The sequence below is a fragment of the Lissotriton vulgaris genome, chromosome 6 (assembly GCF_964263255.1).
Source record: "Lissotriton vulgaris chromosome 6, aLisVul1.2, whole genome shotgun sequence".
In the NCBI taxonomy this organism is placed as follows: domain Eukaryota; kingdom Metazoa; phylum Chordata; class Amphibia; order Caudata; family Salamandridae; genus Lissotriton; species Lissotriton vulgaris.
The window spans coordinates 1048658341-1048730429 of NC_141694.1; the positions used below are offsets into that span (position 1 = coordinate 1048658341).

At 46.3% G+C, this 72089-nt stretch overlaps 1 protein-coding gene across 1 annotated transcript; it reads left to right on the forward strand.

Annotated features, from left to right (window-relative positions):
• The first annotated feature begins 27031 nt into the window (after positions 1–27031).
• On the forward strand, positions 27032–40532 carry ACTA1 (actin alpha 1, skeletal muscle). The gene is made up of 7 exons (XM_086927108.1): positions 27032–27095; positions 31150–31300; positions 33139–33463; positions 37422–37583; positions 38071–38262; positions 38376–38557; positions 40229–40532. Exons 2-7 carry the CDS (start codon positions 31172–31174, stop codon positions 40370–40372), a joined length of 1134 nt encoding a protein of 377 aa, XP_086783234.1. The 5' UTR covers positions 27032–27095; positions 31150–31171; the 3' UTR covers positions 40373–40532.
• The last annotated feature ends 31557 nt before the right edge of the window (positions 40533–72089 follow it).

The window sequence follows — 72089 nt, forward strand, 5'->3', positions numbered from 1 at the left end:
CACTTAACCACATCACCAAGAAGAGTTTCAACAGACATTGGAAACTCTTAACAGACGATCCTATCCTCAAGGAATTTCTTCCAGACAGACCCTCTATCACATATAGGAAGGGTTTCACGTTGAGAAATAAATTGAGCCCTACAGTTCCCACCAACACTACAGCACGTGACTGGCTATCTACACGAGGCCTTGGATTCCACAAATGTGGTTTCTGTTCCATGTGCATCTGGGGGAAACATGGTACGACATCTTTCAAAGGTCCTGAAGGGACTGTCTACAAAATCAAACACAATATCACCTGCCTGAGTAAATTTGTAGAATATAATTGAATGTCAATGCGGCAAGATATATGTAGGCAGCACTATCAGGGCTCTTAAAGAGAGGATCTCAGAACATATGAGAGCCATACAGAAAAGAGACCCCAGATACCCGGTAGCGCTACACATAGCAGAATGCCAACCTCAGGAGGATGACATCAAAGTACGTGTCTTTGGAATTGACATGATTCCCCTCGACATCAGAGGGGGGAACCGAGAATTGACACTCAGACGCAGAGAGGCTACATGGATCATGCGCCTAGGGAGCGTGGAACATGGGCTGAACTACGATCCTGAGCTTCAATACTTTCTGGGTGACTAAGCAGTCACCGCGGGGACCCGTCATATGTACATACTATACTGAATTTCCCTTACGTCAACATCTAGAAACCCATAACGAGAAACTGAGATACCACCAGAGAGTTTCACCACCTTTTGGAGTTGAATGATGCTACCGATTGTATGTACTGTATAATATAGAACTCTAGATGCACTGTATAGTATAACGCTGGAACCACATCTGTATTCTTGTACATGCAATATTGCATGATATGTGCTAAGCTGTATTACAAATGTTCTCATGTCGATGAACTCACATACATGTGGTGGTAATGGTGCACTCACACCCTTGTAATAACCACGTTATATGGAACACTATCTTCACACCAGACTATGTCAATGGAGTCTGGCTCACAATCAGCTCTTGGCATGTGCACCCTTCGTCACCACCTCAGCTACCTGAATTTGCAGCTCATCAGCTGTCAATGGCCAATAAACAAATAGGAAGATTCCAGCCTGGTAGCCGCGCGTTTTCTACACAATAACAATAGTAAAGAGTACGATCTTTTAACTTTGTATTTTTTACTGACCAATTAGCCACAAAAATACGAGAGTTTTATTATTAACTACGCTACAACAGTGGCAATTATTTTATTTACACACATCATATCGAGACGCATCACCTCCGTTATTAAATACTTGTAACTTATTGCACAAAAGGATTCTTTATTTTCTGTTAATAGACGATTAATATCGCGTTACAGAACCTTTTTCATTGATTTCTCTCCTCTTAACAATGGCGCCCACGCTAGCACCATAGATAATAGGACATCCTCGATGTTTACCACTTGTATTTAACTAATCCTTCCCCCGGGTCACGTGTTCGTACACGAGAGACAAACCGCCGGGAACCACCAGAGGAGGGATACCTGATTACGGGTAAGTTATTATGCCCTCATTCCCCTTTTTTTCTCGCATAATCATCTTCCCGTTGTTTAAAATTCTTTTCCAAGCCCTTAGAACTGGGCTTTCACGCAGCCATAACACGCGCCTAAAGCTATTATTTTGCCATCCACAGCATACCGCCTAAGAAGAGACGCACCCGTTCCCTTCTAGCAGTACTATTGATGGATCCCCTCCCGGCTTTCACCTGAAACGCAACCGTATTCAGGTACTTTCGTTTCTTAATTTTTTAGCTGGAAACCTGTAAAACAATTGATTTAACATTGCAGAATGCCTTTCAAACAATTTTAAACATAGCAATTTTTACTCATTTGAATTTGCCTTTTTTAACAGAGTGCTAACACTCGGTGCCAAATACCGACCTATAAGGCGATAATTACCGAATCTGAGCGTCTACAATACGTATTTACAGGACTGACCTTTGCATACCAGTGATCAATTGGATTCGGTGTATACTAGACATAGTGGTAAGGATATTTTCCACGATGCTCTGAGCAATTTGGACCACCTTAAACAGGTGTCCATTCACATTCTCTTCTTCAATGCCTCCTTATTGAATCTTCTTCCTAATTTTCTCCCCCATCTGTACTTACTTAGAATCTAACCACGAGGTCCAGACTATCTTCAACCCTCACTCTTGGAGTTGAAACTAAAGGTAATAGAATTATCACACAGAGATTCTGTGTCTATATGGAGTGAGTCTGTTGACCTTAACGCAGAAGCGACTTCGCCGGTTCTTCACGCTAAACGTCACGTAGACACTTTAGCTAGATGCCATCACCTACCGATCAAATATCACCGCACCAGAATGCCCAACCACCTCACTAACCCTCGGAATGTAGGATCACTGTGTGTGCGAGCTAAAAAGTACTATACACGCAACAGCATATCACCATAGTTCACCATCTTTGCACCACCACACCGAACCCAATTAGTCACGCTCTTACAGTATTATTATTCACATGTCTCAACGACATTACAAATCACACTCGTCCTGTGCAAATCAACACGCACGTCACTACTGCATGTTGGATGCACTTCTGTCACCATGTGCAGTATGTCACAATGATATAACGTAAAATGAACATGCATACGTTATTATTTTTGTACCATCAGCCCTGAAGAGTCGTGTTGACTCAACCGCACACGACGAAACACGTGTCGGCGATTGTGACATTCCTCAAGTCTGGAGAGAATAAACCAACATCTTGCTGTTACAAGAAACACACAAAAGAATCTGCTTCTGTCTATTAATTCTCATCAGTCATTGTACTTTATCTATGCCATCTTATTGTAGTTGCGAGAGCTTTGCTTTGTACAATTGTTACAATCCGTTGATTTGGTGTACAGTGTGCTCTCCAGTCTCCTAGCAATGATGTTGATATCCAGAAATGACACCCTCATATTGTTATTAGTCTTTGTGAATTTCAGTAAGGGATTAAGGTTATTAACCCATGCTCCAAATGCCATAGTGCTGTCTTCGTCTCCGTGCCATAAGATGAAAATGTCATCTATATATCTGAGCCAGTAACTGGCATTTCCGCGAACAGGTTGTTCGCCCAAATGTGTTCATCTTCCAGCTGGCTCATATATAGGCAGGCAATACTCAGGGGGAAAAGTACTGCCCATGGATGTCCCATGTACGTATAGGTAAAGTTGATCTTCACCTAAGTAGTTTTCAGTGAGGGTGATGCACATGAGTTCCTTGATCCACTTGACAGTGGCCTCCCACAGCCACTCTTGGGTGTGGAGTATCTTTTCGATCACACATAGGCTCTCTTCCTGCGGAATGGTAGTATAAAGGGCCTTCACGTCTTGACACAAATTGGTGTCCCTAAGTGGGGCATAATAGAACTCTACCTTTCTGTATTTTTGGGAGGGTGTAGAAGTCAGCGTCCTGGGTTCTTCTGTATTCAAGAAGTCCCTCTAATTTTGTGTTATCCAATTCCTCTCCAGTGCTTCCGTTGTAATCGTTGATATCGTTTTTTGTAACTGGTTTGCTGGGTCCCTCTGTAGTTTATTGTAATGTCTCTCTTCCGAGAGTAGAGATAGACATGCAGTTATATATGCAGTGATAACCTCTATCATCTTTAGACCCCTGGCCTATCTCTCCTAAGCGCTGTCTGGAATATGGTTGTGCGCACCCTGACCTTTAGGATTCAGGGTGAACCCGATGATGAAGCATGACACCACTAGGGTGTGTGAGGGTAACTAAACATAAAGGAAGTGCTTCCTTTCCAGCATTGAGCGGGTAACGCCATGAGAGTTCAGTGCTGAGCCCCAATACACTGGGCGGGATACCTTTAGTAGTTTATATTTTATGACTTATAATCATTGCCTGTGTTTTTGAAATATTAATTTCCATCAGGTTTTCTCTGGCAAATTGCGCCAGTACATTAATTGCCCTTTGTAGCCTTATTTGTGTCTGGCTTAGTAGCACTATGTCGTCTGCATAAGATAGATAGGTGATGGGCAATATGTTAAGGCATGGTGGATGTGAATTCACCTCATCTAGCTTTGGAGAGAGATCGGCCATGAAAAAATTGAACAGGTGTGAGATCAACACACACTCTTGTTTCAAACCGATATTTGTATAGATCTTCTTAGTGAGCTTGTTGCCATTGGCAAATTTGACTTGGAGCCAGGTATTTTTATATAGTAGCTGTATGGCTTTTAATATTGTTTCCAGGAGTCGCCATTGCTCTAGTTTATGCCACAGTAAATCTCTGTTTACTCTGTCAAATGCTGCTTTAAAGTCTATGAAACATAGATAAAGGCTTTTTTGTTATAGTAAACTCTTATCTAGGGCAAGAAGTTTTGCATTAGTGCCCACGCCTGTGCGAAATCCTAACTGGTAAGAGGAATTTTATTGTTAGTCTCTGTTTTATCAATGAGAACTAGTCTGTGAAGACTTAGTGGTAATTGTGTGATGTTGCCAGAAGGAAGAAAATGTCTTTCTTAATGAAGCCCTCCCCCACCAACCTAGTTGGTGGCATGCCTCATCATCGGGCCCACCTGGTGACACCGAGTGTGTCCCTGGTGTGGTATAACTCCTGTGTTACAGTGGAGCAGGTATATTTGCTGAGTGTGCGGTGTGGGTGACGTGAAAGGTGAAGTTAAAAATTGTCCAGTGGTCCCAAAAGGTTAATTTTAATGATTGGGCCTCTGGCAGTTTTAAAATGTAAGGCAGTGGATGTAGGTGGAGTTGTGTTTAAGGAACTCCTACATCCTGTGAACGGTCAACATGTTTCAGCCAGGCCTCTTCTATAAACTGGCTTTCCTCAGGACCTAAAAATGTGAAGTGCTTGATCTATACTTGTTCTAGTGTATAGGTCTACTTGTAACAACAAGCGAGGAAGGGAACGAGGCACTCCTATTCCCCTCGGGCAAAATAAAAAAGAACAACAGAGGAGCGTAACACCAATAATGACTACAATAAGAGCGAGCAAGAAGCATAGCTCACAGTCTAGGTTGACTGTTAAGGAAACCTCATTAGGTTGTTTTGAAGGCCCTGACTCACCAACCTGGTTGGTGACATGCTTCATCATCGGGCCCCACCAGGAGTGGCCAAAAGCCACCCTAGTGTGCTGCAACACCAGGTTACTGCGGAGCTGGGTTTTTTTGTGCGTCAAGTGAGAATTAAGTGAGTTAAAAATGTCACTATTGTGTCAAAAAAGGATTTTTTTTGTTTTGCCAATTGGACATAGATTAAAAATAAAAGTGTAGGATAATGGACCAAAATTACAAGTCCAGTTTTATCCTAGTGCGTGGTCAACATGTTTCTGCCTATGTGATAGTGGTATATCAGGCGTTTGTCAGGACCAGTGAATTAAGGTGTACTAAAATGTTTGTGATGAACCCCTGTATCAAGATTCCATTGTGTTAGAGTGAAACCGAGTTTATTAGTGGGTGCATAAAGTTAAAGCGCCATGGGTCTCGGGGGGGTCGGGGTTAGCGAAGCACCTTCTAATAAACTCGGTTCCACTCCAACATGATGGAATATTGATACACGGTTTTTCTTTTAACACTAGTAACCCCAGACTAGGGTGGGCCTTAGTGCACCCATACCACCGGGGTTCATCACAAACATTTTAGTACACCTTAATTCACTGTTCCTGACGAACGCCTGGGGTTTAGTACTGATGAGAGATGGTTAACTGGCCTCGACTGCTCCACTGTTATAGGTAATGGGAACCCCTCTATTACGGCATTATCACAATCTCCCATGCAGTGCGCAATATTCGATGGGGAAGCCTCTTAGATCAACAGCGAATATTTAGATTTAATAGAAGGGGTACTACTAAATAATTTTATTCCTATAGGAACTGCTATTGCTGTAGTATTTGCTAGTTCCAATATCTTGCTAGTATCATTAGAAATATACCTCCTGCAAAGCTCTAAATCCAAATTGTGGAGAGTAAAATCTTTATTTCGGACATCCTCTGGAAAAATTGGACCAAGGGACTCTTCTATGTTTACGTGTGGCGTGTGTGGTGTTCTGTGTGCTGTATTAAGAGATGGTAAAGTAGATCCTAAGGGTACCAGAAGGACTGGAGAGAGGGTCAGGTCCCCAGGGCACCGTACTGGATGCCTCTGGGGTTCCAGGGGCTCTCCTCCTCCATGCTTACCATCGCTAGTATGAGATTCTATGACCTCAACAATGTCAGTGGCAATGACAGTAGTAACAATATTAATCATAACTCTATCCATCACTCCATCCTTCCCAGTCACATAATCTCCACCATTTGACTCAATTTGAAGATTTTTTTTCTTTCCCCTTTCCCATAGACTAAATAGCTGACTTTTTCCTTTCGACTTCATGCCTGAGATATCCTTGTTATGTAAGGGGTTGGATTTCGTTTTTACACAGGTCCTACCCACAAGTAATCGCCCTGACCTAAGTTTTCTTGCCGTCATTTTATTTGAGACCAGTGCAAAAATGCACTGAGTAGGGAACAGGTTTTCAAGTATATTATCAGTTGTATTAGTTAAACAAGCATTGGAAATGCAATAGGTCTCGCATTAGGAAAGTTTGAGCTATTGGTCTTATAAATGAATTTTTTTTATTTATGTTTTTTTTTTAAATAGCTAAATTAATAGCTTTGTCATTTACAATGCCAATAGTTATAACTTTCGCAAATGTGACACCTATAGCATTTGTAATGCAACATGTTTTGAATTTACGTGACTTAGATGTATTGATATTACAAATAACAATGGCTTTTAATTTTTTTAAATAATTAATATTTAAATAATTTATTTAATTTGTAATGGCACTCGCTTAAACTTTTGAAAATAACTTTTGTGAAGATTATGTTCAGTGTTTTTTATTGTGACGAAAATCGTGATACCTATAGCATTTGTAATGCAGCATGTTTTGTATTTACGTGACTTAGATGTATTGATATTGCAAATAACAATGGCTTTTAATTTTTTTAAATAAATAATACTTAAATAATTTATTTACTTTGTAATGGCAATAGCTTAAACTTTTGTAAATAACTTTTGTGAAGATTATGTTCAGTGTTTTTTATTGTGACGAAAATCCAACAACAGAAGTGAAATATTAACATCTTTTTGTGATTTGTAATAAAGCGTGAAAGCTTGAAAACAGCTTGAAACATTGAAAGAACATATTTGAACCAGTGATGCTGTGGTTGCGCTGAGTGATGCTGTGGTTGCGCTGAGTGATGCTGTGGTTGCGCTGAGTGATGCTGTGGTTGCGCTGAGTGATGCTGTGGTTGCGCTGAGTGGTGTGTGCATCGGTGGAGCTTAGTGGGTGCATTGGTGGAGCTTAGTTGGAGCATCGATGGAGCTGTGTGGTGGGTGCATCGGTGGAGCTGTGTGGTGGGCGCCTCAGCGGAGCTGTGTGGTGGGTGCATCGGCGGAGCTGTGTGGTGGGTGCATCGGCGGAGCTGTGTGGTGGGTGCATCTGCGGAGCTGTGTGGTGGGTGCATCGGTGAAGCTGTGTGGTGGGTGCTTCGGTGGAGCTGTGTGGTGGGTGCATCTGTGGAGCTGTGTGGTGGGTGCATCTGTGGAGCTGTGTGGTGGGTGCATCTGTGGAGCTGTGTGGTGGGTGCTCATGACTTACAGTCTGCATGCAGTTTCTTAATGCTGATACATAGGTCACTGTCACTGTGCTATAATAGAAGACTTGCCACTTACGAGCAGTAAATTACAAAATTATTTCAGCTTCAAAAGCAAGGGTCTGCTTACTTCTCTAAACAAAATAATTATCTGTGACGTCACCTGCATGGTACACTAGGTGCAGGAACATTAACCCTATATGCTACTGTATGAGTCAAAATTGTGACGGAGTCGAACAGACCTCTCTAACCATTAGAGTTATATTTTAATTTTAAAACTGCGCTCGTCCAGCAAAGTTCTCTAGAATTAATGTCAGTAATGGAAATCAACTAGCTGAAGTTTTATGGCTAAGCCCCTCGCGAGGCGGCGAGGGCCATGGAATGTTCCAGAGCCTGGTTGCACGTTCTGTGGCCGGTCTCGCGCTCCACTTCCGCCGGTGGCGCTTGTCCAGCAGACGCGTGGTGCGCAGCCTTGGGCCTGGGATGGACAAACACGTCTTTTGTTTCAAGAACAGCGCTGTCACCGCGCTCCCAGGAAGCAGTTGAAACATTGTGATGATGGGAAGCTGGAAGAGAGGAGACCCGGGGCAGTGATGTAGGGAAGTCACGTGCTAGACAATACGACCCTGCCCTCGACAAGGCCTCACACCAATGGCTGCAATAGTGACTGCCAGGTAAATATCACATTTGCAAGCAAGCACAAAGAAAGCCACTCCGACAGTGCTGGCTTTTATAGAGCTGCATCCCTGGCGGATATTCCGAAAATAAGCGAACCAAGATCGAATGTTGTACGTGGAAGGAGCCATTTGGTTTCTCGCACTAACTTCTTGCACTGCTGTGCTGAAAGTATGTGTTATGTAATCACCTTTAAGATATATGAATTGTGCTTTATTGGAGTAGGTCCTATTGACACCTGTAAGTAAAATGTAGTATACTCAATTACAGGAACTGGGTAATTAGTATCAATGAAATCAGGCGGGCAACTAGAACCAAATTTCGGAGGGAGGGCGGGGGGTGGGGGACAGAAACCAACGAACAGCCATAGAAAGATCACAACAGCAACAGACTGAGGCAAAGACAGAGACAGGTAGTAACAGAGAGTTGGCAGAGACGTACAGAGTCAGAGAAAGAAAGAGACTGGCAGGGGCATGGAGGCAGAGTTTAGAAGGAGGTAGACAACAAGACGGAGGGCATTGCTGTGGGGAGGGGAGAGGAGAAATGCGACACGGCCGCAGCAGGGGGCGGAGCGGGGAGAGCGGCGATGAGGGTGTGAAGCAGCAGGGGCCTTTGAAGTGAAGCTAAGCTTCACTTCAAAGGCGAGGCAAGCAGGCAGGCGGCTGGTGGAATGTGCACGCGCTTTTTAGGGCTTGCGCTTGCCCAATGACCTAAAAAGCACATGCACTGCGAGGAATCGCCAGTGGAATTGTGTGCTTAGTTAAACGCTGTTTAAGCCCCTATAGTCTAGCTCCGCTCAATGCGCATGCGCATTGAGAGGCGAGACCTAAAAAGGTTCAAGGTCACAGGGCAAAAGAACAAAAGGATAGAGCATTACACCATAGATAACTATGAATATAAACAACAGGTAAAACAGCTCATAGAGAGAGGCCAGAGTCCAGAATCACCAGAGTCACCAAATCACAGGAAGGGGGACCAAGGGACCAAAGTCAGAGTGCACCGCGATAACCCGCATGCAAGCAAATTTTTCTTTTCAGTGGTTGCTCCCTTGACCCCACAAACACCCAAAAAGACTACACAGTGCTAGCTGCTAGCTACTAACTAACTACTAACTGATACTGATACTGGCCACTACTGCTACTAACTAACTTTATCTTTTTAATCACAATTATTGCAGTGTCACATTTATTGCGGGGTGAGCATAAGGTGCATAAGGTTGGAAAAAGTCCAGCGTCCAGCCGCTTTCCAGCAGCTTTGGCCTCAGGCCTCAGGTCTCGGGTCAGCATCCACTTTAGCAAATTTCACCGGTGACACATGTACAGCCCAGGCCCATTCCTCCTTAAAACTTCCAATATTCCAATAGTATGCCATTCGCAGTCTCTGTCTCCGTCTTTTTCTCTGCGGGTATAATGTTAAAAGCCCACTAGGCACTCAGGCGGTCTCCGGGTGTCCCAGTACATAAGAGATGAAGGTAAGGGTGAAGGATGAAGGGTGAAGGAAAAGAAAACAGTGAACCGCACTTTGAGCTCTAAGCTCTGCGCTCTCTCTGTGCTCTTCAGAGCAGACCTTCCTCTAGGTTCCTAGGTGTACTTGCACTTGAACTTAAAAGACCTCAGCACATTCCTTTTATCTATATAAAAAAACTCATAGGACTCTGTGTTTTCTGTACTCTTCAGCTGACCTTCCTTCCTCTAGGCGCACCTGCACTTGAAAAGCCTCAGCACAGCCTCAGCACAGTCCTTATGTTGTACTCATTTGTCCCTAATTAAAACAATGTTATAGGGGCTAGAAGGGTAAGGGAGAAGGGAGTACTGCTATATCTGAAATACTCTGCTCCTCTATATGCACCACTTGCTTTGCTTAACTCACTTCCCTATCACCTTGCTCATTCAGCTCCAGCAGGCTGCCCGCCGAACGACGGCCTCTCGCCTCGCGCCTCTGGCAACTAAATAAACCAGGCACCAAGGCTCCGTCCCAGTGGATCCAGCCACTGTCTGCAATCTCGGCAGACCAGCCAACCGCGGCTCACGATCCCTACCGCGGCCTTTCTTGCGGCGGTTCCTCGTGGCTCTTGTGGCACAGCTTTTGCGTCTCCCTGCAACTTTCAGCTACGCCCGCTCACTTGCAGCTTGAGCAGGCGTCTCCTCCACAGGTGCGCTACATGCATGGTATGTACATGGTGTGTATGTGGTGTGTCTCCAAAAAGTGATATTGTGCTGATATGGCTCCCAATAGATTTATAATATTTCCCCTGTTCAGGTAGTCTTGTGATCCCCGTGACATGTATTGGTGTATTAGGAGGATCTGATTGGACGGTATCCTTTGGGACCTATTATCTCTAATGCAAGATGAATGAGGGGAGCAGATGTGGGAACTTCATGTTGGCATTTCTGATCATTGCCCTTTGCACTGGAGTTGGGTAGATTGACCTTTATCAATCAATCAATGATAACTTTATTTCGGTAAGAGACCATAAAAGTGCAGATAATATACATACAAGTGGCACAGTAAGATAAAACAGTAAATAACAGTGCAATCCTACAAGTTTAAAAAAGAATTAAACTGAGTAGTTATCAAAGTTGGAATATAAAATACATGATCATGCAATCGTTTATACAAAACTTTGCCGCCTACGCCACATTCCAATTAAAAACTGTGATACTGCAAAGACAAGAGGGGCATGGGTATCATACCTTAAAACCCTACACGCCTGAGGACAATGCCTAAATCCTAGGTTCCTACATAGTGGAATCAACCAGCATTTCCTTATTTCTAGGTAAGCGGGGCATTAAAACAAAACGTGGCGTGCATCTTCAGGCTTGTAGTTGCATGCGGGGCATGTAATGTGTTCTGTGTTCGCCCATTTAGAGGTAAATACCCTCAATGGTAGGGAACCATGCCTGAACTGGATGTAAAGTTTCCTTGCAAGTGGAGGAGAGATTACATCCAGGAATTCCTCCGTTCTTGGTTCAGACTTTATTTGGAGGAACTCTACCGTCAGTCTTCCCACAGCAGTCGATCTTTGCAGAGCAGCCAAATTTTGATGCCTCAGAAGTTGCACAAGCTGATTTTTACTTAACCCCAGACAACTTGCTTCAGGATTCTCCCACAACACTGGTAGGCCGATCCTTTTACAGAGTGCCCTAATATGTAAAAGCCACGGGATGTTCTTGTTTTTTAAAAGGGACCAAACCTCTGCAAATTCCTCTCTGTAGGAAGCCAATTCAGGCACTGACCAGAGCCTCTTCCAGTAAAGGATAGGCCTTGCTGCTAGTAGATCTTTATCGGTTCCAGCCCCAGATCTAAACGTAGGGGGATAAGCGGTGTGCTTACTGGTCGGCCCAGAGAGTTTCGCATGAAACCGTTTTCTACCCTCGTAAGGTTAGATATACTTTGGTGGCCCCATAATTCGGCTCCCTATGTTGCGGCCGTTCTAGCTTGGAGTCTGTAGATTTCTACGACAGGGGGTGTGGGTTTAAAAAACGAAGATCTCTGTACTTTACCGATACCCCTCATTACTTGAGTTAGTCTGAGTGCAGCCTTCGCTATCTGAGTGCCCCAGTCAAAGTTTTCCATCAGAGTAATACCGAGGTAGACAAAGGTCCTTACTCTTTCTGTTAGACCTGACATCATTGGCTTGAGTCTCTCCTCCATTTTTCTGTTTGCCTCTACTGTTTTACGATGTTTTGCTGGTATATGCTTTGGGCGCCGTGTCACTGCTGATCAGTGCCATAGCGCAAGTGCTCCCTATGTTAAAATGATGTATCTATTGTATCCATGTTTGGCTTATTTGGTTTACTGTCAGTCCCTAGTCTAGTGCACCAGGAGTGCCGGGGCTTGTAAATACAAATGCCGCTCGTGGGCTTGCAGCACGTGTTGTGCCACCCACAGGAGCGGCCTTGTAAAAGAACGTCTACGGGTCGGTCATTGCGAGACCCACGTGCAGTCTTGCACTGTCACGTCGGCTGCGCAGGTATACCTACCTGCCAGCCCTCCAACCTTCCCTTAACTTCATGTTAGTCACCCCTATGGTAGGCCCATGGGCAGGGTGCATTGTAAGTGTAAGGTAGGACAAGCCTGACCAAGTTGGCATGTCCTGATAGTGAAGTGCCGCCATCTTAGTGCTTCACTATTGCGAGGTAGCCTGCTCTCCGTTGGATAGAATGGGCCGCCGGGATTATTAATGCTATGATCCTAGCTGGCTCGGAGAGCACGGTGCAATGTCGAGTTTGGTATCCCTGAACTCGGGGTTTAATTACGCATCCATTGGTGTGGATGGTTTTTGGACTCTGGGTTCGAAAGTAGTACTTTTAGAAAGTATCTATTTTCTTGTCTAACCATATCTGGTCTCTGCTGGTCTTACGTGTGTGTGACAGGAGCTGGGTGGCTCCAAGAGGTCTGGATGAGTCAGTGTGGGATGAGTGGGACATTTACGTTGAGAGTAGGGGGAGAGTAGTTGTTGATAGCCTGCCTTGCCTGATACAATGCTGGCTCCACCTCCTGCCAAGCGGCTGATGGCTCTGTGCCTGCCATGGACGATCCTAGCCCCACCTCCTGCCAGGAGGGCGATAGCTCTGCTCCTGCCAGTATCAATGCTGGCTCCACCTCCTGCGGGGCGTCTGAGGACCCGGCCTGGCTCAATGAATAGACCAGGTGCGACTACCTAGCTCCACCCACCACAGACCCAGGATGTTGGGAAACCCCCGGCATAGACAAAGGGATCAAAGACGCAAAGGGGTATAAGAGAAGGACCCCTGAACTAGGAAATCAGATCACTTCTGACAAGGAACCCTGTAACCAAGGACAAGAAGCCTGCTGATCTAAAAGGACTGCCTACCCCTTCTGCCAGTGTGCTGTTGTTGGGGGAATCCTGCAGTGCTTCTTTATTTTTGCCAAGGAACCAGGAGAGAGGAAGTTGGTGTGTACTCTCACGCTTGCTAAGAAAATCTCCAAGGACTGGAAGAGTGCCAGTCTCCTGCTGAAGTCACAGGGCTAAAGGACTTCATCTGCTAAAAGTGCTATTTGCTGGAAGTATGAATCCAGCACCTCCGAAAGAACCAGCAATCACGACGATCGGACGCTGGGCCCGACCGACACCAGCAGCAACGCCAGTGAGTAGGAGTACGGCTCTAACTCCCGAGGACCTCGTGTCTGCCCCGCTGCTGATCGCATCAACCGTGTGCCCTTCGACGCCGTGAGCGCTGCTGACTCTGTGCAACTGCATCATCGACAACGCCTGCTGAGGCCTGATCGACACCGAAGACGCGACGCCGGATTGCTCGACGCCGCTGATCATCGTGTGCTCCATTCTCCTAAGGTACTGTGTTATTGGGGGTCCGTGTGACTCCAGGCCCGGCGCAGCGCTCCTCGCGGTCGACGCCGAACCTGTGGATTATCTTTGCCCCGGCGTGGTGTAGCTCCCGTGTGAGTTACCCTGTTGCTAAGAACTGTGTTTCCAAGAAGAAGAATCGCTTGATACTAAAGACTTTTTGTGCTAAAGAAGAAACTACCTTTGAACTATCCTTTTTCCTTCCTGAACGTATTTATTCCGATTGTGTACAGTTTTGCCGTTATTTGGTCTTGTGCTAAGTCTTATATAAAAATACTTATTTTTATAATACTACTGTGTCGTGTCCATTTGTAGCGTATTCACGTTATTACTGTATGTGGTCATAATTGCTTAACACACAGCCTCTGAGATAAGCCTGTTCTGCTCTGCCAAGCTACCAAGGGGGTGAGCAGGGGTTATCGAAGGGTGTGATCCCCTTGCCCTGACTAGAAAAGGAGTGTCCCTATTTGTCAGAAGTGCATACCTCTGCCAACTAGAGACAGCCGGTTCTAACACTTTCCAATAGGGTGCCATTCAGGAGAGGGTTAGGGTGAGTCTGCTTCAGAGGGTTAAAAATCATAAACTTGTTCTTGTCCAAGTTAATCTCCAATCCTCGCAAAGCAAAAAAGGCTGCAAAACCGTCAAGGGTACGCTGGATGCCTGTAGACGTTTTAGACAGCAGCAGAGTGTTGTCTGCTAACATCAGGGCAGGTACCCGCCAAGTGGCCAACCTTGGAGCGTCATATTCTTTTACACCTAGTAAATGTCCTACCAAACCATTGATGTAAAGATAAGATAACGTTGGGGCCAAAACTCACCCCTGACGTGCACCCTTTGAGACAGGAAAGTGAGCCGATAAATCCCCGTGTATCCCGCACCTAACTTGGGCATAATTTTTCATGTGGAGCCTAATCAAAATATTCAGTAGATAGGTCGGCAGACCCAACTCACTTGACTTTCCACAACTTGTCTCTCAGCACTAAGTCGAAGGCTGCACGCAGGTCCACGAAGATGAGATAGAGGCTGCCACCCTCCAATCTCACCATCTTCCTGAATAGGACCAGGAGCCTGAATATTTGGTCAATGGTCGAGATACCTGTCCTAAACCCAGCTTGAAATATACCCAGGATCTCATGGTCATCTATCCACCCCTGAATTCTATCTAGTATTATCCTGCCCATCAGTTTTTGTGTGATATCTATCAAACTGATGGGCCTATAATTAGATGGAGTTAGCGGACAACCTGTCTTATAGATGGGGACAATCTCCGCTCCTAGCCAGGTATCTGGTGGGAAATTCCCCTTCAGGATTGCATTGAATAGTACAGCCAAGTACGGTGTCCAAATTTTAGGTTGGGACCGATATAAGTCCCCTGGCATCTTGTCAAGTCATGGGGCCTTGTTAGGAAGTAATTTAAGTATTGCGGCCTCCACCTCCTTAAGGGAAATGTACTCAGACACAACCAGTTGCTATTCAGTGCCCGGAACCGAGGAGCCCCGGCCCAGCTCCACATCCGGGGGCCCTGTTAGTTGATACTCAATTTGGGATCCTGTGATGGCCTGGAGGGAGGTCCCTACTGGTTCACCTGATTCTGAGTCCATTAGTCCCAGCAAACTATGCTCGTTCGGTGGATCAAGAGTCGGGAGCAAGGTTGTCTCTTCGATGGGGTTAGCATAGAGTGCTTCGTAGTGAGCTTCCCACACTGCAGGAGCTATATTTGTTATGAGTGCGGATGTGCCCCCACTCGCCCCACTACTAACAATGATCCAAAATGCTTTGGAGTCCCTACGAGAAAGTGCTAGCCTGAGTTCCTCCCATTTATTCTCCTCCCAGTCTTTTTTCCAAATGGTAATAGCCTGTTTGTACCCAAGTCGACACTGCTTTATAGTTGCTCTGTCCTTTGCTTTTATTGCTGTTAGCAAATCAGTTTTTGCTTTCCGACAAGCTGCATCATACCAGGGATGCGCTCTAGCTAGGGCAGCATTATTACTAACCAAAGGGTAAAACACACCAAGGAGATTAGCGACCAACTGTTTGTGAGTTCCCGTGACCCTAGTCTGGGCTGCTTTGTCTAAGTTCTTTACATCAATTTCCCCCATTTCAATTAGCTGCGGGAGTGCCAGGTGATATATTTCAGCTAGTTTCGTTGGCGAACCCTGAAAAAGACACAATTTAATTCTCCGCCTAATATTTGATATTAAGAGGGGCTGTGATAAAGCAGTAAGTTCGGGGGCGGGTTGGGCAACCCAAAACTCCCTGGTTTCCGTGTCAGCACCAGGGCATTGTGATCACTATCAGTCCTAGGAAGCACCCTAAAAATCAGCACCTTGTCCCAGTGTCTTGTTTCAATCATTATATAATCAATGATCGAAGTGTGACCTAATCTATTAAAGGTAAAAGACCCCGGTATATCTGGCTCTAACCTCCCATTACACGCCCGCAGAGACGTTGTAAGGGCAAGTGCTTTAATTTGGAGAGCCAGTGGGGTCCATGCTCGGACAGGGGAGACTGGAGGTTGGGGACATGCCAAAATTGATCCTCGTCATCTGAGTCCCCCTCGCCCAGGCTCTCCAGGGGCTCAAACTGACAATTAAAATCACCTCCCACTAGCAGAGCCACTGAGGGATCTAAGGAAAGAATAAACTGCCTCAGCACAGTAATATGCCTGATTCCTGACCACGCTGCTGTCGCCTTGAATAAATATTAAGTAACCTTGGTCAAGTCAGGGAGCGTCAGGAGTACCCATTGGACGTCTGGAGAATTAGTTGGAATATCAGCAGCCTGAACACCCAAGTGCATGCACACCCAAATTGACAAACCGGTACAAAAGGGGTTGGTGATGGACGGAGCATCTGAACCAATCAAACACTCACACCCAGACGTGAGTCCCTTGCTCACTTTGCCACTGGATTCAAGCAAGCCGGGCTGAAGACGGCTGAAATGCCAGAAACCGGTCCTCGGAAGCTTGTTTCCGGTCCAGGGAAGGCATGGCTTGGCAGTTCGGGCTGGACTGTTCCCATGAGACACAGGGTCAGACTGATTTGCATATGGCCATGTCTGAACTGGGGTGGCAGAGTGGGCTAAAGAACGGTGATGGATTAAACCCAGCTCTTTTGATTAGGTGTGAGTGTTTGATTGGTTCAGATGCTCCGTCCATCACCACCCCCTTTTGTACCGCTTTGTTCGCCATTAGTTGGCAGGGTATGCTCAGACGTGAGTCCCTTGCTCACTTTGCCACTGGATTAAAGCAAGCCGGGCTGAAGACGGCTGAAATGCCAGAAACCGGTCCTCGGAAGCTTGTTTCCGGTCCGGGGAAGGCATGGCTTGGCAGTTCGGGCTGGACTGTTCCCATGAGACACAGGGTCAGACTGATTTGCATATGGCCATGGCTGAACTGGGGTGGCAGAGTGGGCTAAAGAACAGTGATGGATTCAACCCAGATCTGTTGACTGGGTGTGAGTGTTTGATTGGTTCAGATGCTCCGTCCATCACCACCCCCTTTTGTACCGCTTTGTTCGCCATTAGTTGGCAGGGTATGCTCAGACGTGAGTCCCTTGCTCACTTTGCCACTGGATTCAAGCAAGCCGAGCTGAAGACGGCTGAAATGCCCGAAACAGGTCCTCAGAAGCTTGTTTCCGGTCCAGGGAAGGCATGGCTTGGCAGTTCGGGCTGGACTAATCCCATGAGACACAGGGTCAGACCTATTTGCATATGGCCATGTCTGAACTGGGGTGGCAGAGTGGGCTAAAGAACGGTGATGGATTAAACCCAGATCTGTTGACTGGGTGTGAGTGTTTGATTGGTTCAGATGCTCCGTCCATCACCACCCCCTTTTGTACCACCCAAATTGACAGGCCACCCGACGGTCTCCCCCTTCCCCCTGATCTTGCCAATATGTTGAAGGTGGCGAAACCATCCTTCGTACTCTCGTCCAGGGCCCAAGTTTCCTGCATCATACAGATATCATGTTTATCCATGAAAAGACCCCACTCTGGGAGGGAAAGTTTATTATGCATCCCTGCCAGGTTCCAGGACAGGACTTTAATGCTGGCACTGGGTTCCTCTATACTCGGTGGGGATAAATCATTTGCGTGTCTATGTTCACAGGTTTCGTTCCCTCCAGAACATGTGGGACTCTCGGGCACTTGTGTGTTCCCCTTTAATTCGCCTCGTATCAGTTCATCAAGAGGGCCACATGGTTCCCCCGGTCCATGGATGGTCCGAGTTTCCAGCCTACTCCCTACGCTAGTACATTTATGAGGGATTAGGGTTCCTGAGATATTAATGTTACCTTTTGCTTTCACAATCTCTATTTGGGGGCCTGCTTTGCTAGCAACTAGAGTTAGAGGACTAAGCCTCACAGGGCTTCAATCCACTAGATCTAGGGTGCTGAACCTATTGCTAAGCGGGAATAATGAGAGTAGGGGGTAAGTGGTGGTGGGCCCTCCCAATTTATGGTCCCCTGCTGAATTCTGTTTCTGTTGCAGATTCCAACTCCCTCCAGACTGATCACCTCTATTGTGCCTGGGCCCAAACTGAGGTGCACAATAAAAGTAGGACAGGTGTAAGGGTAACATTTTTGATTTGGGCCAAGCAATAGTCTTGTTGCAAATATATTCAACAGCACAAGTATTCCTGAAGTTCATGACCACACAGTTACCTGGAATAGTTTGTATTCTGGGCCCCACCCAATCAACCCGTCTGACAAACAGTATTTCACCAGAGACATTAGGAGGGAGGGCCTGTTAAGACTAAGCCAGTGAATACGTTTGTTTTTTAATACAGTATGATCCTCACTTTTCCCTTGACTTAAGACTGGGACCCCTGTCAGCACCACCACATACGGGAGAGACTCTGGGGAAGGTCAATACGGGGTAAACTTTTGACATTTTCTTCAAGTACATTTTTCCTACAAACCGAAGGTTGTTGTACCACCTGCACTGGTACCCCTTCAGACCCCCCTCCTGGGTAGAGTGTTCAAATTAACTACGTTACTATCCGATGTTGCTGGGAGATCTTTATCTGGAGCAGCATTTTGGTTTTTCTGTGTTGGTTCAACAGGTGGTAAAGTAGAAATATTATTATTGCCCTCTCCGTTTCCATGTGGCTCGCCAGTACCGGTACTCCTGTTGTCCTGGGCACCTACCCACACCGTGGCAGGGACAGGTCTCGCCTCTAAACATAAGAGTCTATTTTCAATTAGAGCAAGTCTGTCATATATATATATATATATGCCCAAAATACAGTTCCCAGGTCGGCTGGGTCCACATCACTAAAGTTCGTTGGGGTATTGACCAGTTGGGGAACCTGTGAGTTAGAAGTGAGGAATGGGGCGGCGGTTTGTCCCTCACTCTTATTATTCCTTTTATGGATTTTCACTTTTTGTTAGTAAGAGGAGCGCCACCCCGTTTCCTTTTCACCACTGGGTCTTTTATTGCTGCTAAAATTTGATTCTGTGTAGATCTTGTTTTTGGCCTCAAATTGGGTGGGTCCATTCCTTCCTCGTTAAGGTAAAGGTCATGGGTCGTTGAGCTAGCTGATGCAGTGGCTATACTCTCTATGGTGGAATCCAGCGCTTCTCTACCCGATTGGGGATCGCCCATCTGGGTACTTGCACCCAATACACCAGAAACAGGCCCGAGCTGATTAATAGGAGAAATGGCATGCAATAGTGGCCCTAAAGAAGAACGTTTGTCAAAGTCCGTTACCATTGACAGCCTTTTCTCTGTGTGCTCAATTTCACGTGACAGCACATTGGATGCCCTAGTAATGAAGCGATCCAGTGTACCTACTAAAGAACCACCAGTGTTAGACAGTCTACCCTTTGGTTCCCTAGTGGACGCCATAATAACAAAGTCTTGCGGGTAAAAGGTGGGAGATAATCAAAAGTGGCCAGTAGGGTTGCTGGCAGTGCAACAGGCTCAACAATATAATCCAGCACTCATCTTTTTGTGCAGATGAACCGCGGTGGCCCCGTCCCGACCTATTCCGTCCTCTAACGGCCTCAAATGGTCCCGCCCTTGGACCGGGCTTCGACCGGTGCGCGTCCGCGCGCGTTCGCTCAGCGAAAACGGATGTCTTCCTAAATACTTACGGTCCAATGTAGAGAGGAGGGGCGGGACGGTCTCTAGGCAGCCCCCGCGGCTCTCTGAAAAATGAAGTCCTGTTAGTGTGTCAGCAAGGAATACATGTGGCAGTGAAGCGTATCCCGCAGAGCGGGAGACGCGAGAGGCTTTTAAACGCGGCCCGGTGCAGAGAGGAGGGCGGGCGGTCTCCAGGCGGCCCCAGCGGCTCTCTGGAAGATGAAGTCCTGTAGTGTGTCAGCAAGTAATAAATGAAGCAGCGAAGCGTCTCCCTTTATCAATATTGTCTCAAGATGTTCCTTATTGCGCTGTTTACCCTTCTGTAGCACAACCTCCTGTTCTCCTTTGTAAATGTAAATTGATACTTGTATAGCGCACTACTCATCCACAAGGGTCTCAAGGCGCTTGTACGAAAACCGCTGTGGAACCCATCCTGGCTTTCCCTGTGAGGCGTCCACTCCTGGGCACCCCCAAGGTGGAAGCCAGGCATCCTTAGCGTTGTGGGGGCCATTGTGGAGATTAAGCAAGCTATTGCCCAGAGTTGCAGAGTGGGACTCCATTATTGGAATAGGCTCCGAGGCGAGAATTATCAGGTCTGTGGAATTTTGAGCCCAAGACCCGCCGAGGCGGGGAATTGAACCCTGGTCCTGGGCTAGACCTCTGCATCAGGGTCTGCCGCTCTAATCATTGAGCCACACTTCTCCACTCCTTTGGATGAGCTAATGCTTTTGCCTAATAATGCAGAAGCCATGGTCATTGTTTTTTTTTTTTTACTTGGTCTTCCTTTCTTTGCTCACTTGTTTGACGAGTCAGTTTTTCTGTGCGAGTTGTGGAATATTTGAGTTTTCTTTATTTGGATTGACCAAACTCGCAATAGACCGTTCTGTGTCTTATGTGAGGTTTATTTGTTCTTTTTGCATTATCTCCATCCGTAGTCCTCCGGTAAGACATTTCTCTTTGGGTTTGATTAGGTCTTGCGCTCCCTTTGGTACCCCTGCCAGCGTTTTTGATAGGGCCGAAGTCCTAAGAAGCTCATTAGAGATTATAGACTCTTCCTTTATTTCTTGGTCTATTACTGATATAAATGAATTGTGTTTTTTGTACTTGAAATCAAAGATAGGGAAAAGTTTAGTCACATGTTGCTTTGCCCTATTCTTGAACTGTTGGCTCTTTCTTGCCTTCCTTTCTCGCTTTGTCTGCTTTTTGGTTTGAGGAAGGAGAGGTATGTTTGGTTGATCATTTTGGGCATTTACTTGATGCTGGGTAGGAGGTTGACTAGTGGCCACTACAGAGTTGGCTAACGGGTCTGGTAGTTGTCTAATAGCAGCTGTAATCATCTGATCTATTTCCCCATTTGTTACATATACGTGGGATGGTCTTGGTTAATATTGACTGAGGGAGTAGATGGTAGAGCTGGAAATTCTTCAGTGCCTTTCTTTGCTGACACTTGCAATGGTTGCACTGTCCGGAGGTCATTTGGGGAGATTGTGGGAGTTATATTTTTTGCCCCTAGATGATGTGACACTCACCACCATATTAGGTTGTGCTGGAATTTTATTGAAACACTTGCCCTCTTGCAATATGGACTTTAGAATTATTGGAACTTCACTGAGTTAATCACTTATTGGTCTACACATGCAGTTGGTTACTCACTGCGGAGTTGATATACTATTGTTCTTTCTTATTAATTCCGTTAGTATATCAAGTTTAGAATTTATGGCTGAGATATAAGCAGCTATGATATTCATCAGATCAATCTGGATATCAAGTTTATCTGACTGCATGTTTAAAATGCTATTTGAAGTTTGCAAGGTATTTGTTAGGGTGAGATGTAGGTTTGCCTGCTCATTTGTTCTTATGTTGGATTAATTCGCATGGCTCTTTGGCCAGAAAATATTACTTGGTACCCCAGTGTTGCTACTGTTTGTTAGACTATCACTGCTATGCGCTACAATAAATTTGCTTTGATGTTTAGCACGTACTTGAATTTTATTAACTGACTTATTGTCATAGGCGTTTGAGTACTCTGAGGTGCTAGATATTTTGATTATTGTTTGCTGTTGTGGTTTTGGTTTCAGTTAACTTGCCAGCTTTGCTGATCTTAATTTAGGGTCATCCTCCTGGCCCTTCAGCTGGAATATTAGGGCTGGTTCCTGGGAAGTACTATCATTTGTTACATTTTCACTACTTTTTGCTGAATTTAATTTACTTGGAGGTTGGTCTTGAATCTGAGATTTGTTTACTAGCTTGATGTATTTGCTGTTTAGGCATTCTGAAGAGCTTGATATTTCAATTGCTGTTTGCTGCCGAGTGTCCGGTAGGCATGTTCGCTGAGTAATAGGTTGAGTACAGTCAGGGAGCTTTGTGATGGTTTCCATTGCCTGGACTAGATCAGTTTTGTTTGTAATTGAAAGTGACTCCAGCCAAGAGTTCTGTAGGTTTTTTGTGTTGTTAGTTATCTTCTGGGTACCGTTGTTCTCTTTTTTTGTCTTGGGGTGGAGTTGGCTACATTGCTGATGTGCACTTGGGCGTAAGCTGTTATCTTGTTCTTTTCTGTGCAATGTGTTTTTACATCTACCTCTTCTATATATCCATTACCGTTAACTTTGAATTTTTAGTGTACTTTGGATCCTTTACTGGCGCTATTGGGCGCTGATCTAGACTGTGAGTTACAATTTCTTCCATGGGGGTGATACATTTTTCCGGTGTTAAGGGTTTAGGGAGACCTACTATTGTGTCTGCTGTTGCATAGATGGCCTCCATTGGATCTTTTAAAAAAGTAAACTTTTTGCTGGGGTTATTCGATTTAAAAACTGAAGTTATGAGTGATATCAATATATCGCCGGAAGTTAGCGGCGAGCTTGATAGATTCGCATTATGGTTTGCTTCGCCTTTTGAGATTTACTGAGACCTTGAATTTTTTTATGCCAATTGTTTCTTAATCCTTCCTGATCTCATGCTGTTGTGCTATGGGCTCAGAGTGTCTTGTTGGGCTGGTCAGCTCAGGGAAAAGACGGTATCAGCAGGGTGAATGTCAGAGTCAGATTCAAAGTAATGCTTGTTTAGCCTCCGGGGTGATAGCAAAAAGGTGATGGAAAGCGGACCGGCTTTAGGTGATGCAAATGTCAGAGATTATTTTAAACAAGACTGGACTCACCTTTATTGTCAGGCCACTACCCACTCACTCACTCCAGACACTCCGGTTGCTCCAGTGACCGGTCGCTGTGAGGCAATCTTGCTTCTTATGCCCTCTGTACCTGAAGGCTTTTGCTTGTAGTTATTTTAGGAGAAACTTCCTTTCCAGGAGAGAGCAAGAGAAGAAGAAGAAGAAAAACAAGCAGAGGAACATACAGCACTACTGCAGGCCTCAACCGAACCTAGTCGTGCCGCCTCCACAGAGTGTTGCGCCACACACTCGACAGCCACTCTCTAATGGCAGCTGTGGTTGTTTTTTCTTTTGTGTTGTGTCAAGGAGATGGGTGCAGGGAAAAAGGAGGGTAGTAGTCTCCCCCCCCCCCCCCCCCATCCCCCCATTGGATCTCAACTAAACTCAACCAGGCTCGAATGACTGCTCTCCTGGGTGACAGCAAGTTACGGCGGTCGCGGAGCCGATAAAAGATCAAAGAAATCCACCTCCGCTGGACGCCACTAGCTCCCTTGCTCACTCGATGAGTTGAAAATGTCCAAAATGTTGGTGTGGAAAGCAGAGAGCGGCTGGCTCCTTCGCAGCAGCTTCAACAACAGTGGCTGCGGGCTCTCTGCATGCTCTCTGGAAGATCTGGCATTCACCACAACAAGCAGCAACAATTCTAGAAATCATCGACATTAACGACCATTGGAAAACAGACACCGTTAAAGCTCTCAGTATTTAAAATGTAAAACATTTTAGTTAGCGTTATAACAGGCATCTAAGGGGGAGGTTAAAACGTATTAGTCCTAACTTATGGAGCAAGCATTGCGGGGTCAATACATTTACAAGAAGGCAAGAATAAAGTACAAAAGAAAAATGTTATGTAAGAAAAAACTGTGACCTTATCGACCAAGCCCAGCCAAGAAATTTCGCTACAGCTGTGGTGATTAGATTAGAAGCATTTGTGCATAAAATTCTTCCTGTTTCTTCGCTCCTTCTAGTTCCAAGTAATTTACAGATTGAGCTAACCATACTCGGCGAGGAGCGGCATATGCTGGGCAGACAAATACCAAATGTGCCGCCGACTCCACTCTAGTCTGGCATGTACTTTCAACGCCATCTTGGTGTGGTGAAATTATCTCATATTTTCAGACATAGTATATACAATAATTCTGTGAAGATACACAATCTTGTCCGAAATGGGCTAACATGTCAACAGATCTCAAAATTCATTAGCACAATGTATGCCAACTTCATATAGTTGCACAGTGATGTCACTGACCATATCATGAGTGATGTAATATGTGAGGTCATTGCAGGGGCGTAAGTTATAGTTAGCTCTGGTACCTATAACTGCTGAATTTCTATGGTTTTGTACATGTAAAATATGAGCCTAACTATAACGTGGAGTAACGTGCCTGTATACTATGCAGGTGACACTCTGCCCCAACAGTCTTTCCCAGAGGTGATAATATCATTGTTTGACCACACCAGAAAGAATTTGGAGGTTTTTTTTTCATCTGATTGCACAACAGCTGGTATAGAGCAAGATGGATGTGATGGAGATGTTTCCTGAAGTTTTCAGAAAAAAAGTTGGGCTGATTGAAGTCATATGCACATACAATTAAAATCAAAGAGGTAAGCAGTCCTGGTTGTGTCTAAAGTGAGAAGATTACCTGGCCATGTACATGAAGCAGTAGAGAAAGAATTACAAAGATTGTGCAAATTAGTGGTCATTGTACCTGTCCAATCCAAGAAGTGATTGGCTCAAATTACTGTTTCAGGAAGGCCAAATAGAGACACACCGTTGTGTGGACTCTAGAGTCCAAAACATGGAGGATGTTGTGTACAAGTACCCATCACCCAACATTTCGGAGATAATGTATATGCTGACAAACGCCACAATTTTCGCCACTGTGGCTTTGGCTTTAGTGTGTCATGAAATGTGCCTACATGGGCAGTCGCAAGATTTGACAACATATATAAATTCCATAGGAGACTAAAAATTAGTAAAAACGTCTTTCAATCTGACATCTGCCTTCCTCGAAGTAACCAGGGGGCTGATATTGATATGCTGTCTTGATTTCAACAGAGTTTATACAGACGAAGCAGAAATACAAGCTGAGAGGCATGAGTGACCGAAAATGTTTCTAGAGAATCTAAGCTGAACATCAGCAGAGTGACACATCAGATGATGAGTAATGAGATACAATATTTTCTCGTGCAATGTAACCTAGTATTTGCCAGCTTCATGATACACGCTGGTTACTATGGACACTTGCACTTCGCATGGCCTTTCGTGCAGCTGTACCGAAAGGGAGAGCTGTGAACATTAGCTCTCAAAAGTTCAATGATTGATGCCTTGCCCACACATATTTAAAATATATTTATATATGTTGGTGCAGCCTTGGAGCACGCGAGCTTGTCCCGGAGGTGTTGGACCGCTTTACGGGAGCCCCAAATACATTACTAATGGTCACATTTTTTAAGGCCCCGAGGAAATTAGTTGATCTGATCAGAATGACAGACTACTGACCCCACACCGAGACTCGAACCTGGTTCCCCAGTTCTAAATTCTCCAGCTCTGGCCGCAGCGCCACATTTTTCCGGAGTCCTCTGGGGGTAAGGAAATACACTTCTCGTTATATGAGGATTATATATAGACGGATGTACTCCCAGGCACAAGACATCAGTCCAGGGTGGCCTGGCCAAGGGATGGCCCTGTGATATTCATCATCTAAATATAAAAATGACTTGGTGCTCGTGCATTTGGGCAGCCACGACAACTCGACTGCAATAACTTTTAGTAATAAGTGCCAGGCCAACAATTCATTAAAAAGCACGCCTCTTTCAGGGCACCCCGTGGACAAATAACCCGCAGTTTCCAGGAGAGAAGCTATTAATAGTGCAGCAGGTACAAAGGCACCGGCCCCCAGAAGCCTTAGGGGGCCCTGCGCCTCAATTAAACCTATTTTAGTTACAAGTGAAACTGAGGCAAAGAGGCCATGTTCTTTGTTTGGGGTCTGTGGCACTGACAGTAATGTTCAAACCAGCCCTGCTCTCTTCCCCACTATTTCCATCTATACCTCTCTCTCTCGTCGTCCTCTCTTTTCCTGCTCTCTTTCATTCACTTGTATCCATATCTCCCTCCTCCTTTCTTTTTCATTGCTCGTCATGCCCTATACCGTGCCTACAACAATATAGACACTGGAGCGTCAGCTGCGGCCCGGGTCTTCAAATGCTAGCTTAAAAGGCTCCTGCCCACCCCGGGAAATTAAAGTCCGATTATAAAATAAATGACCTGTGCGGCGCAGTTGTCCCTATCAATAACCTGCACAACAGCCTCCTCGGTTTAATCATGTCTGAGTGACCAGTAGTGACCAATAGGTCGTGTGGAAAGTAAAAAATCATGTTTTACAATGCGCTCATTGAGGAAGTAGAGGCGTGCGTTTTAATGCACTGTCCCCATTTAGGGTAGATACCTTCCTCTCACCGTGCCTGACATGGGACAGAAACATGTTTATCTCATCCAAAAATCCGTGTTTGAATGCGCGAGGGGCGGACGCGGAGCTCTCCACGCGCACTTGGAAAGCCCGCTCTGCACGCGCTGACCAGGGCGAGCTCGGGAGGGGGCGGTCACCCTTCGCCTGGCCGGAAAGTGCAAGTCACGGCCCGGAGGGGTGCACCGGCACATAGTGACTGTTACCCCCACGCCAGCTGTAGTAAAGCCAACTCCCTCATCACTTTCCCTCTCCGAGGCCGCATGTAGGATGCGTGGCGGGCAGCCCCCTCAGACCTCCTCACACTGCCATAGCGGGAAGTGGAGGCTGTGGAGTAGGGGCGGAGGCCGGAGGCGGGCTGGGCTGCTCTCACCTGGCAGCCGCCCCCCTCTTCCCCCTCTCTATGCGGGATCATCGTGGTCTGCGCGGGAACTCACCTCACCGGCCTGGAGGCGGGGGTCCCCTCAGACGCTCCTTATACGGCCGGTCCTGTCTCACCTGGGCCGGCTCCAGGCGCGCCTTGTAAGGCCGTCCACCCCGCGGCCAGTCCTGGGGCTCACCCCGGCCCAGGGCCTAATATGGAGAGATAGGGAAGACATTCTTGCCGGTGCGCCGCGGGGGAGGGAGCGCCCGGGCTGTATAAAGACCTTCTGGGAGCACTGCCCGGTCGAGCTGGAGAGCTAGCAACGCGTCCCCTGCACCGCCCAGCCGGAGCTAGAAAGTAGCGCCTAAGGTAAGCCAGGCGTCAGCGGGACCCGCGGAGGAGAGATCAGCAGGGGCTGATGGGGGAAGTGCATGTTCGTTGTTTACCAAGGACCTGGAAGACTTGCTGGGGTTCATGCCACTGGGAAAAAAACATAATTTACCTATTTAAAAGAAGGGAAGTTAGAAAAAAAAGGTACTCGTTGTAGGAGTCACCTGGGTTTATTTCTTGATATTCCAACTGACAACAAACCGCCAAAGCGAAGACCTGTTGCTTGTTTGCGTCACATATATACCCGGTAGGAGTTTTAAACACACGATTGTTGCACTGCGATAGTAGTTTGACAGCCGGTGACGTGAGAGCATATTGATGAGGGAAGATAAGACAATCAGGAGGAGGATGCACTTGTAAAGGAAATGTTGACAATGCTTTGAATGTGAAGGTACGTGCACTTCTTTAATTCGACTGAAAAATATCTGCCCTTCTCAGGAGGGCTGCCATACTTTTAATGGGAGGGTACTGGCACTTATCACTAACCAACAATTACTCTGGTATAGTGAGTACCAGTACACGCACTTCTATATTTCCAATTCAAGCGCTGGATATTAATATTTGTTACTCAAAATAATTGATGATTACGATTTATGTAAACAGAAGTAGTTTATACAATACTTGTATGTGTCATACATATCAGGCTAAAAGGATGCCTCATTCTCTCAACAGTTTCTCCCATTTCTCTGACAACTTTCTTATTTCTCCATTTTTCATGCCCCTCCGCTCTACCCGTCTCTCTCTCTCTCTCTCTCTCTCTCTCTCTCTCTCTATATATATATATATATATATATATATATATATATATATATATATATATATATATATATATATATATATATATATATATATACACACACACACAGACAGGTACTAGGGATGTATACATAAAGGCACACAAATATGTATGTACATAAGTGTGTGTGAGTGTTCATAAGGAACATTTGGTGATTTATCAGGGCTTAAGTACTAGTGTGGGGGGCTCATAAAGTTAGGTAGAATGGGTGTGACATCACTGTGTGTGACATCACAAGTAGTGACATCACAGCCCATGAAATCGCATGGGGCATCACAGGAAGAGGCACCATGACTCACTGGAAGTGACAACAGATCTTAAAACCTCACATATGTTTAGCAGGCCTTTTATGAGTACATTTTAGCACATTACAATATTTAACAAATTAGATTTTACATTGGGGTTATGCCAAAATATTGACCCAAAACAGACGCAAACTCTAGGCCTCAACTTAAAAAAAATGTTTAAAACCCTGCCACAAAGAAATTGGCAACAATGAGAAATGTTGCAGTAAATCAGTTCCGCTTAATTGGTTGCAAAGTCTGTTTTAAAAAAAATCTTATGGGGTTAAAGTACCTGCTGCATAGATCTTTGAGTGGCAGGTAAATCTCAGGGTATAATAATAATGGTAAGATAACTTTGAAGGATAACGCATTTGATGGAGAAATTTGTGCTTTGTCTAGTCCTAGTTTTGAATCAAAGAACATAGAGGGTTAACATGTCTCCTGCAAAGCACATTTCGTAACACTCAGATGACATATTTATTTTATGTAAATGGGTAAGTGGGTTACTGCTTTTACAGAGATCCTTTTGTTACTTGCAGTTCATAAATTGTAATGCTTCCAATATAGCACAGTGAGTTTTGAAGGTACATGTGGTTCCCACACCCTGTAACCGTCACTGTCTTATGTAACACATTCTTAATATTGATGTACACACATGATTTATTGTCTGTGTATAATGTGTATGCGTGATGCAAACTGCTGTGACACCCTGCATTGGAATGAGTAGTGACACTACTCATTCCAATGCAGGGAGTTAGAGCACCTTACATCACACGTACACAAATAACAATGTAAATACCTTTATTTTGTTATATTTCTTTTATAGTGCTCTAGCACTACTGTAGTGACTAGTGTGCTCTACTAGTGATTGATTGATTGACATGCATGCAACAATCAGGTTGTCTGATAAATCTTAGAGTGCCTGCATGTTTTAAAAAAAATCCATCTCACTAACGAAAGGAAGGCAGTAGGGAAACATTTTTATTGCATAATTGGTGATTTGGACGTGGAAAGCAAAGAACAAGTGAGTGAAAAAAAGCATAGATATGTTAAGTAAGTTATTTTACAGGGCAGAGTCCCAACCGACTGTATTATTTTAATGAAGGGACTCCTTTGTAACAAAACGATATTCGTTTATTATCTCATATATTTAGGTTATAATCTAATTTGCAACTCCGGATGTTCTGCTTTGCTAATCTCTATGTAATGTCCATTAGAGAAACAAAATCTCCAAGTTCCTGAACTTCTATGCACACCAGAAAGACGCTTCTCCCCCACCCAGGCCTAAATCGAGTCTTTTTACCCAAAAATAAGGGGCAGGAAGGGGCTGAAGGTGCACAAATAATCACAACGATTCCCAGCAAAAGCTCAGAATAATTTCATGATCTGAAGGAAGTGCCATTTTATTCATGACCTTGTCCTTCACATATGGACACTCATCAGACATGCTCAACAAGACTCAATCACACATGCTCAACCGATATCAACCAGCCATGCTCAATAGTTATGGATCACACATGTATGACAGAGATCCATCAAATATGATCAATAGATATGTATAAGACAGGTTCAACAGACAGTGATCACATATGCTCAACAGTCAGTCCTCAGACTTGTTCTGACATCAGTCACACATCCTCAACAGTCATCAGATATGTTCAGTAGACATCCAACAGACATGTTCAACAGACATCAATCACACATCTTCTACAGACATGCTCAACAGACTTTAATCAGGCATGCTCGACATAGAGCAATCACACATGCTCAACAGTCATGTTTATCAGACATGATCAAATGACATGCTCCACAGACATCTATCACATGTTCACCAATCACAAAGTAGCTTTTCAGAAGTTCCAGTGGAGTCAAAGCATATTAACTGAATGTTACTGATAAGTCCAGGGGAAATGCATCTGGGAATGTGGAACATTTTGAAAAATGCCTGCTTTTGGCTTGTAACATACTATTTAGAGCCCCATTTCTCATAAATTGAAACATTAGTGTAAGGATTTGTTCGGAGTCATTGTTGGGTTGGCTTTTCCCGGTGAAAATGTTAATATTTTGTGCCCGATTATGATGTCTGGCGGATCTCCACCGACAGGCATTCGTGGCGGTCTGCCCGACATCTATGGCTGTGGTCTGACTGCCATATAATTATGCCGTTGGTCGCAGCACAGCGGGCAGAGGACCAACCAATGCTTTCGACTAGCGTAATCCCTACAATGAGGGCGGTGCCTGCAGAGGCACCGCCGACGGGATTACAATGTCCCTTTTCCGTCTGCCTTTACATGGTGGTCCGACTGCCATGTAAAGGCAGACAGAATGACTTTAGGGACCTAGAGCAGAGCCGCTGTGGGCCTCTGCTATGGGCCCAGAGGGGGCACATGTGGTGCCTCCCCAAACATTCATGCACAGTGTGCCAGGCACCACATGGTGCCTGACACACAATGTACGGATGTTTGAAAACATGCCTTTTTCAATTGTGGCTGGTGCTGCGGCCCTTTTCTGGGCTGCAGCACAAGCCGCAATTGAAAAAGGCATGTTTACGACTGAAGTCAGTCACATTGTAATAAGGCGGATGGAGCCTTCGACTACATGTCGGGCGGCCCCCATCCTGATACGATAGTGGTCAGATGCTTGTCCGACCGCCATAGTAATGAGGCCCTTAGTGTCTGAGATATGGTGATATTTACTGCAGTGGTCGAGAGGCTAGATGATACCTGTAAAAGAGCCATTTCTATTGAGGTTTTGTTTGTTTAGCAACCCTTTCTAAGAAACAGCGGCCCTAATTTTAAAATAGGAAGGGTGAAAGAGTTTGATCTAAACACAGGTACGGGGTTAGAAGGATAGCACGTGTCAGGAGGAAGTTTCTCCTCTGGCTTAGATAACATATCAGGCTCTGTTGTAACCCTTCTCACTATCTGTGTGCTCTTGTGTTTTTTTGGCTCAGCCTCTGAAAGACAGATATCATCATGTGTGACGATGAAGAGGTAACCGCACTTGTGTGCGACAACGGCTCCGGTCTTGTGAAAGCTGGGTTTGCTGGGGATGACGCCCCAAGAGCAGTGTTCCCATCCATTGTTGGACGCCCCCGTCACCAGGTAAGGAGCCAAAATCTAATTATTATGTATAAATTAATTAAATCAGCATTCCATAAAAGATTTGCCATTTTCGGACCGCAAACTGCTTAGCCAAAGAAGTTAGCTGAATAATGCACATCATTTGTCTGTAATAAAGATAATTGAACAATATTTCGATTCATTTAGTTGTTTAAAAACATGTCTTGTCTACAAGAGAATCGGCTCTAGCACAGAATGTTTGTGTTTGCATTCAATACCATTGAGATGTTCTCATTTTGTAATCCATCGGGGGATCAATGCCCTTTTGTAAGCTATTCTGATATGAATGTCAACAGAACCACGAGGTGGCCCTATCAGTTCAAAGGCATCACAATACATTACTGCTCACCCACATATACCTTAATATATACATATGTGCATCATGTTGTAACCCAATGCACATATGAGGATTCTTACACACCTATATGTTTTAATCATTTATAGAAATTATACACATATATAATCCGTATACTGTATATGTAGCTAGGCACACACACATGATTATATATATAGAATACATGTAAGTATATATTTGTATGAATACACACATACACATTCACACAAATACATATGCACACACACAATCCATGTATAGCGCTTTGCAAGGGAAATACAAAATGTAATTTCCAATTGTAATTCGTGAAATCGTGGATCGATTTTCACCAAACTTAACTGTGCATGGCAAAGGGGCTATACACTGTCCCATATGGGAAGTCTGATGAAGAGATATGCTGATTTATACGTTTTAAAAGCACATATATTTTCAATATAACGTAACCGTAACTGGTGCTCGTGTAAAGCGCTCCAATACCTTCGTCGAGTTTGTGCTATGTAAATCTGCAACAAAAAAGGGCTTTCTATATGCTGCTTAATGTGCAAGGCATAACATGAGACTAAATATAATTTTTCTTTCACCTCTGTACACAAACACATGTATAGAACAATGAAGAGAACTTAAATTGTTGTTTTCTTTCACTATATATAAATAATGACGCGCAAATCTTACAGGGAATACTTCCTTCATTATTCATGCGCAATAGCCAAGTGATACTTTTACCTTTTCCACTTATATCGACATTATTTCCACACAGAAAGACAGACACACACATATTTACTTATTTCCTCATGCAAAAACATTCATACACGCAACTATTGTTATATTTTAACTTACGCTCAATTTTCCATCCATTTAATTAGGAACGTGTACATAATATAAGGCCCGATTCACAAAGGTAAACTCGGTCGCAAACATGAGTTTACAAATTTTACTTTTTTAAGCCTACAGGGAACTCGCAAAGGGCTCCCTGAAGTCATACGTGCATTTACGAGTGTGCATTTCTCTGTGATAAGTGTGGAGCAATCCGCATACGTAAATCCCACTAAAGGAATGGGAATAAGGCATTTCAAGGCCTGGCTTGCCTTGACAGTTTGGGAATGCCCAGGCACAAACACATATGTTTGCAGGTATTACCAAACCCCTCTTCGTTTCCTTCCCAGCCTACAAATGGTCAGAGATTTACTCTGGCCAAGTAGTGGGGTAACTCCTATTCAGAATGGGAAAGGAACGAATCGCCCCAGGATTTCCTGGGGGTACTAGAGAAGAGCTTTCTCCCCATGAAAGCTGCATTCAAAATTGGTTAAGCTACATTGTGTTTACTACATGGAGACTTATTACACACCTGGATAGACAGTATGAGCATTAGAGTCGTACGAACTAGATCAGGCAATAAGTTCAAGATATGTTCTGCTTATTTTGATGTTTTGTTAGTGGAAGTAGAGATGGTTAAAGGTCCTGTTTTCTATGCATATGTATTCCACAGGGCGTCATGGTGGGTATGGGGCAGAAGGACTCCTACGTTGGGGATGAAGCTCAGAGCAAGAGGGGTATCCTGACCCTGAAGTATCCTATTGAACACGGCATCATCACCAACTGGGACGATATGGAGAAGATCTGGCACCACACCTTCTACAATGAGCTCCGTGTGGCCCCAGAGGAGCACCCCACCTTGCTCACTGAGGCCCCACTCAACCCCAAAGCCAATCGTGAGAAGATGACACAGATCATGTTTGAGACCTTTAATGTCCCTGCAATGTATGTGGCTATCCAAGCTGTACTTTCTCTCTATGCATCTGGCCGTACCACCGGTAAGACTACGATTCCGCTCTCTTTTTCTCATCAGGATGATTTCTAATATCAATTCCTCACTCCCTATTATAAGAGCCATTCCTCACTTCCTGACATAGCCATTCCTAGGTTCCTCACTTACATTTCTCATTTCACGTTAAGAAGACCATTCTTCACTTCCTCTCTCACTTCCTGTTATCTGAACCACTTCTGACTTCCGCACGTCCATTCTTCACTTTCTATTACCGCTCCTTACTATCAGGACCAGTCGCAGTTCCTCACTTCATTTCCTCACTTTCTATTATCAGGAGCATTCTTCATTTCCTCACTTCCATTTTTCATTTCCTGTTATCGAGACCATGCTCACTTTGTCTCTCACACATTGTTAGCCGGACCATTCCTCGCTGCCTATTATCAAAACCTTCCTTATTCCTTCCCTCGCTTCCTATAATCAGGACCACTCTTTCTGGGAAATAGTACGCACAAACCACAAGTATATTATCTGTAGTGGTGCAGGGTTATCATACACGGAAAACATGGTTACATAATTTTCCAATAAGAAACGTGCATTCTGCCAACATGGCATCACCAGGTGATGCCGCCATTGCTCAGCCGATGCAGTTGTTCTTAAACGATCACATTCTCAAAGTCTTTAGTGCAGCTGTTCCTAACCTTTTGACTTCTCTGGCCCCCCATTAATTCATTATTGAAAGTTAGGAACCATAGCCTAAGCAATCTCTGTTTTGAACCTCAAAAAATACACAGAACTACAAAAACAGAGATACATCATACAAATGCACACTTTTCTAAATATTTTCTTTCACAAACGAAAAAATACAAAAAATTAACATTTTAATATTAATAGGAAGGCAGGAGCTTTTCAAAATGTGGTTTTATTTCTTAACATTAAAATTACATGTTAGGCTCTAGCATATCTCTGCGTTTTTTGCCTTTAATGCATCCACTTTGTCAGCACATCTTATTGCTTCAATTGAGGCCACCAATGGTTTATGCTACTGATAGCTATATTTGTCTATTCCTAAAATGTCAAGATCAGGATGGTAACTTAGGGGGTGGTTAGGATGGCAGGCGGATCGCCATCGCAACTCGATTTACCCCCGCCATATTATAATGGCGGGGGTATCACGGAGGACGCAAAGTGCGTCCGCCGCTTTTCCGCCGGTTGTCAATCGTTCGGATTGCCGACCGGGTGGACTTGGGCCTCAATATGGTGGCAGTGCATATTAGGATGCTGGGTTTTTAAGGCCCTTCCATGGAGGCTTTGCCACCATGGAAAGGCTGTCGGGGATTTGTGGGCCCCCGGGGTGGGTGGGAGGCACTAGGGGGTACCCATAGTAACCCCCTCCATTCCCATGCGCAAGGTGGCAGGCACCGTCCAGTGCCTGCCACGTTGTGCATGGGTAAGCACAACATGGCAATTTGTAATTGAGGCAGGTGCTGCTTACAGCAGCTCCGGCTGCAATGTTAAACATGCTGAATGCAACCGTCAGGCTGGCGGTCGCATCCTAATTAGCGGCGCGGGACTGCCACACGTCTGGCGGCCGATCACAGTACAGTGAGGATGGCGGGCGGACTAAAGTCCATCCGCCATCCTAATCACCCTCTTAGTTTTTACACTCCAGATTCAAATTACTTCACATTTACAGAATGTTTTTAAATTGAAAAAAATTCTCATCTATATTGCATTGTAATTGCATTTATATAGCACTTACTACCCCTGACGAGGCTTTGAAGCGATGTACATATATTTTTAAAATCTGCTAATATCATTACATTTTTTTAAACAGTCACTTACCCCCTGCGTATGTGTGATGGACTCCCAGTGGTTCAAGGACCACAGATTAAAAACTGCTGGTGTAGGGGCACATGCATCAACATAAGGGATTCCTTAAAAATCGCTATTTAGGAATCGCAATTCCTTATGCATGTAGGAATCGGAAAATAAATTGTGATTCCCCCTCATTGCCTAATTGCGATTTGGCAATTGCGAATCGGTATTAGGTAATGTCACACTATTCATTCCTATGGACCTATAGGCCCATTGGAATGAATGGGAATGCATTTGCAATTTGAGATTACCAAATTGGTAATCGCAAATTGTGAATGCAATTTCAAGGGTGCCAGGGGGCCTAAGGCACCCTGAGGCACTCCTCCAAAAGGTAGGTGTGCACATGTGCCGCACACATATGCCCTAAGGGCATGTGTGTGTGCCACATGTCACTTTGAAAAATTGTCTTTTGTGCATTTTTCAAACATTTTGCAAATTACCATCAACTTGAAGTTGATGGTACTTAGCGTTTCCTAAATGCGAAGTCGCATTTAGGATAGGCTTGATGCATCTCAAATAGGGAATCACAATTTGTGATTCCCTGAATGCATTCGCAATTTAGGTAATCGCTATAAATTGCGATTACCTATTTTGCAAATGCAATGCCTTTGATGCATCTGAAAAGGCATTTTACCGGTCGCAAACTTGCCGATTCTGGGAATTGGCCCGTTTGTGACTAGTAAAATGCTTGATGTATGTGCCCCTAAGTGTGTTCGCAAACGCTCATATTAGGAAATCAAATAATATGGTCGTCATAAAATTTACGTGGTTCTTGCACAATATTATCTGTGGAATCACTCACTTTGCGACCTACTTTGCTTCACATAGTCCTGTCCATCTGATTAGACCCTAATACACACATCTCTCAATTTCCCATATGAGTAGCAGCAGATGTGTTCATCACTAGACATAAAAAATGGGCATGTGATACACACAGCAAGGTAATAAACATATATATAGTAATGTATGATAAATATGCATTATAACTATCAAGTTGTCAAATGCGTAAAAAGTTATGTTATTAAAGAAATTCATTAATTCATATGTTTCCAATGTAGATATCTACTAGCTATCATCTGTAAAAATAGAATCGCTAACCATTACTGCCTAATATTTTGAAACTTTATTAATAACATTAACATTCATTATCAAAAAAGAAGCACATAATTTATAATTGCAAGGTAAGGAGATAGAAAATGCTGACCTTAGGGGGCATATTTACAAGAACTGATGGATCTACATTGATACAATAGAGTGGTTAATGGCGCAAGGAATCACGGATGTGTAATAAATTCTAACGTAATCTTTGGCGCTAAAGTGATGCAATACTGGAGTTGGTCGTAAGACTGATGCAACTACAGCAATGCGTCAGAACACAGAGGTGAGTCCTATGTTAAAAGCCCTGTGTCAATCCTTTTGCCTTGCTTGAGAAGGCGTGAGGATTTTGATGCAGTCAAATCGTAAAGTGACGCAGTGAAAAGTTGTACGTGGCTTTTAACGTGGGAACGCCTTCCCTGCATACATTATACCTGGTGCAGGCATAATGTGGCGCAGACCTGTACAAACTGAGGCAATGGGCTCAATGCGTCAGTTTGTAAATGTGGAGCAGTGTGGAGCACTGTTTGCTATGCCACTGTGGCAAAAAAAATGTACGATGTGGTGGTCCTAACTTATTGCAAATGCCCCTAAATCAGTGCCTCAGTTAAGGGCAACAGTGTTCCTTGCCTAAAGTGAAAGCAAATGTGGTGGTGTCGTCTCTTGGTGCCGGTCATTACTCTTTCCTTTCTGATACTTCTCTGACAGAAAGTTTCTCAAATGCTCTAAATTTGCATTACATTTTTAAAATATCCAAACTTTATGCAACAGTTCCATAGTGTGTACAATCTGTGGGAAACGCAGGAATTTACATTTGCTTAGAAAATTAGGTGCCTCAAGTTTTTATTTTGCTTAACTATAACACAAATAGAGATCCATCTTATCTCCTGTTGTGATGTGTTGGTATACATTGATAAATATGGCTTAAATGACCAGTGCTTAAGCTTTGCCATCTAGAAGTAATATGACACACGAGGAAGTGGTGATGTTGGATTCCAGGGCGGAGTACTGACCGTCGAGTGGTCTCGTTACAGGTATTGTGCTGGACTCCGGAGATGGTGTCACTCACAATGTCCCAATCTATGAAGGCTACGCCCTCCCCCACGCCATCATGCGCCTGGACCTGGCTGGCCGTGACCTGACTGATTACCTGATGAAGATCCTAACGGAGCGTGGTTACTCCTTTGTCACCACAGGTAGGAGTTTAGTCCGAAGGGCGCCTGCATTTAGCTGACCTGCGGCCCTCCCTCTCCTCGCCCTACAGCCATGCATTTCCATACAGGCTGAGCAGAACAGTGCAATCAACTAAGCTATAGGCGAGCAATAATTTAAAAGAAACATGCCTGTGATGAAAGCGTTATCATAGCATGCCTTTTCTTATTTAGGAGAGAGAGTCTTATAGTCACATTTTAGGTTCGTATTTGTAAACACGTTAAACTTTTTTTCTTTCATAAAATCAGTAATTCCATCGGCATTCGCAATGAAGCACAATATATCTCCTCCGCGCTGCTAAATGTCTCTCTTGCGTATTCCCAAATGTCGTGTGAGGTGCTGGAGCCCGCTGTGGTGACAGGAAGTGCAGCGCGAGACTTCCAGATGAAGCATTTCGATGCAGTTTATGATGTATGGTTTCTGTCTACCGTGTGACGTCCTCTGATCCTTGGTTCGTTCTCTCTCATTCAGCTGAGCGTGAGATTGTCCGTGACATCAAGGAGAAGCTGTGCTATGTGGCTCTGGACTTTGAGAATGAGATGGCGACCGCTGCTTCCTCCTCCTCCCTGGAGAAGAGCTATGAGCTGCCTGACGGGCAGGTCATCACCATTGGCAACGAGCGTTTCCGCTGCCCCGAAACCCTCTTCCAGCCCTCCTTCATTGGTAATTCATGAGTAACCGCAGAGAAATGTGTACATCTTTGAGACACTCTCCCTCAAACCCTTTCAGTCGCTTCCCAAGGCTATGTGTTGACTTGTCCTGTGTGTCCCTGCCAGGTATGGAGTCCGCCGGCATCCATGAGACAACCTACAACAGCATCATGAAGTGCGATATCGACATCAGGAAGGACCTGTACGCCAACAACGTCATGTCCGGAGGCACCACCATGTACCCCGGTATTGCTGACAGGATGCAGAAGGAGATCACTGCCCTGGCACCCAGCACCATGAAGATCAAGGTAGGCTTTAGACTGGAGGCCTTTGTGAGACTGCCTCACTGAAGAACCAATGCCAGTACATAGAGAAATCTATAGGTACTATAATTAAGACTGATGTGGACAGGTTAAGCAGTCGTTATATAGAAATCTGTGGATAGATCACAGATCTCAGGGCTTTCTTCATCAGAGGAGAAAAGCATACCTAGTCTCTGCTTTATGGCTATTTCAAATAGTAAAAACGTGGGTTTTATAATGGGTACTGCAAAATTATGAGCACCAGGATGGAAAGAAAAAACTGAATTTGTTCAAATAAGCATACCAGGCATGTGGGAACTTGAGACCTCTGGTACTGTACATTATAGTCCGGGCCTCTGCAATAACGCGGAAGGAGAGGGACGAATTATGTAGCAGGGTTGAGTAAACTATGCAGCAAGAAAAGTCAAATTATGGTGCATAACGCAGCACATTTTATAACAGGATTACATCTTTATTTTGGCATTTCTGCACTTATTAACGCCGCCTGGGCATTGGTTGCACCTATTTAGTACCAGTTTAACACCCAAATGTAGCAATAAGCAACAGAAAGGTGACAGTCCAGTTTTACAGAGGGCCTACCACTGAGCTGCAACACCCGTCACCACATTTTTAGTAACGTTTGAACCGTTCGAGGTAGAAACCACATTTTTTAATGTTAAAATCTGCAGATTATGTGGAAGATGATGGATTATGTTGAAATGCTGCAAATCTATAATTCTGCGAAAATCTCAGCGGCTGCACAATCCCTTAATTCCAGTGGCCCAGATTATAGTGTACAAAGTATAGCAAAATAAATGCACATATATAATGAGGCTATATGAAAATACACCGTAATTATACTTAATTTATGCTTTTGATTCGACCAATTATTTCTCAGGAGAACAAGAAAACCAGATACAAGTGTCCTTCCCTCTGGGTCCAATACCCCTACCAGTGCGCCAGGTTTAGAAAAGACATTCATGATTCTGCACCTAGAAGTCTCCGTGTTTTATGAATTGTAGCATTTTTCTAAATTCAAATGAACACCTATTGCCCTACTACATATTTTAAAGGGGGCTCGAGCTTTCTTCCTTTCACGACCCAAATATCAGTCTATTTAAAGCTATAACAGGGTAGGACTGGCACACAGGGCAATCAGGCAGTACCTGATGGGCTGGTCTGACAGGCCAGGATATGGTGTTGCTGTTGTAGGCCTGTCTTATGGTCTGATTTACCGTTTTTTAGTGTTATTTAAACAAACATTACCCGATGGAAGCTAAATTCGATGCAGTCTCCCCTCCCAGGCAAACACTTATTCATCGTGTCTTTGGAAGCTCAAAATGGCCCCAATTTGGAAACATGGACACTTTTTTAGCTATCTGATTTGCTAAGAGGGCAGCTTTTATTTTGGGGACCGAGTCTATGTTGTTGTCCTAGTCCGACCCTGGTTATGAAGTAAGAAGTCAAGGTGCGGATATCTGTGTACGTTTACCACCCCAGAGTTTATGTGTTATGTTATTTCATTTTAACAAGACCTTTTCATCCGTTGTCCTGCCTTTGCCTTTTTAAGCACGGTGGTAGAGATTGAGATGATGATTGTCTGGAAGCAGAGCTTTGCCAGTGTACCGCTGCTTAAGTTTTGAGTTGTCCTTACGGTTTGCCGGGTTTCTTTCACAGATCATTGCTCCCCCTGAGCGCAAGTACTCTGTCTGGATCGGTGGCTCCATCCTGGCTTCCCTGTCCACCTTCCAACAGATGTGGATCACCAAGCAGGAGTACGACGAGGCAGGACCCTCCATTGTCCACCGCAAGTGCTTCTAAACGTGCTTTTGCCCCCACCAAGGCCCACCTTCGGAATGGAGATGCAATAAAGCTCAACAGTCGATGACTGTCTCTTTTGTAACAAATTTCGTAACTCTTGCTGCAATCACGAAGTTGACTCAAAGTGTATGTAAAAGTGTACATAAAATGTTAAATTATTTCACGTCGTTTTGTTGTCATTTAAAAAAAAAAATCATGTACATGATTGAATGTTATTGCTTGACTACTCAAAATTTTGGGGTACAATGACTGGGTACACAGAGTGGATGGCACAGGTTAGGTGCAACATTTCCCACCCTATCCGAATGTGGTAATGTACTTTTACTTGTGAGGGCCACTGAAAACCATGCGTACAGAGAAGAGTGCCTGTTCCTATTACAACAGCACATTATGGAGAATGCCCAGAAGGCATCCACAATAATTTTTTATGACCTCCACTGCCTCCCAGTAGAATCATGCATCACATTCACAATCCATGTTCCGGCATATTAGATAGCCATACTCGGTGAACACGATTCTTTCAGGTCTCAGTCAAGTCCAAAATATGATTGGATGAGCCAACGGGGTAGTTATCAATAGTGCAGCAGGTGCAGTGGCAACGAGGATCAGTGTTCTGAAGGGTCCACTTCACCCTAATAACAAAACCAAAGGATGAGAGGCCCAGTTTTCTTGCTTGTATCAGGGCCCAAGGTACGCTACTGGGATGAGCTGCACTTCTTGACAAACTAACACGGGTCTGCTGTGCACACTGAAAATATATTCCAAAGGGACCTACACACACACATACTGTGGGAGTCTCGTCAAAATCCATAAACCCAGCTGGTCTTTCACCTCTCTCTTCCACAACAATTGTTTATTCCAAAGTCTTAGAACCCTTCTCGCATTCACACTCAGTCAATCTATTGCCTTTAACTTAATGAATTAATGAACAACCCCTGCATTGACAACCATATCGAGTTTGAATCCACTGCAAACATGGCAAATGCCAGCAACAGCTACTTCAGGGTTTCCAATATCCCAAGGTGTCATGTAGTTTCCACCTCACAGTGGGAACTCAACGTTTGTGGATAGCAGAACTATTGGAATGGTGCCAGACTTATTCTATGCACCCCATCAGGATATGATGTCCAATAGACCAATTAGCTCACAGTGCCACCATATGCCCCCTACCAGCGCTCCATGTTTAGAAAAGACATACATGATTCTGTTCCTAGAAGTGCCTGTTTTTTTTATTAATTTTAGCATTTTTCTAAATTCAAGTGGACACCTATTGCCCTACTACACATTTCAAAGGGGGTTCACACTTTCTTTTCGCGACTCAAATATCTGTCTAACACTATATACAGGGTCGGACTGGCAATCAGACAGTACCTGATGGCCTGGTCTGACAGGTCAGGATGTGGTTTGGCTGTTGTGGGCCTGGATTATGATCTGATGGGCCGGTTTTTACTGTTATTTACATGGTATTTAAACAAACATTACCTGCAGGAAGCTGAAATCCATGCAGTCTCCTCTACCTTGTAAAACACGTATTCATCGTGTCTTTGGAAGCTCAGAATTGCCCCAATTTGGAAACATGGGCCACTATTTGAGCTCTCTGATTTTCTAAGAGGGCAGCTTTTATTTTGGTGACCACACCAGTCTGCTGTGTACACTGAACAAATATTCCAAAGGGTCATATAGACACAAATACTGTAGCAGCCCCGTCTATTCCATAAACCCATCTGGTCTTTCACCTCTCTCTTCCACACCAATTGTTTATTTCAAAGTCTCAGAAGCCTTCTCACAATCACCCCCAGTTAATCTATTGCCTTTAACTTAATCAACAGCCCCTGCATTGACAACCAATCAATCAATCAATCAGTGACACTTATGAAGCGCGCTACATACCCGTGGGGTCTCAAGGCGCTGGGGGGGGGGGGAGCCGCTACTGCTCGAACAGCCAGGTCTTCAGCTTCTTCCTGAAGGAGAGGTGGTCTTGGGTCAGGCGCAGGTCGGTCGGGAGGGAGTTCCAGGTCTTGGCGGCCAGGTGGGAGAAGGACCTTCCTCCTGTAGTCGCTCTTCGGATGCGGGGGACGGCGGCGAGGGCGTGGTTGGCTGATCGGAGGTGGCGTTTGGGAGCGTAGAAGTTGACTCGGCTGTTGAGGTAGCTCGGGCCTTGGTCGTGTAGGGCTTTGTGTGCGTGGGTGAGGAGGCGGAAGGTGATTCTTTTGTTGACGGGGAGCCAGTGAAGGTCTCGCAGATGTCCGGAGATGTGGCTGGTTCGTGGGATGTCGAGGATGAGTCTGGCTGAGGCGTTCTGGATCCGCTGGAGTCTCTTCTGGAGCTTGGCGGTGGTCCCGGCGTAGAGGGCGTTGCCGTAGTCCAGTCGGCTGGTGACGAGGGCCTGGGTGACGGTCTTCCTGGTCTCGGTGGGGATCCACCAGAAGATCTTCCGTAGCATGCGTAGGATGTTGAAGCATGCCGAGGAGACGTTGTTGACTTGCCTGGTCATGGAGAGGGAGGAGTCCAGGATGAAGCCCAGGTTGCGTGCATGGTCTGTCGGTTTGGGTGCGGTGCCCAGGGCGGGAGGCCACCAGGAGTCGTCCCAGGCGGAGGGAGAGGGGCCCAGGATGAGGACCTCCGTCTTGTCCGAGTTCAGTTTCAGGCGGCTGGTCGTCATCCACTCGGCTACCTCTTTCATCCCTTCGTGCAGGTTGGCTCTGGCGGCGGCGGGGTCGTTGGTCAGGGAGAGGATCAGCTGGGTGTCGTCGGCGTAGGAGATTATGCTGAGGTTGTGTTTGCGTACGATGGCCGCGAGGGGGCTCATGTAGACGTTGAAGAGGGTGGGGCTCAGAGATGATCCTTGGGGGACGCCGCAGATGACTTCGGTGGCCTCTGACTTGTACGGTGGTAGGCGGACTCTCTGTGTTCTCCCGTCGAGGAAGGAGGTGATCCACTCCAGCGCCTTGTCCTGGATTCCGACGTTGCTGAGGCGCTGCACTAGGGTGCGGTGGCAGACCGTGTCGAATGCCGCGGAGAGGTCTAGGAGGATGAGGGCCGCTGTTTCTCCATTGTCCATCAGGGCTCGGATGTCGTCGGTGGCGGCGATGAGGGCGGTCTCGGTGCTGTGGTTGGCTCGGAAGCCGGACTGTGAGGGGTCGAGGGATCCGTTCGTCTCGAGGAAAGCGGCCATCTGCTTGTTGACGGTCTTCTCGATGACTTTGGCTGGAAACGGGAGGAGCGAGATGGGGCGGTAGTTCTTGAGGTCGGTGGGGTCCGCTGTTGGTTTCTTGAGTAGGGCGCTGAGTTCGGCGTGTTTCCAGCTCTCGGGGAAGATGGTGGTGTCGAGGGATGTGTTGATGATGTCTCGCAGGTGGGGTGCGATGACAGCGTCGGCTTTGTTGAAGACGTGGTGAGGGCAGGGGTCGGTCGGTGATCCGGAGTGGATGGAGTTCATCGTGCGGATGGTGTCTTCGGTGCTGATCGGGGTCCAGGCGTGGAGGGTGGTGGTGGGGGGTGGTTGTTCGGTTATGGTGTGCGTTGGTTGGTTGTTGAAGCTGTTGTGTATGTCCGCGATCTTGTTGTGGAAGTATGAAGCCAGGGAGTTGCAGAGGTCTTGCGATGGGGTGATGTCGTTGTTTCCTGCGCTGGGGTTGGAAAGCTCTTTGACGATGTTGAAGAGTTCCTTGCAGTTGTGTGCGTTGTTGTCCAACCGGTCCTTGAATGCTGTTTTCTTGGCGGCGCGGATCAGCTGGTGGTGTTTCCGGGTGGCAAGTTTGAAGGAGGTCCTGTTGTCCGGTGTCGGTTCCCTTCTCCAGACTTTCTCGAGGGCTCGGCAGTTCTTCTTGGAGCTCTTGAGTTCGTCGGTGAACCATGGGGCTTTCTTGCTGCCGGGTCTGCTGGGCGGGGTCCTCAGTGGGGCGAGTTCGTCCGCGCAGTTGCTGATCCACTTCGTGAGGTTGTCGGCGGCCTGGCTGGGGTTCGCTGAGCTGGCAGGAGGGTGCTGGCTCAGGGAGGTGGCGAGCTGGTCTGCTGTGATCTTGTTCCAGCTTCTGCGGGCGGTCTGTTGCTGGTGGTGGTGGGTCGTTGTTTTCTTGAAGGTGAAGTGGACGCAGCTGTGGTCCGTCCATTGAAGCTCTGTGGTGTGGCTGAAGTTGATGTCCTTGCTGGATGGGAAGACAGCGTCGAGTGTGTGTCCGGCGAGGTGGGTGGGGGTGGACACCAGTTGCTTGAGTCCCAGGTTGGTGAGGTTGTCGAGCAGGGTGCTGGTGTTGCGGTCGTTGTTGTTCTCCAGATGGAAGTTGAGGTCTCCCAGGAGGATGTAGTCAGCGGAGGGGAGGGCATGTGGGCTGACGAAGTCGGCGATGTCCTCGCTGAATTGTGTGCGTGGTCCAGGGGGTCGGTAGATCAGGGTGCCTCTGAGGGTGGTGTTCGGGTTGGTGTGGATCTGGAAATGCAGGTGTTCGGCGGTGGTCAGGGAGTTGTCGGTGCTGGTCGTGAGACGGATGGTGCTCCTGTGGATGATGGCGATGCCTCCTCCCATCTGGTTGGCGTTTCGGTCCCTCCGGACGATCTTGTAGCCCTCTGGGATGGCGATGGCGATGTCGGGAGCTGAAGAGGCGTTCATCCAGGTCTCCGTGAGGAAGGCAACGTCTGGAGCTGTGGTGTCGAGGAGGTTCCAGAGTTCGATGGCATGTCTGTGGATGGAGCGGGTGTTGAGCAGGATGCACTTGAGGTGGGTACTGCTGGTGTTCGGCTTGGTGGGTGCTGGTGCGAGGCAGGTCCGGATGCAGGTGAACTTGCAGGCGTGGCAGCTGAAGGGTCCGTGGGTACGTCGTGGAGAGGCTTGATGGCATTCTGGGAGTCGGCCGGTGTTGAGAGCGGTGAGGGTGGCGGCGGAGTACGTCAGGCGGGTCGGTCGGGGTCTTCGGGGGCCAGGGGTCCTGGCGCTGGTCGCGATCCGGTCGCGGACGGGCGTAGACGGGCTTACCTTTGGCGCGCCTTCGGCGCACAATCGGCGCGCCCGCTGCGCGTGACCGCTGCGCGTCCGCACGGTCGCCATTTAAGGCGAAGTGCGCGGGTGGGCGGAGCAGCTGGGAGGCGGGAGCGGGGAGGGAACAGAAGAGAAAAAGGGGCGGGGCCAATGTCGGTGGCGGGAAGCGAGAGCGGAGGGCGGCGAGGTAGGCGGCCAATCAGGAAGGAAACTGGACACGGCACAGGGGATACAAAGAAATTAACAGGCACAAATTTAGGGCAAAACAAATAAAAACGGCAAAATACGCGAGCAGACGGCAGAAACAGACAAGCACAAATTTAGGGCAAAACAAATAAAAACAGCAAAATACGCGAGCAGACGGCAGAAACAGACAAGCACAAATTTAGGGCAAAACGAGGAAAAACAGCAAAATACGCGAGCAGACGGCAGAAACAGACAAGCACAAATTACGGGCAAAACAAGGAAAAACAGCAAAATACGCGAGCAGACGGCAGAAACAGACAAGCACAAATTACGGGCAAAACAAGGAAAAACAGCAAAATACGCGAGCAGACGGCAGAACAGACAAGCACAAATTTAGGGCAAAACAACTGGGAAACCAGAGGGGAGCGACCACGGCGTCAGCGAGGCCGGCGGCGAGGCAGAAGGCAGGCAGAGGGGAACACACGCAGCAGCTGGTGGCCGTGCGGCGCGGGGGTGTCCCACAAGTGGGTCAACCATATCAAGTGGGTCAACCATATCGAATTTGAATCCACTGCAAACATGCCAAATCCCAGCAACAGCTACTTCAGTGTTTTCAATATCCCAAGGTCTCATGTAGTTTCCACCTCACAGTAGGAACTGTACTTTTGTGGACAGCGGAACTATTGGAATGTCCCCAGACTGATTCTATGCACCCCCTCAGGAATTGTTGTCCTATAGACGAGTTACCTCACAGTGCCACCATATGCCCCCCTAAACCTAGTCGGGCAGCAAATGGTTTCTGGAAACCACTGAACATGACCGCCCTGCTTCCCAGGAAGTGTGGTAACATACCTAGAGCCCTTTTGCTCAGACACTGGTGCTCTAGTTCTCTCAGATAAACATACAAGAAATACACAGAGGAACATTTTTCAATAATTTTTGAACCAGTGTGATTCTTGTATAAAATATGTGTGCTGCAATGGTCAATAGGCAGAAGTAAATTAAACTTAGTAAGAGCACCAGAATGGTGAACGGAAAAAAAGCTCCACCATGGTGGTAAAATGTTTTAGATATATGCAGGCATCAAACACAATATAGAAAATTGGTCATACTCTTACCATGCAGTCCCTAACCTAAGTTTCTAGGGCAAGTGTGTGTGCCTAGCCAAGAATCCCCGTACTGGAGAATCCAACCCCGGTTACCTGAAGGGAAACAATGTAAGTCCCCGTCTTGGTCTCGAGCTGGAAACTCTCGCAAGGGGAAGTCAGCCAGCTGCTGGGCTACAGAGTCAGCGTGTAGAGGCCTCACCAATACCAGCAAAGTGCTCCTCTGCCGAAACGCAGAAATTTTTGTTTATTTATAAAGCAAAGCATCCTTGCGAGTCCTGTGCAGTACAGAGATCTGGGCCTAAATCCGTTGTTTTTTTGCTCGCCATGCCATTGGGCGCAGGGTCAAGACTGATTTGCCTATGGCTGGGTCCAAACTGGAATGGCATGGTGAGCAAAAAAACGACGGATTTAGGCCCAGATCTCTGTACTGGGGGGAATGTATGACATTGTTCCGCATTCTGTCCATCAATAGTTCTTTTTGCATTTGTCACCCCGAGTGGGACAAGTATTCGCAGACGTGAGTCCAGTGCTCTCCATGCCACTGGAATCAAGCTATCCTGGCTGAAGGGGGGTGAAACCCCGAAACCGATCCTAGGATGCTTGTTTCCAGTCCATTGAGGACCTTGCCTGGGAGTTCGGGCTGGACTGTTCCCATTTGGCGCAGGGTCAAAACTGATTTGCATATGGCTGGGTCCAAACTAGAATGGCATGGGGAGCAAAAAACTATGGGTTTAGGCCCAGATCTCTGTACTGGGGTGAATGTATGACATTATTCTGCATTCTGTCAATCAATAGTTCTCTTTGCATTTGTCACCCCGAGTGGGACGGGTAAGCTCAGACGTGAGTCCAGTGCTCTCTATCCTACTGGAATCAAGCTATCCTGGATGAAGAGGGGTGAAACCCCGAAACCGGTCCTAGGATGCATGTTTCCAGTCCAGGGAGGACCTGGCCTGGCAGTTCGGGCTGGACTGTTCCCATTGGGCACAGGGTCAAGACTGATTTGCTTACAGCTGTGTCCAAACTGGAATGGCATGGTGAGCAAAAAACAATGCATTTAGGCCCAGATCTCTGTACTGGGGTGAATGTATGACATTGTTATGCATTCTGTCCATCAATAGTTCTTTTTGCATTTGTCACCCAGAGTGGGACTGGTATGCTCAGACATGAGTCCCGTGCTCTCCATGCCACTGGAATCAAGCCATCCTGGCTGAAGAGGGGTGACACCTAGAAACCGGCTCTAGGATGCTTGTTTCCAGTCCAGGGAGGACCTGGCCTGGCAGTTCGGGCTGGACTGTTCCCATTGGACGCAGGGTCAAGCCAGATTTGCATATGGCTGGGTCCAAACTAGAATGGCATGGTGAGCAAAAAAACGATGGATTTAGGCCCAGATCTCTGTACTGGGGTGAATGTATGACATTGTTCTGCATTCTGTCCATAAATAGTTATTTTTGCTCTTGCGATATCAAAGCTTCCATCTGAACTTCCTGGTCAGTAGTGAAAGGAGGCAGGTACCCACCCAGGAGCCCATGTTCTTTTCCGTTGAGAATCAGCCACATAGTGTGGTTTAATCAGATCAATGAAGACAATTTGTTTGTCTTTGAGACTGGCAAGGGGCAGAAGAAGCACAGTTCTGGTACCTTCAACAGCCAGGACAGGCACACGCGCTCTGTAAGATGGCCCAAACTCTTTTTTGTCCATTATTTTCTCCCTGACCAGAGCCCAAAGTTCAGGACTCACCCAGGTCTTGCCGGCACTGCCTTCACTTCTCCAATGGCAGTGCGTATTACTTGGATGTTGCTTTGTTCGTCCGGGAAATTGTTCATTTCCTGTAATAAAACAGCCAAATGTACATTGACGGCGAATGGTGTTTCTGCCGCCACTGTGCTGGGACTTTTGAGGCCTGGGACCCACATCTTAACCCCAAACAGGATCTCAAAGGGATTATGAACACTCAGGGATTTTCTTGGCATGTTATCACATGTTATTAGTGTGAGAAGTTGGCATTATATATGATGTCTCCAATTCTGGGGGCACCTTGTATCAGTCCAAACAATCCCTTATGGTGGTGGTTGTAAGTCAACCTTATAGACAAGCTATCCTAGGGGTAGCATGGACTAAGCAGCCTTCAGGCTAAACTCAAGAGGGCATGTGAAGCCAGCTGTTTTACCAATTGCAATCCTGTAATATCAAATGAAAGTACACCACACAAGTTATATATTATAAAAATATATGTATTTATTACTAGAATAATCCTCTGTACTCTTTATGAGTATAGAAGCACAAGCGTTTAAACAAAAGCACAGTAAAACATATGAAAGTTGCACAATTATGGATGAGGCCAGGGGCCACTCAAACCATATACTAAATAAGTGGTATAAGTATCACTAATCGAACAGTGGTAAGGCCTAGGGCCTTGGGAATCGCTGGGACTAATCGGGACTAGCAGTAATGAAGTCGGGAAAAGCCCGCGGGATTTGGGTGCAGCGCTAAAAGCACACGCATGCACCAATGCAAAGTCAATGGTGCGTAAAAGTTATCGAGTTACAGTTTTAGGAGTCTTCCGACTGGACTAGAAGTACAAAACTTTAGACTTAGACACTAGAGGTGTAAACCACTACAGGAGCACCGGTGTTCAAGAGTTACCTCACCCACAGAAAGCGGGTGCACAGGTGCAAAGTCGTGTCGGGTTTCGTCGTGTAGATCTATGGAGCCTGGAGATGAAGATGCTGCAGACGGCCAGAGGAGAAGTGTCCGGTGTGATCCAAGGGTGGATCGAAGATGTAGAGTACCTGAAAGCAGAGGGGACAGAGTCTGGGTCACTCAGCAGTGACCAGGGTGGAACCAGGAAGGAACCAGGCAATGTCGGGCGCAATCAGGTGGTTGTCGAGAAGCTTGTCTCCGCTGCCACGTGGACTCTGGGGCGCCGAGGATGTCTAGGAGTGGATCATGAGCTGTCCCATGAAGGCTCTCGCTGTCGGCGGTGTCGGCTTCCGGATTGGAGCAAATAAACCTTGGCAAGTACAACCCACGCAGGATTCGATGATCGCTTCTTACTCAGACCAGCGAGGTCAGAGCGGGTGCTCCTTTTCAGGGGAGCGAGGGCCAGTCTGGAGCAATCAGACTAGCAGAGCAAATTCAAAGGTTCGTCGGTACTGGGGCCGCTAGCCAACGGGCAAGCGACCGGACCAATGCGTCAAGCAGAAAGATGCAAAAGGGCCCCACGCAGCACTTGGTGAGTGTGGAGGGGAGAGCTTTGTTGCAAAAGCTGCTCGGGGCTGGGGCTTCTCAAACCCCAATGCACAGCATCGAGGGAGCCTCGGGAGCTGCACGGTCAGCACTTTGTGGTTTTTCCAAGATGGCCGGCTTCACGCTTCAGGTCACCTCCACGGGTCTCAGACTCGCTGGGACTGTGGATCAAGCTGTTGGAAGGCAGGAACGCTGGGTCTTGTTGATCTCTGTTGCTCGAGTTCCAGCGGGAACTGCAACAAAGCAAATGGTGAGGCGCTGGATGGTGCCTGTTTGCACAGGGTGGTCACTCCTTGACCACAAGGGAGATTCTTCAGTCTTCCACGTCGAGTGGGATGTTGAAGGGTCCAGAGTTTTGTTTCATAAGTTTCAGTCAGGACAATCTGATGTGCATCTGCACAGCTCCTACCTTTATTCCAAATCAAGGGGCTGGATTACCTGCTAGGTCCCTCCCATGGGTGGGACCCAGGAAGGGGGTGGTTACACCCCTTTCCCTTTGTCCAGTTTCGCACCAGAGCTGGGGCTGGAGTGCCCCAGCACCGGTTTGAACTGGACTATGCATGGGAAGCCTTGTGCTCCCCAGGCAGTGTCTAGTTTCATTCAACCCTCCCTGGTACAATCCACTATCTCCTGTCTGGGGTGGTGTGACACCTCCCTGTGACAGGATATCCATTGTCCAGGCCTCCCCTGCCAGAGTTTCGGTCAGCAGCAGGAGGCCAGACTCGTGTCTGTGGCAGCAGCATCCATTTTGTGATGCTGGGGCTTTGGTTAGATTTAACCGCGTTTAAGCAAAGTAACATGTCTTCTCCCTCTAGAAGGGAGGAATGCTAGCCCTGTCACCAGGACTGGCGAGGGGGTAGTATTCCAAAGCGTATGACACCTTACACGCCATGTTTTGATAAAGCCCAACCAAAGTTAGCAAGTAACCGCGAGGATTATAATGCACTTAAGAGTATATGGTATGGCAATATCCCGGAACAGCTAAGGGAATTGGTCCCGACAGCTGCAGACAGGCTCAGCTCATGCTAGAGCACCATCTCACATAAAACCAAGCACTCTGCCTCCAGGATTGCTAAGGCCTGCCATAGGAGTGACTTATAGGTATATATATGTCCAGATATAGGTTTAGATATAGGTATACTATATCTAAGCAAGGGGTGATTACATGACCTTGCACCAGCTGAGTGATCAGCCAGTTGTGTTTGTTTGGATAGCCAGCCAGGGGTGGCAAAAGATATGCTGCAGCCCCTGGTAGGCCTTGGATGCACCTATGCCCTGGGTACCTGTAGTACACTGTACAGGGGCTGATAAGGTGAACCAATGTCCAATTAGTTATGTACCTAGGGTACATGGAGTCCATTTTAAGGAGAGAGCAGATAGCCTGGGACCCTGATTAGCAGGATCCCAGGCCAACTAAGTCGAAAACCAGCTAAACACAAGGCGACAAATCTGGGGTAACCATAGTCAGGTATCCACCTTCCTACAATTAGGCTCTATGGACCCAATATAGGTGATGGACCCAACTGCCACCTGAGCCTAGTACCCACGCTGTGAAAGACTGCTTAAAGTCATGGTTTTTCTTCTCTATTATTCAATTCCTTCAGGATGATAGGGTGAGGAATATAGGGTCAGGAATAGCACTAGGTCACACCCAGACTTCCGATGGCTTCTTTGAAAGCCCGAGAGCTAAACGCCGGACCATGGTCAGAGTGTAATGTGCCGATTGCGTATGCCCCAATAGACTTGCAGATCCTTTATAACAGTTTGATCGTCAGCTGACCGCTGTGGCCATACGCACAGCAATCTAGAGCAGGAATCTACTGCTACCAAGATGTACCTGTAAGCTCCATCTGATTGGAAGGGACCGCAGTAGTCCAAATAGACACAAGCTACTGTTTTTTAAAATCAGTAAAGGTATCTGTGGTGGATACGCTATGGTAGAGCCCTTCATCCGCTTGTGCATGTTGCATTTAAAGACAAGGTCCGAGGTCTGTTTGTAGAGACCGGGCTACCAATAGGGTTGCTGTAGAAATTAAGTTGTAGCTGCTAACCCAGCGTGTGCAGAAGACAGACCCTTGTGTGTAGCTAGTTTCAACGCCGTCTGCAATCTGTGTTTGATATTACTCTACCACCACTCTAGGAATTTCAGCGTATGGTATGTTTTGTACAGTACTTTCGTTTGGCAGGTGGGTGCCGTCGCATTCGGCGTGGGCAACCACCATGATGTCTCTATCTATCCTCATACTAGAACGAGTGATTATAGCAACTGCAGCACTATGAAGTGCTGCTTTTGCTGCTTCATCAGGCATGGAATTCCCTGCAGCATGAACAGCAATATGCTGATGACTGAATGTATGAATAACATGAGTCTGTGGCAAGCAACCTTTCAGCTTTGCCACCATCTCCCAAAGCAGCTTGTGCTTAATTGGGCATCCCTCTGAATCTCTGAATCCATACTGGCTCCAGTGATGTAAGTCTTCATTATAGAACTGGAAGCAGTAATATGAACCACACACTGTGAGTTTGGGGAATTCATGATCTTTTTTTCCAGTGCCAGCATTAGAGCCTTTAGTTCTACCAGCTGCACTGTACAGTCACCTAGTGACTTTGTGTAGGTTTTCTCAGAATGGAATTCTCCATCCTACATGTGTCCTTTTACGAGCCCTCATGCAGCTGAGTATTGAGGTTTTGCTCCTACGGCAGGCTGGGCAGATCCATCATATATTATGTAGTTATAGCAATCTACAGACATTATTTTATTGCGCAGAGGATATTCTTGCTCATGCTGCAAAAAGGCTTGTGTTTGAAGTGTGGAATCAAATCTGTAATCTATGTCTGTTGCAGTGAGGGAGTTGTCCCATTGTATCCAACGTGGATGTAAAGCCTTGGCATTTGGAACGTTTGCTTTGGTGACGGCCTCTAGGGTTGGCACCAGGGTCACAAGAATCATGCATTTACCGTGACCCAGGGCTCTCTCTTTCACTACAGTAGTCATAATTTCAGTACCTGCAAAACACATTTAGGCTTTTGTGTATAGATGAGACATATATACAATCGGTACAGTGTCACCTTCATTGAATGTAACATATGTGTATCCAGATGTTCCTGCAATGACGTGGATCACCAGGTTCACTGAGTTTACACATGTGTAAATGTTTTGAAGCTATCATGTCAGCTTGTACGGAGCGTAAAGTGTTTCTGTGTTCCTGTGTCCGATGTGTACTTGAAAATCTGGACATATTAAGTCATAGAACAGTTTAACTCATTCTGTGTAATCTGGAATGTATATTCTGCCAAAATCCAGAAATCCCAAAATGGATTGTAGTCCTTTTAGTGTTGTTGGTGGTTGAAGAAGAACACTTTTCTCTAGAAAGTGTGTTGCAAGGCTTTTGCCTTCACTTGACAACTCATATCCCTTAAATAAGGACATTGAGGTGGGCAATTTTTGATTTTTTAAAGTTGAATTTGTAACTCATGTGAGCAAGTCGAAATATTATGCGATCCACTCTTGTCAAGTGTACCACAAGGTAATCATCGGTCAGATAAATGTAATCAACATAACGACTGTGCCTTATCGTCAACATTTTGTAGCAGTTCTGTCACTCTGCCTGGCGCACTGAAAGAGTCCTAATATCTGCTTCCAGGCGCTATATTTTGGCAGAAAAATCCATTTGAGATATTAAGTATTGTTTGGTATATTTACCGCACATTGTTGTTCATTAGTGCGGCACTGTGTGTGTTTTGCACTGCAAATGTGCGAGTAGCTGTGTTTAAATGTCTGTAATATACTAAATGAAATAAATGGTCCGGTTTCATTACAGGAAATAAAGGATTGTTCTTAGATGAGATGCAATTTCCTATTACACCTTGATATTCAAGTTGTTCTAGACTTACCCTAACTTATTTTTTAGCTTCATGTTTTATTGGGCATTGGCTTTGAGGTTGTAGGATTGTCCTCAGTGTAATTTCATGATATGGCAAACCGTCGTCCCAGCCCACATGGTTGCAGTATAACACAGGAGCTAGCACCAGTGCCCACTCCTTGGCATATGAATGTTTCACGGATTCTGGAACAAGGTCAGAGAAAGCAGGTAAAATTACTGTTTCCCCATTTGGGCAATCCATTACGAAATAGGTGGCTAATCCTTTCCAGCCAGTAAGATATCATAACAGTAAGTCAAGTCTTCCCAAAAGAGAACATTGATATTTCTGGGTAGGCCCTCCTCCAGTTGGAGCTCTAGTTTGTGTAAACAATGGGGAACACTTACCCTTGTATCGGGTGGTGTTTCCCCCATGATATACTCACTCAGCGCTACTCCCACCAGAAATCCCTCAGGTTCTGGTGAATTATCATGACTTCTGCCATGCTTTTTTTTTTTTTTTTTTTGGTCCTCATCTCACCTTACAAGCCTCTGCGGGTCTTATGAAGCCGCCTTCGTTACTCGTTACTGGTCGCCCCTACAGCTTACCGCACTCGCTTGGGTCATCCGACCAGTCCCATTATTTTGTATGGGACCCTGGTGTAATCATAAGACCAATGATGTTACAGTAATCTTAAATCCTTGCCCCAGCTCACCAAGGGGTGCCAGATATTCGAGAGCTTATCTTCCACTCCATCGTACTCCAGTCGCGCCATAGAGAATGCAGCTTTAAGCCAATCCTCCCTTTGCGGGGGTAGGGCATCCTTCCACCTCTTACACACTTCCCTTCTTGCCAGCAGTATCAAGTTCAATAATAGACCCCTATCTTTTCGCGAGAGGTTCTGGCTGAGGTGACCATCATCTCCAAAAAATACCAGTTGTATATTGATCTCAATGTTGGTGTTAAATATGCCCAGTAAGTTGTCACCTACCTCAGCCCAGAATCTTGTGAGTGCTGGGCACTCATAGAAAATATGTAAGTCATTTGCTAAGGGTACTGCGCATCTAGAGCATTTAGGAACGGGAAAAGGAGCAAACTTTGCAATTTTTGCCGGGGTGTAATAGAGTCTATTAATGACAAAAAAATGATTTTTTTTAGGCAGGCAGGTTTAACTGATCTGTACAGGGTCTTCAGTGAGGATTCATATAAAAGGTCTGCTGGTGGCCCGAGTGGGGATCCCGTCCACACTGCTACGGAGGCAGGAGTCTTATGGTCTTCGACCTCCAGCAGACTATTGTACCACATAGATATTTCCTTATTCAGTGGGCGTGTCTCTTGCAGCAAGTCTTCAATCTCCCTGTTTCCGCTTATCTCCCGCTTTTCTGCCACATACCATGATGTTAACTGTATGTATTTAAATCTTGAGAACCCGGTGCCAATCTTAGCCCTCAGGTAATCCCAGGGAAGTATCCCCCCACTGTCCAACAGTTCAGACCAGATTTTGACACCAGCCCTCTTTATCGGCAGTGCCAAGCCATCCTGCAAGCAACCCGGGGTCCCTGGGGCATCCCATACAGGGGCGTAATCAGAGTAGTATCCAATGCCCCATCTATGCCTGAGCCTACACCAAGTCTCCAGAGCTGTCCTTAGGACCTTCAGACGGACCCTCTTGAAGAACCTAGGTGATCCAAATTTATACAGAAATGCTTCTCCATTGCCTCCCCCTTCTACCAGCACCATTTCGCCTAACAGCTTCCCCCAAGCTGATTCCCCTGGCTTAACTAACAGCATCCGTATGTTTTTAAACTGGAACGCTTCTGCATATAGTCTTACGTCTGGGAGCGCCAACCCTCCTTTTTTTAGTCTGCGTCTAAGTTTTTTCCACGCTAGTCGAACCCCTTTATTGCCCCAAATGAAACTGTTGATCTTACTCTGTACTTTAATCAGACTTTTACTTGAAAATGTCAAAGGAATTGAAGAAAAGAGGTATGACAGTTTAGGAAGGATGACCATCTTTACTAAGTTGGTTTTTCCGTATATAGTCGGAGGTAGATTTCTCCATCTACTGAATAAGCTGTCAATTTCCTTTACCACCCTCTTTAGATTTAACTCAGGGATCTTTTCAATTTCCTTCACTACATAAATCCCCAAGTATCTCATCTCTTCACTTTCTGTCCCTGTCCACTCCAAATTCCAGCACATCACCTCTGTCTTGGTTCTATTGACAAGAAACCCAGAAATTACTGCAAACTCGCGCATACGCTCTTCCACCCTTATGATAGCTGTATTCGGGTCGCTTGTATACAGAACCAGATCGTCAGCATACAGAGCTATTTTTGAGCTATAATGTTCTGATCTGAATGGATAGATTGACTCATCCAATCTAATCATCTGGGCCAGTGGTTCCATATATAAATTAAACAAAAGAGGTGAAATCGGACACCCTTGCCTCGTTCCTCTCTGAATATTAAAACTCGCGGTGAGGAACCCGTTCAAAAATATTCGGGCAGAGGCACCCTGATAACAGTTCTGCAGGGTCTGAATAAAAATAGGACCAAAACCCATAGCCCTCAGAACCTCCCATAGGTATGCCCAGCAAACTCTATCAAACGCCTTGGCCGCATCGACAGCGATAACGGCCAAGGGTTCTGTCTTCTTGATAGCCAGGTCGATGTTGCCTATAAGAAGCTGTACTTGTTCCTGTATATGTCTACCTGCGACAAACCCTTTCTGATCTGGATGTATTAACCCAGGTATCAGTTTGGCCAATCTCCCTGCTAAAATGCCCATAAAGATCATATAGTCGGCGTTCAGCAGGGAGATTGGGCGGTAAGAGTCTGCCTTTTTTGGATCCTTACCTGGTTTCTATCAGAACTATTATTGCTTCTTTCCAGGTGTTAGGAACCTTTCCATCCAAACCATAAATTGAGTTAAAGGTATTTTCCAAGGGTTTGAGGAGCTCCTCTTTGAGATGTTTATATATTTCACTCGGCAGCGCATCTGATCCTGCAGCCTTTTTATTCTTAGATGTATTTATCTGAGCTATGATCTCCTCTGATGTAAAGGGAGCGTCTAAGTTGTTTTTACTTTCTTCCGTGAGAACTGGAAGTTGTTTGTTACTGAGAAATGACTGAATCACACATGGTCGGTGTAGGAAGGTGGATATCTGACTATGGTTACCCCCAAACTTTTTGCCTGGTGTTTAGCTGGTTTTGACTTAGTTGGCCTGGGATCCTGCTATTCAGGGCCCCAGGCTGATTGCTCTCTCCTTAAAATGGACTCCATGTACCTTAGGTGCATAACACAATTGGAATTGGTTCACCTTATAGGCCCCTGTAACAGTGTACCATAGGTACCCAGGGCATAGGTGTAGCCAAGGCCTGCCAGGGGCTGCAGCATGTATTGTGCCACCCCTGGCCTGGCCTCCATATTTGACACAACTGGCTGATCACTCAGCTGGGGTAAGTTGGTGTAATCACCTCTTACTTAGGTACAGTATGTCTGTGCCTAACCCTAAACTGGACACATATGTTCCTATCAGCCACTCCTATGGAAGGCCTCATCAATCCTGGAGGCAGAGTGCTTGGAAATATGTGAGATGGTGCTCTAGCATGAGCTGAGCCTGTCTGCAGCTGTCGGGAACAACTCCCTAAGCTGTTCCGGGATATTGCCATACCATATACTCTTAAGTGCATTATAATCCTCGCGGTTAAATGCTATCTTTGGTTTGGCTTTATCAAAACATGTCGAGTAAGGTGTCATACGAATTGGAATACTATCCCCTCGCCAGTTCTGGCGACGGGGATAGCATTCCACCCTTCTAGAGGGACACGACATGTGTGTAGCCTTAACCCTGGTTAAAGTTAAACAGAGCCTCAGCATCACAAAATGGATGCTGCCACCACAGACACATGTCTGACCTCCTGCTGCTGGGAGTCCTTCCAGCGAGGAGGGCCTGGACAAAGGGTTTCCTGCCTGGGGAGGTGCGAGCACCACCCCAGACAGGGTTTTGTGTATTGGGTAGGACAGGGCTGAATAGATTGAGACATGCCTGGGGCACACAAGGTGTCCCTGTGCATAAGCCAGCCCAAACCGGTTCTGGGGCTTTCCAGCCCCAGTCCTGGCGAGGAGCTGGACAAAGGAGAGGGGGTGTAACCACCCCCCTTCCTGGTCCCACCCATAGGGGAGGGACCTAGCAGGAGATCCACCCCTCAGATGGGAATAAGAGAGGGAGCAGTGCCATTGCACAGCAGATCATCCCGAAATCAACTTAAAACTAAGAAGAAGACTGGACTTCGACATTCTGCTGCACAGAAGACTGAAGAAGAATCTCCCTTGTGGCCAAGGAGTGACCACCCTGTGAACACAGGTACCAACCAGCAACTCGACGTCTGCTTTGCCGCCGCCTCCCGCCGGAGACCGAGCCCAGAGCCCGACAAGAACCAGACTCCCAGACCTCTCAGAGCCCGATCCACAGTCCCTGCGAAGAAGGGACCCGTGGAGGCACCGAGTGACGTGGGACCGGACCTCTTGAAAGACACTCGACAAGCTGACTGCGCAGCTTCTGAGGCATCCTCGACGTTGTGCTTTGGGGATTGAGAACCCCCACCATCGAGCAGCCCTTGCACCGAAGATCAGCCCTCCAGCATCTCCACGATCTGCGTGGGGCCCTTTTGCATTGTGCCACTCGACGCGCCATCCCGGCCACTAGCCACGCGGCCAGCGGCCATCTTGGCGACGAACCCGAAGATTTAAACAGCAGGTCTGGTTGCTCCAGACCTACCCAAGCTCCTGTGAAAAGGAGCACTCGCTCTGACCTTGCTGGTCCGAGTGAACAGCATCTTTCAACTTCTGCGTGGCTTGCATTTGCCAAAGCCTGTTTGCTCCGATCAGGTCGCCGACACCGCCAACAGCGAGAAGCCTACGTGGGACAGCTCGTGACCGACTCCTGGACGTCCTCGACCCCGGGTATCCACGTGGCTGCAGAAAGAAGCTACCCGACAACGCCTGTTTGCACCCGACATCGCCTGGTTCCAATCTGGTTCCACGGTAGTCACTGGCTAGTGACTTTGAACACTGTCCCCTCTGCTTTCAGGTCTTCAACTCTTCTGATCCACCCTTGGATCCACCGGAACTCTTCTCATCGAGCCGCCTGCAGCATCTTCAGCTCCAAGCACCATCGACCAGCGTGACGAAACCCGACACATCTTCGACCCTGTGCACCCGCTTCCTGTGGGTGAGGTAACTCAGCTCCGCCGGTGCTCCTGCACTGGTACACATCCCAAGGGCCTGTGTTTTAAGTTTCAGCTCCGTAGGTCACTCGGAAGGTTCCTAACTTTCTAACTTTGTGCTTTTTACGCACCATAGACTTTGTATTGAGAAGTGCGTGCACTTTGAACACTGCACCCGAGTCCCGTGGGCCTTTCCCGACTTAGTTAACTCCAGTCTCGAATAGCTCCAGCGATTCCCAAGGCCCTAGGCCTCTTCACTTTCCTCTTGGTATCTCTTATACCACTTTCTTAGTATATGGTTTAGGTGGCCCCTAGGGCTCATCCATATTGTGCAACTTTTGTGTATTTTAAACTGTCTTGTGATTTAACGCTTGTGCTTCTGTGCTCATAAAGAGTCCAGGGGATTTTAATAGTTAATAAATCAACATATATTTTCAATATATATCTGTGTGGTGTCCCTTTCATTTGGTATTCAAGGGGGTTGTGTATGGTATAACAGCTGGCTTCACATGCCTTTCAGAGTTTAGCCTAAGACTGCTTTGTCCACGTTACCACTAGGATAACTGGTCTACAAGGTTGAATTACAACCATCATCATAAGGGTTGCTTGGCATGGTACAAAGTGATCACTAGAATTAGTGAGCATTATATACCAGGCCAACTTCTCACATTGGTGAGCAGCGGATTGGGATCTGAGCTTGCTGTTGTTTTACCATTACAATCTTTGAGATTATCATTTGAAAGATCATACAGGTACCTGCTAGGTACATATAAAACAAGACTAGTATACTTAAGTTCTACTGAACTTAGTTGTTGTAGAGCAAAGGGAGTAGCACACCCTAGCTACAACTACTAGATAGGTTTAGTAGGTAAACACCAGTGTAGGTAGATTGCAACACATCCACCCACACTAGAGCAATGTCTGGAACAGAGGGGTCCAGTGGACTTACTCCTGTTGAGAGTGACCCTCCAAGGGCACCATCCCAGTTTGCTATTTTTCCCTTTAAGGAATTAAGACAGCTTTGTGTCTTAAGGGGTCTGAAGACAGGGCCTTCCCCTACTACAGACCACCTAAGAGAGCTCTTGGATCAGTCTGAGGCTCTAAAGACCTCTAAAGCAAACCCCACAGGGAATGCTGAAGGAGGCCATCCTTCAGAGGATGACACTGTAGACACCCCTGCCCCTATCATCCTGGTAGATGAGGAAGCCTCCACCACTGGAGCTCCTCAGGTAGATGTAGAGGAAGAAGAAGAGGAGGAGGAGGTGGAAAGCAGTGAGTCAGATGATGACAGAGATAGTCAGGTGCTGGTCAGTAGACTGAACCAGGCTAACTTAAGTCAACTTGGGAATGAATCAGGTAACAACCCATTCAGACCCCCAGGTGGACTTAACCAGGAGCCTAGGAGGAGAAGGATTCACTCAGGTGACTCTGACAACTCCCATGCTTCTAGAGGTTCTCATGGTCACTCCAGAAAAAGGATGACTAGCCCTCAGAGAAGGGAACATGAGACCAAATTGAGAGAATCTCAAATTAGAGAGGCTGAATTGAGAGTCCAGAGACAAGAGTTAGCGATTGCCCTGGCCCAAGAGAAACTTGCTAGAGCAAGACAGCCTAGAGAGAGTGGATTAGGATCCACTGGTGGCAGCAATATCCAGAAGGATAAAGACAGGTCATTTGATACAAGAAACCTGAGTAAGATTGTGCCCCCCTACAAAGCTGGGGATGATATCCACAAATGGATGACTGCACTTGAGAGAGCCTGCATGGTACAGCAGATCCCTCAGGAGCAGTGGGCAGCAATCTTGTGGCTCTCCTTTGAAGGTAGAGGCAGAGACAGACTCCTCACAGTTAGTGATGAGGATTCTAGAAACTACATGGTCCTGAAGAGTGCTCTGATTGATGGGTTGGGCTTAACCACTGAACAGTACAGGTTAATGTTCAGAGACACCCAGAAGACACAGACTCAGGACTGGTCTGAATTTGTTGAGTGTGCCACTAAGGCTCTGGAGGGCTGGTTGCTGGGAAGTAAGGTTACTGACTATACAGGATTGTATAATTTAATTATGAGAGAGCAAATCTTAAGTAATTGTCAAAATCAGCTTCTACATCAGCACCTGGTTGACTCTGATCTGACCTCCCCACAAGAATTGGGTAGGAGGGCAGACAAATGGGTCAGAACCAGGATCAGGCCTAAGAATCAAGGTGGTGACCAAAAGAAAGAGACTACCAAGCCTCAAGAGAAGGGTGGGGATAAAAGTAAGGAAAGTACTTCCCCAGGGCCCCAAAACTCCAAGAATGGGGGTGGGTCCCAAGACACTTCTACAACCCAGAAAAAGCCTTATTGTCATACCTGTAAACAGGTGGGGCATTACAAAACAGATAACTGTTGTCCCAAGAATGGCAATAAGGAGAATATACCTCCAGGTAAGGCTCCAACACCTCCTGTCACTGTTAGCAGTGGTCCCCCAGGTGGTGGGAGCACCCCCAAGAATTTGGGTGGGTTTACTTTTGGAGGACAGGTGGACTCTGGCCTATCCAGGTCCCCTAACTCAGATACTCTTGTCTATGAGACTGGCATGGGGTTTGCCAATTTCACTGCTTGCCCAAACACTTTGAGCAAGTATAGACAGGAGCCCCTCATCAATGGCTTGAAAGTTGAGGCCTTCAGAGACACCGGGGCTAGCATCACCATGGTGGCTGAATGTCTAGTCCCCTCAAGGCAACTTTTACCTGATGCCAAATATCAGGTGACAAACATTGATGGCATAGAATCCAATCATCCCATGGCAGTAGTCAATCTTAGCTGGGGAGGTGTCACTGGCCCAAAGAGAGTGGCAGTGTCAGCAAACTTGCCTGTAGATTGCCTACTGGGTAATGATTTGGAAATCTCAGCCTGGGCTGAGGTTGAACAGCAAACCCATTCTAGAATGGTAAATCTCCATGGAAAGGTTAGTGGGGCTGTAATGGCTACAGCCCCAATTCAAGATGTCCTTCCTGAAAAGGTTGGGAGGGCTGAGCAAACATCAGCCCCATCTTTAGATAACTTCCCTCCTGGAAAGAGTAGCAGGGCTGTACTAGTAACAGCCCATACCCAAACTGAGTCTCCTCCTGAAAAGGTTGGTGGGGCTGTGATGGCCACAGCCCAAACTCAAACCGATACCTGGGTAGTGAAGCCTGAAATGATGGATCACTCCACCCAAACAGAGAGCATTGAGGAGGAAGAGAAATCTCCCTCCCACCAGACTTTAGGAAAGGATCAGCCTCCTCAGGGAACTGATCTTACCCCTGATGAAGGAACTGTCCCAGAGGTTGTTAGGCCTGGCCTGACAGAGCCTCTGATGGCAGTGGACCCTTCTCAGGAGGGACCCAGTCTGGAGCAGGTAACCTGCCCCTCTCTACCTTGCCTTACTCAGCCCAGGGCTGCAGAGGACAAGAAGGACAGTGAGACCCAAAGGGCCCCCTGTCAAATAAAGCACCCCCATCAGCAGATTAGGGGCACCGAAACTAGTAGCCCTAGTGAGGTGCAAGCTTTAAAAACTCCTGAGGGATCCCCCTTAAAAGTAGTTAGGGACCTCCCCCAGATGGATATTGTTGGGCACAGCCAAACCTGGGACCCTAAGGGCCCAAACCTGACCTGTCCCTCCAGTAAGCCAAACAGAGGGACCCAGCCTCCAGCTTTAGGTAGCCAGAGGTTGACCCTGAGAGCACAGTGCAACTCAGTCAGAGAAAGAAAGGCACACATGGTGGAGAGTGATTGGAGGAAGCTGAGCCCTACAGAGGAAACTCACTTCAGTACTCCATCTCAACACCAGCCTTTGACTTTGCAAAGACACACCACAGGTAGAGATTCCCTATGGTGGAGACCCTCAGATACCCTTAGGGTGAGGGATTGCTTAGTGGACCATGAGACAGGGGGTTACCAAGCCAGAGCTGGTACTTCCTTATATGGCCACTTAGGCAATATAGGCTTACCTGGTCAAGGATAGCCTTATCTCCTTTCGTTTGGGGGGGGGTTATGTAGGAAGGTGGATATCTGACTATGGTTACCCCCAAACTTTTTGCCTGGTGTTTAGCTGGTTTTGACTTAGTTGGCCTGGGATCCTGCTATTCAGGGCCCCAGGCTGATTGCTCTCTCCTTAAAATGGACTCCATGTACCTTAGGTGCATAACACAATTGGAATTGGTTCACCTTATAGGCCCCTGTAACAGTGTACCATAGGTACCCAGGGCATAGGTGTAGCCAAGGCCTGCCAGGGGCTGCAGCATGTATTGTGCCACCCCTGGCCTGGCCTCCATATTTGACACAACTGGCTGATCACTCAGCTGGGGTAAGTTGGTGTAATCACCTCTTACTTAGGTACAGTATGTCTGTGCCTAACCCTAAACTGGACACATATGTTCCTATCAGCCACTCCTATGGAAGGCCTCATCAATCCTGGAGGCAGAGTGCTTGGAAATATGTGAGATGGTGCTCTAGCATGAGCTGAGCCTGTCTGCAGCTGTCGGGAACAACTCCCTAAGCTGTTCCGGGATATTGCCATACCATATACTCTTAAGTGCATTATAATCCTCGCGGTTAAATGCTATCTTTGGTTTGGCTTTATCAAAACATGTCGAGTAAGGTGTCATACGAATTGGAATACTATCCCCTCGCCAGTTCTGGCGACGGGGATAGCATTCCACCCTTCTAGAGGGACACGACATGTGTGTAGCCTTAACCCTGGTTAAAGTTAAACAGAGCCTCAGCATCACAAAATGGATGCTGCCACCACAGACACATGTCTGACCTCCTGCTGCTGGGAGTCCTTCCAGCGAGGAGGGCCTGGACAAAGGGTTTCCTGCCTGGGGAGGTGCGAGCACCACCCCAGACAGGGTTTTGTGTATTGGGTAGGACAGGGCTGAATAGTTTGAGACATGCCTGGGGCACACAAGGTGTCCCTGTGCATAAGCCAGCCCAAACCGGTTCTGGGGCTTTCCAGCCCCAGTCCTGGCGAGGAGCTGGACAAAGGAGAGGGGGTGTAACCACCCCCCTTCCTGGTCCCACCCATAGGGGAGGGACCTAGCAGGAGATCCACCCCTCAGATGGGAATAAGAGAGGGAGCAGTGCCATTGCACAGCAGATCATCCCGAAATCAACTTAAAACTAAGAAGAAGACTGGACTTCGACATTCTGCTGCACAGAAGACTGAAGAAGAATCTCCCTTGTGGCCAAGGAGTGACCACCCTGTGAACACAGGTACCAACCAGCAACTCGACGTCTGCTTTGCCGCCGCCTCCCGCCGGAGACCGAGCCCAGAGCCCGACAAGAACCAGACTCCCAGACCTCTCAGAGCCCGATCCACAGTCCCTGCGAAGAAGGGACCCGTGGAGGCACCGAGTGACGTGGGACCGGACCTCTTGAAAGACACTCGACAAGCTGACTGCGCAGCTTCTGAGGCATCCTCGACGTTGTGCTTTGGGGATTGAGAACCCCCACCATCGAGCAGCCCTTGCACCGAAGATCAGCCCTCCAGCATCTCCACGATCTGCGTGGGGCCCTTTTGCATTGTGCCACTCGACGCGCCATCCCGGCCACTAGCCACGCGGCCAGCGGCCATCTTGGCGACGAACCCGAAGATTTAAACAGCAGGTCTGGTTGCTCCAGACCTACCCAAGCTCCTGTGAAAAGGAGCACTCGCTCTGACCTTGCTGGTCCGAGTGAACAGCATCTTTCAACTTCTGCGTGGCTTGCATTTGCCAAGGCCTGTTTGCTCCGATCAGGTCGCCGACACCGCCAACAGCGAGAAGCCTACGTGGGACAGCTCGTGACCGACTCCTGGACGTCCTCAACCCCGGGTATCCACGTGGCTGCAGAAAGAAGCTACCCGACAACGCCTGTTTGCACCCGACATCGCCTGGTTCCAATCTGGTTCCACGGTAGTCACTGGCTAGTGACTTTGAACACTGTCCCCTCTGCTTTCAGGTCTTCAACTCTTCTGATCCACCCTTGGATCCACCGGAACTCTTCTCATCGAGCCGCCTGCAGCATCTTCAGCTCCAAGCACCATCGACCAGCGTGACGAAACCCGACACATCTTCGACCCTGTGCACCCGCTTCCTGTGGGTGAGGTAACTCAGCTCCGCCGGTGCTCCTGCACTGGTACACATCCCAAGGGCCTGTGTTTTAAGTTTCAGCTCCGTAGGTCACTCGGAAGGTTCCTAACTTTCTAACTTTGTGCTTTTTACGCACCATAGACTTTGTATTGAGAAGTGCGTGCACTTTGAACACTGCACCCGAGTCCCGTGGGCCTTTCCCGACTTAGTTAACTCCAGTCTCGAATAGCTCCAGCGATTCCCAAGGCCCTAGGCCTCTTCACTTTCCTCTTGGTATCTCTTATACCACTTTCTTAGTATATGGTTTAGGTGGCCCCTAGGGCTCATCCATATTGTGCAACTTTTGTGTATTTTAAACTGTCTTGTGATTTAACGCTTGTGCTTCTGTGCTCATAAAGAGTCCAGGGGATTTTAATAGTTAATAAATCAACATATATTTTCAATATATATCTGTGTGGTGTCCCTTTCATTTGGTATTCAAGGGGGTTGTGTATGGTATAACAGCTGGCTTCACATGCCTTTCAGAGTTTAGCCTAAGACTGCTTTGTCCACGTTACCACTAGGATAACTGGTCTACAAGGTTGAATTACAACCATCATCATAAGGGTTGCTTGGCATGGTACAAAGTGATCACTAGAATTAGTGAGCATTATATACCAGGCCAACTTCTCACAGTCGGGGAGTTAGATCTTCCCTGTACAGATCTGAGAACATGGAGAGAAGACATGTCTGTATATCTTCGGTCTTATTTGAGATTTCCCCGCCGGCGTTTATTTTAAGTTCTTTTATATCGTTCCTAGCCCGGTCGGCTCTGGCTTTCCATGCTAATAAAGCACCGGCCTTCTCTCCATATTCATAACTCTGCATCTTACCAGTCTCCCACTGTGCTCTACATTTAGCTTCTAGTTTCCCTCTATATTCTGATCTTGCCTCTTCCAACTTTCCCAAGATTTGAGTGAGTTGTTCCTGGTCCCCATTGCTAGCTCCATCCCTTTCTCTCTCCAAGCCACCTATCCTCTCTTCGATACCCTTTAATACCCCGGCTTCAATCTTATTCTTATAACAGATGGCTCCATGGAGTTTCCCTCTGAGCCAGGCTTTATAGGCGTCCCAAACTACATCTGGTGTTGTTGAGTCGGAGTTCAACATAAAAAACTCCAAGGTCGAGGCCTGTACAGCGGTGATCACATCAGGGTCCTGCAACTTGGTCCTATTAAGGGTCCACCTTAGTGACCGTCGCTGAGTCTCCTTGATCTGATATACAATATGTAGAGGTGCATGATCGGATAGATGACTCGGGAGGACTAAAATCTACTCTATGTTAGCTAATGAGCCTCTATCTAGAAAAATATAATCAATCCTGGAGGAATGACGATACTTTTTGCTAAAAAAGGTAAAACCCTTCTCATTTCCTTTTATTTCCCTCCATAGATCTACTAGGTCCATATCGTGGATCATGTTAACTAGCGCCCTACGTACCTTCACTGCACCTTTATAATGACTTACGTTAGATCTATCTTTAAGGGGGTCAATCAAGACATTAAAATCCCCCCCTATCACGTATGGTGGTGGCTCCAGCATCAATATTGATTGCAGTTTATAGATATAATCGGGGTCATCCGAGTTCGGGCCGTAAAAAGAGGCGCAGACCATATCACGATTTTCAAATGCTAATGTAGCGATCAACCATCTACCGGAAGAATCTGACTGTACTTTTTTTTATATTGCATGGCGTCCCTTTTTTAATTAGTATGGCGACCCCTCTATTTTGGGCTGTTTGTGTTGATGCACCAAAGCTCTTAACCCAAGTAATTTTTGAGAAAATTGCGATGCTTTCTTCATAGCTCAAGTGTGTCTCCTGTAACAAACATATTTGTGCAGTTGACAATTCTAAATGTTTAAATATAAGCCTCTGTCGCCGAGGGCATCTTAAGCCATTGACGTTCCACGAGATGAATATTGCCCCACTACTCCTTGAGGTCACAGTAGCCATCCTCCTCTTTTCCTGCCCGTGAGTATCGACCCTTTTTTGAGGCTAGACTTAACACATTTACATAGAAGGTTTAGATGAGGTTGAATTTTTTTTCCTTTTTTCACACTGCTCCCCCACCACGTGCACCCTTCCTACCCCCCCTCCCCTAACCCTGTGCCCTCTCTGCCCATGAGGAACCCTCCCTGCTAATAGGCAAAAGCCTATTTAGCCATCTTTCCCCTCCATGGAGCAACTATATGATCACAGTTATTATTTATAAAAAGATCCCTACTTATTACACATTATTTAAGTAAAAGACCCAGTTAGTCTATCTAAATCTTTTTCTCTCCCTGCCCCTATTTTCGGTCTCTAATCTTGGCTATGAGTGCATCAGCTTCCTCCCCAGACATAATCAGGTGCATATGGTTGTTCCACATTACTCTCAGCTGTGCCGGAAACTTCAGCTGTGCCTTGGCTCCTAAGCTGTTTAACTCCTCTAGTCTTTTCCCCAACTCCCATTGCCTTGCGGCAGTAATATGTGAAATGTCAGATCTTATATAGAAAGTAAAGGGGTTGGAGCTGTTAAAGTGGATGGAACCTACTTTCAATGCAGTGGAGAGAATCTGTTCTTTTATGGAGTATGTCAGAAAATTAACCAGAATTTTTCTGGGTTTCTGCTTTGTAGGATTTCTCTTGAAGGGGTCACGGTGTACTCTCTGTATGTCATGCAACAGGTCCACCTCTGGCATATCTTTCAAAACTGTCCCCTTCAGCAGAGCGATGACAAACCCCTTGATATCTGCCCCCTCCAGAGATTCTGGCACATTCAGGATTCTCAAATTATTCCGACGTGAATAATTTTCCAAACGTTCAATATCTTCCTTAAGTTCTTTATTCTGTGCAGAAGGCTTTGTAACCTCTGCCTCAGTAGTTCTCACCGACTCCTTTATCTTAGGAAGTTCCAGCTCCATTGCTTCCGTCCTGAGAGTAACTTAATCCACCCTCTTAGTCAACTCCTCACATGAAGCCTTTATTGCTGCTTGGTTAGCCTCCGAGACATTAAATCTGTTGGCCATCTCGGCTTGATTAGTATCAGAAACTTTAAACCTGCTTGTGATTTCTTCCTTCATGGCCAATAGAATATCGGCCAGCGAACCTGCATTTGCATCTGATTTATTTACATGAAGCACAGCACCCATACCTGAACTATCAGAGGGGTCAAGCCGACCTTTTGATACATTTTGCGCAATGCTCAACATATCTGTGCTTCCGGACGATATTTGTGTGTCCTTTTGGCTTTCCTCCTCTAAAGCCGAATATCGATTGCTTAGGCCGACATCAGCGTGTACTATTACCTCTACGTCTACTGGGGCAGAGCAATTGTCGATGCTGTCCCAATTAATACCTCCCTGCGTCAGATCCTTTGGGGTATTTTTCTCTGAATTAACCTCTGAGATAACTGAGATGGACTGAGATAGCTGAGCGGGTTGAGTGCCCTTACTGTTCTTTACAGGTTGAGTGCTAGAGGTAGAGGTTGTAGTAGTGGTGCTGGACATTACCTTGTAGTAGGATTTAAGTGAGGGGGTAACTTTTATATTTACCTCTGCCCCTTTCCCCCCTTTCTTTTTCCCCCTACTTTTGATGGTTTTGGGGCTTAAATACTCTTCAGAGGTGTTTAGTTTAGTTTTCCCCCTTCTTGCCCGCTCCTTCACTGCCAAAATAGGGGGTGAGATGCGTGGTGGATAAACAGGGTTTCCTTTGGATGTATTAAACACTGTCCTGGCTCTTAGTGTATATCTATTCTTCTTCTGCCATGCTATCTAGCATTGCCAATGCCCACTCCCTGTTCAGAAGCAGAGTCCTCAATATCAAGGGCCTGCCTGACCTTTAGTCCACCCACCTTCTTCTTTTTGAATTGAGGCTTGGAAAGTTCCTGCTTATGTTCCTGTTTTATTAAGTAGACAGAGAGCAGTGTGAGTCCTTCTTTGGTTCCACATGCTCCTCTGATCTGCGTTCTGACAGCCCACCTCTCTGAAAGTTTATTGAATGATACCTGAAATGAACAAGACAAACGCGTAGCAGTATCATGATACCTGTTCGGCGGTCTAATGTTATAACGGTTTCAAAGTTGATATAATTTTTCAGTGGCTTCATGTTGAGTAGATCCACCCCGTAATTGTATCTTGTCTTTATTATTCTTTTGACTATTATCCCAATTCTTCTTGGTTGAATAGTCGGGTGCCTGCTTGGATTTATCTTTTTCAGAATTAGCCTTTTGTTGGAGTTTACCAGGTCTGGCTTCCACATTATCTCTACCCAGCGTAGCATAGGTTTCTTTGATAATGGTAGGTAATTTGTGTTCCTGCTATGCAAGAGTCAAATCCTGTAGGTGTTAGCGTATAGCCAAAGCTGCTGCTTCAACTTTTATGTTACTTAACATAATGGCTGCTACTGCGGCAAAATTGCCCAACAGTTTCATCCTTAATTCCAGGGCTGGTGGTACCCCGTACTCCTTCTGTAGCTGTTTCAGCATCTCAGGTAAAACAGCCAGAGAAGGGGTAACATATGTTCTGGTATATACTGCAGCAAAGACTGTACCCCTAGTGGTGCAGTCTTCCACTGGGGAGCCATCCAAATTGGCAAGCAAACTGTTATTTTTCTGTGGTTTTCCTGTGGACTTGCATGAAGAAACACTGCTTCAAGCTGGCTTGCTTTTGTGCAATCCAGAACCGAATTTCCTCCAGCCTGACGTAGGGTTAAGTGTCAATGTCCGCATAACGATCAGTGTTAAAGTCCTGTATATTTTTACTAAGTCTTTATGTAGTATTCGCATCTCTGCTGCTGGTAAATTGTCAACATTAGGATGCAGTCTGTATCTGGCTAAGACTGGCCATGTCACTCCTTCATTACTGAGTGGACCTAGTCTAACATTTGCTGTTGTATGTGGGAGAACGCCTTTAAACTAATTTATGTGTTCATGTTAAGTGAGAGGTATTTCTATTTCCTCGTATGGTGTGTATTCTTCTGATATTTCATCCTCAGTGTAGGTGTGAAATAGGTGAGTGGCATAGTCTGCATCCGGGAATGTAACCTAAAAATAGAACAACCCTGTCCTAAATGCTTCTTGTGCCTCAACCACAAGGGTAACATGTCACTTCTTCTTGCAAGAAGACCATGTTGTAATAGTTTCAGAGTACCTGCATGTCTGCAGTTTTCTGCTATGTTTAATGCCTGGTTTCTTTTGTTGACAGACATATTTAGCTAAATTAATTTACATAGAGGGTGACACAATGGGAATAATAATCCTTACAAGTTTGTTTTACCTACAGACAATTAGGCCTGGCCCAAAACTCCACCACGATGCACAGAGTTCTGCAAGCGGTGAAGTGCGTTAGGTCACGATGTTCGCACTGATTTTTATCGTCGGATATTGGTCCATACCTGGAAAATCAGAGCGAATTCCACCATGTGCAGCGCCAGAGGGTGCAGCTTCTTTCTGCCGCTTATGTGGATGTTCTACTTGAGCTGCAGTGTCCTCAATGCGAACCAAATGTTTCTCAAAGTAAGCGCTAGCGGCCATCCGTGACCGCCTGCATTCAGAAATCTCACCAGGAGGTGGTCTGGAGTAGGAGTTTCCTTGCTTGCCAACTTAACGTTGGCAAGCACGAGTGAGGGAAAACTCTGCTCCACTATGCGGAGCGGAGTTTTTTGGAACTCCACGCAATACGCGGAGTGGGAAAAACTGCATACTCTGTGAGCGGAGCGGAATTTCACACCCAGACCTACAACCTATACATAGTGAATACCTACTTAGTTGAGGCAGATGTTCTCCAACACCATGGACGTCTCCAGTTCAGAGGTAAGTAGGGGTCTCTGAGAAGGTATGATTGAACTACACAGGCGATCCATTAATTAAGAACCTAACCAACATTGGATGCCATGTTGTGTAGTTTCCACCTCACGGTAGGACCTGAGCTTTTGTGGTGTTAGAATAAAAATGTTTTAGCTGTATCGTTTATATCTTGTTCTGCATAAGTTAGCATTCACTGCACCATTTTATGTTTGGCCGCCATTTTGACCCATGAACAAAACTAATCTCTCTCTTTGTCTCTGCGAAAAGCAGCTGTGGTAATTTTTGTTTTCTCCAAGGTTGGGCCTTGCTATTCTAATGAATATACTGTTCTTATTAGCACATACCTTTTCCCACTAGATAGAGGCCTGCTCCCACTAGTCCAGCGATGGGCGCAGGCAGAACGACCTTGGCATAGAGATAGAATGTGTCCGGTCTTAGGATCAAAACCTATCCTTCTGTACCTCTTTTGTGTAGCTACCTCCATCTGGAAATTTCCAGTCTGGGCGTGTCTTCATTGGTTCTGAATCGTACATAATGTATCACCATGTTTCCGATGTCTGTCCTCTCTGCAGCACCCCTAAGCGACTGGGCAGATGGGGCTCCGCTCGAGTGTATCTGAATAAACATATACTTGGTTTGTATTCTCTACTGTCTGATCGACTCTTCATTTCTATGGAAGGCTGAGAGGTGGTCGCGAGTGACCCGAGTGGCCCTAATAGAGTCCCTTCCTTCAGTGGACAGCATAAACGTTGGGATGGTGCCAGACTGATTCTATGCAACCAGTCAGGAAATGTTGTCCCTCTAGACCAGATAGCTCACAGCGCCACCATACACCCCCTAAACCTAGTCAGGCAGCAAATGGTTTCTAGCAACCACTGAACACAACAACCCTGGTGCCCCAGGAAACGTGGTAACAGATCTAGAACCCTTTTGCTCAGACACTCGTGCCTTATATCTCTCAGAGAAAGAATACGAGAAATACACTGAGTGAGATTTTTCAATATTTATTGAACCAGTGTGATTCTTGTATAACATATATGTACTGCAATGATCAATAGGCAGAAGTAAATGAAAGTTACTAAGAGCACCAGAATGGTGAAAAGAAAATAAAGCTCCACTATGGTAGTAAAACTATGTATATATGCAGGCATAAAACACAATACAGAATATTAGTCGTACTCCTCCTATGCT

What these genes read in the sequence shown, in the direction of transcription:
- ACTA1 (XM_086927108.1), top strand. Translation starts at nt 31,172, where the DNA reads ATGTGTGACGATGAAGAGGTAACCGCACTTGTGTGCGACAACGGCTCC. An exon ending in TGCATCTGGCCGTACCACCG is followed by an intron (nt 33,464 to 37,421) that starts GTAAGACTACGA and finishes GTCTCGTTACAG; the next exon opens with GTATTGTGCTGGACTCCGGA. An exon ending in TTACTCCTTTGTCACCACAG is followed by an intron (nt 37,584 to 38,070) that starts GTAGGAGTTTAG and finishes TCTCTCATTCAG; the next exon opens with CTGAGCGTGAGATTGTCCGT.